This window comes from Hyperoodon ampullatus, assembly GCF_949752795.1.
Source record: "Hyperoodon ampullatus genome assembly, chromosome: 1".
Lineage (NCBI taxonomy): Eukaryota > Metazoa > Chordata > Mammalia > Artiodactyla > Ziphiidae > Hyperoodon > Hyperoodon ampullatus.
The window spans coordinates 192,164,262-192,236,350 of NC_136914.1; the positions used below are offsets into that span (position 1 = coordinate 192,164,262).

At 39.6% G+C, this 72,089-nt stretch overlaps 1 protein-coding gene across 1 annotated transcript; it reads left to right on the top strand.

The window, feature by feature from the left end:
- Nucleotides 1-5,570: 5,570 nt before the first annotated feature.
- On the top strand, nt 5,571-34,182 carry FAS (Fas cell surface death receptor; the record flags this gene model as incomplete). The annotated part of the gene is made up of 8 exons (XM_079699164.1): nt 5,571-5,600; nt 21,169-21,331; nt 27,441-27,578; nt 28,628-28,736; nt 30,480-30,538; nt 30,683-30,769; nt 31,979-32,044; nt 33,830-34,182. The coding sequence occupies 8 exons, from the start codon at nt 5,571-5,573 to the stop codon at nt 34,180-34,182; spliced, it is 1,005 nt and encodes a 334-aa protein (XP_079555290.1).
- Nucleotides 34,183-72,089: the final 37,907 nt, after the last annotated feature.

Here is a 72,089-nt window from a genome sequence, read left to right on the forward strand (position 1 = left end):
ATCCACGTAGTCTTGAGAGGACATTTGCACACTGCAAAAAATTAAAATAATATTACAAAATACAAGACCAACTCCCAGACAAATCATTATCACTGCAAGCGCTTAGGTTCGCCAGGTGAGAAAACTGAGGCTGAACGAGGTTAAATATTATGCAAAGCTTCTCACAGCTAGTGAAGTAACTGAACTAGGATTTAAATCCACGGGTCTATCCTCCTGACTCTTCTGTATTAGTTGACTAAGGCCATCTTCTGCAGAAAACCATCTACTTCTTCCTTCTCTCCAGGTGCTCTGTGCTCTAAATTAGACTCCTGTTCCCCTAACATCTCTCCTCTAATACCTCACTCTGCATTTTCTCTCTAGCTTTACAGGACTTGCTGTAAAGCTCCCCTCTTCCGCATCCATCATCTCCCTTGACCTGTCACTCAGCCTGTTCTAATAGGGAAAGGTTTGTGCCCTGGTGGAGGGTTGCCCCCAATCACACTCCTCCAGCACTAGATGGGGCTTAACAGGCAATGACTGTCCCTAACCCCATGCTGCTCTGACATCTCTTGCTGTTGACAGTACCTAGAGATGGGCCTGAGGTCCAGGTTTGCTGGTCTTTTCTCTGGCTGTCATTTTGGAGGCAGAGAGGAAGGCTAAAGCAGAGACTTTCATGTCTTAGGTCAACCTTTCCAGAAGTGTAGTGGTACCCTTACCACAGGTGGTTTCGGAAACATTTTTAGTGGTATGCAGGCAAATATTTTGTTTCAATGGTTGTGTATTTATTTTTATGGATACCTTCTATCTTTGGTAAGGAATGCTGATTTTCCATTTATAGTTACAAAGTAATGCTTTGTTTTTAAAAATAAATGACTTAAGAAGCAAAGCAAGTTGACTTAAAATATATATATTAGTTAAATGAAAGTACAAGTGGACCAGAGATATGGCAAAATGTAGACTGAGGCTTAAGAAATATAGCCTTAAAATAAGCCTTAACTCTCATCTGCCCCAGATTAGCACTTCTTGAAAAGTGGTCCCTACCTTTTCGTGTGTCGGTTCTGAACACCTTGGGTGGGCCCACTTTTCGTGTGTGGATTCATAGAAAATCTGTGCTTTCAGGGCACTGAGGGGAGGAATGCCCAACTGGATTACAAAATCAGGCCCTACAGAAGAGCTGTTTTCTCCAACTACTTGCTGCTCAGGGTGCTCTCTTGGTCCTAGCCACTACAGTCTAAATGCTTTCTAATCCATTGTCTTTTTCAAGTTCTTGCTCAAGAGGTAGGTTAATATACCAGTTTTCACGGTGGAAGACATTGGGAGATTGAGTAACTTGCTCCACATCCCAGGGCCAAGCTTTCCAGCCTCTGTCAAGCACTTTTCCTTGGAGAAAAAGGAAAAGTACCTTTCTGTACCTTCAGGCCCATGAGCACACTCATATAGGAAAGTGGAAAGTGGTTGTAAGCTACTAAACTTGTCTTTCTTTCTACCTGAACTGTGACCCCAATTAGCAACCTGTCCTGTGACGGCACCTCATTTAGGAAGAGCAGTGCCAAAGTAGTAAGTAGTATTTATTGAGTGTGCTAGGTGCTTTGTATATATCATTTCTTTAACCCTGAGAGAAATCAGATGTTCTTTGGGAGATGAAAATGTCTCAATGATCAGGTTCACAGATTACATATCCAAATCAAAACATTCCCTCTCCTTTCTTCCATTTCCCAAGAACTCAAATATATTTCTATTCATGGATGGAAACAGTATTCAATTTTCTTCATCACTTGGCTGATGTGGTATCTGGTGCCCTCTAGCTATAGAAAAATTCTTTGGTAGAAGTGATGTCCCTAGATCTTCGGTCATCTCTCCAGGCTTGTTTAGGCCTTTATCCTTACTTGAGCCTGAAACTGCAACAGTCCATTTGTAACAACTAATTTTGATAACAGAGAATTTCTTACACTGATTATAAGCTCTGATGACATAGTAGTTAAGATTCTTTTAGCTGTAAGAATCTGGCTTAAGCAAACACTGAGAATGTACTGAGCCAGGTAACTGTGGGTAGCCTAGGTTTCGATTTCAGGACTAAATCAATCCAGGACTCAGGCGACACTACTAGGCTCAGCCTCTCAGTGTGGTTTTCTCTCAGCGTGGGTTGACTCTGTCTCCAGCCCTGGCAGGAACGACCTCACCAGTTCCACACTTCAAATATTCCCACTTCAAATGCAGTGGAGAAAAAAAAAAGAGTTTGTGTCCCACTGTTTCCAGGAAAGCTCACAACAGAATGTGATATGCTGGTTGCCTTAACCAAGTGGGATTCCCTGTCCTCCTCTCCCCTCACTACATACACACACAGGCCCTGGGATTGGTGTCAATGCCACTGTGATGGTTAATCCTGTGTTGACACATAGGATTATGTGTCACTTTGACTAGGCCACAGTACCCAAACATTTGGTACTATCTGAGGTGTTTCTAGGTGTATTTCTTGAATGGGATTAATATTTAAATCAATAGACTTTGAGTAAAGCAGTTGCCCTCCATAGTGTGGGTAGGCCTCATCTAGTCAATTGAAGGCCTTAAGAAAAGGACTGACCTCTCTTGAGAGAAAGGGAATTCTGCCAACAGATGGTCTTTGGATGAGAGCTGTAATTCTTCCCTGGGTTTCCAGCCTGCTTAGCCTTCCCTGCACATTTTGGATTTGCCAGCCTACATAATCAAATAAAACAATGCCTTACATCTTTCTCTCTCTATATATATATACATAGGTCTATCTATCTATCCATAGGTAGATAGATAAATAGATAGATCTAGCTATATAGATCTTGATATCTGTCTGTATATATCCTATTGGGTTTGTTTTTCTAGAGAATCCTAATACAACCACCTACATCAAATAGCTAAGAAGAGGGAAGAGGAACAAAGGCAACTTAGAGATGCTATTACCAGGAAGAAGGGGAAAAGATGTAGGATGAACAATCATGAATGTGCACTGCAGGTGGGGATTATTAAAATCAATTTGTTGCCATTTAGTAAGAGCAATTTTTTGATAACAATTTTTAAAACATTCGTGGAGAAGAAATAAAAGTAGTCTTGATGGTCAAAAGGTATTGGGGGTTTTCTTCCTCCCAGCTTTTTAAAATAGGCAGATGTGTGTTTAAATGTTATTCAGAATGAAATGTTCAATGGCAAGGATATCTTTAGAGTAGAAGAACAGGCTTTAGCTCATATGGTGTAGTTTCAGTAAAATCAGGACGGTTGTCCAAAGCATCTCCCACATCTGGTAGAATGCCGGAAATTCTGTTATTAAAACTGTATTTCTTTGCCCTTGAAGGCTTGGAGGCCCGTAGGAACGCTTTGTTAAATAAAAATAACCATTAGAGATGTCTGAACTGTTTCTCCCAGAACACCAGCGTTCCTAAGGTGGTCATTCAGAAGGTGTTCTTCAAAGGACTCCATAAAGAAGACAAAGAAGGCTGGGGAACAGTATATATCATAGCCCCGTCTTAGACAGTCACAGTGCATATTAGCATATTGAAGGCTCTGAGAAGTCTTGGATTAAGAGAACTGTTTAAATGAACCCAGAATTTTCTAAAATCATTTGATCATGAAACACATTTCTCCCCACAAAGCATCTATAACTATTTCATTGAACTTGAGGGTAATTGGGTGGAGGGGGGCGGAGCGGGTTAGAAAGAGCAGGGCCTCAGGAACAAGAATATCTAAGTTTAATTCCTGGATCTGCCATTTATTAACTAACCAAATTGCCAATGTTGCTTAAACTTTTTTGGCTACAATTCTTTATTTATAAAGTAAGTTTAATAATCACCTACCTCACTGGGTTAAAATGGTAAATATTAAGTAAGGAAGACCCATTTGTAAAAGTTGCTGGCTCATGATTCACTCTCATGAGATGCTGATTTTGTCAACTGTTCTCTCTGTCTCTCTCTCTCTTTCTCACTATCCTCCCTCCCTTCCTCCCTCCTTTCTTCCCTTCCTTCCTTTTATGATTCTTTTTTAATTTCAATAAACTTTTAAATTTCAGAAGTGTTAGGTTTACGGAAAAGTTGCAAAGATAATACACAGTCTCTCCACATCCCACACACCCCCCCAACTTCCTGGCTTCAGCCCCCCACCATTCACTTCTTTTTGTGTCTGTTTTGGGCTGGGAACTGTAGGAACTGGACTGGCCAGCCAGGGTCTTCTTCACAGCACTATCAATCTGCAGGGAGATGAAGCAGAGACAGGTAAATCCATACCTACAAGACTGGGCCATGAGAGCAGTGCAAAACACCAAGTGAGTGAAAGCATTTAGGAGGGTGACCTCACCCAGACTTGGGAGCCTGGAAAGGCTACCAGAAGAAAATGTCCACAGAGAGGGAGCCTGATGGATGAGGAATGAGCCAGGCAAAGGGAGGGAAAGGAGAGTGTTCCTAATAGGATACAGCCAACTGGGAAGGAAGAAGAGTACCAGAGTGAGGGTGTAAAGCTTAGTGAAGGACGCTGAGGAAATACCGCTTCACCGGTGCCCAGCCTAGGAACTACTTTCAGAGTCATGCTCGTTGATGATGTCATTATACAAACTTTCTTCTGTAAAATTCTTGCAGAACTGGCTAAACAGACAGATCAACTTTTCCAAAACAATAGTGACTTCGAGCTGTTAACCAAAGCACTAAAGTACTACTTTTTTTTTTTTTTTTTAAGAAAATTGGCCAGGAAATAATGAGTAACAAAGGAGAGGAAGTAATTGTGAACTTCTAACACAGCTGGAGCTGTGTGATTTGTCTTGGGAGTTAGCTTTGTACTCCTCTTGAGAAATAAAAGGTAAGGGGTCCGTCCTCTTCGGAATCCCCATAGCACAATATCTGAAACCTTTCGTTCGGTAACTCTCACTACATACACTAGTCCGGGGACTCCTGTGAGCCTCTCAGGTCACCACCACAACATGTGGAGCTGAGGGGAGACTGGGTCTTTTCTGAGAATCCCAGCAGTTAGCCGAGGCTCCTGCACGGAGGCAGGATGTCTGCGCTCTGGACCCCAGTCCTCCCCAGCCTTCCCAGTTTAAACTGCGGAAGAGTTTAGAAAGGACATCAAGCCCGCTCTCAAGATCCTCACCTGAGCTAGGCATGCCAGACGACTGCGGAAACGCCCGCAACGGGGAATGCCCGTTTGTGCAACAAACCCTGGCTCTTTCCCTACTCCCGGCTCCACACCCCCGTCACCGCCCCCCCCACCCCGCCCCGTGCGCGCGCAAGCTGAATTGCAGAATCGAAGGCGCCCTCCCCCACCCAGGCGTTCCCCAGCAAAGCTTCCTCCTCTAACCTCGGCTCCCCACCCCGCCCCCGGGCCCGGGGACCTTTCTTTAAGTCTTTTCGGGTCTCTCAGAAGAGACATGCAGGTGCTTGGAGACGCTACTGGAGAAGGAGAAAAGCGCTACCGGAGTAACTGTGCATGAGCGCCCCGGGGCGGGTCCCGGCGGGAACACTCTCCCAGGCTGGCTGGAGCGCCGGGAGGAGCCCGGCGGGGCTGTCACTTCCCACGGGGTGTGTGACCCGCTCGGGTGCCAGTTGGAGAGGCTTCTTCACTTTGGCGATTGCTCCACAGCCATGTCCAAGATCTGGGTTCTCTGGCCACTGGTGAGTCTTCTGCCCGGGCGGGGGCCTCTCCCAGCTCGGCCACTGGGCGGGCGCGGTGAGGGCGGGCGCCGGACTAGCTCCTCCGGGGGCGGCAGGGGGATGCGCGCGTGGGCGGCGGGCTTGTCCGGCCTCTGACAGACAGGCTGGCTCACCAGGGCTGCCAGGACTTTCCCCGAGGGCGGGATCTCAGGAAACCAGGGAAGTCGTTTTTCTTGGGGCTGGATATAGAGCGGTAAGCCCGCGGGGCAGGCGGAACAGCTCCGAGTGCTCCCCGGGGACGCTGTCCGCGGCCCAGAGAGGGGTGGGCGCGGGGGGCGGGCCGGGGCCTGCGGGGTTTGAGGGTCGCTGGAGGGGCCGGAGACAGGAGGGGATCTTCTGGACAAGTCCTTACAAGTCACGCCGAAGCACCGCTTCTGTGCTGGTGGATGTGCGCGCCGCGGGGCGGTGAGAACCTGCACTCCCTGAACTGGTAATACAAGTTTCCCAGCAGTTCCCAACTTTAGGGAATAAATCAGCCCCGAGGCGGTGGTTAAACCTGAGGCTTTGGACTGAACCGTTTCTTTCTTGAAAAAGTTATCTTGGGGCTGAATGCGCCTTAAGAGACTTGTTTACCTTCTTATCACTTCACAGAAAAAGAAACTGTTTTGTTTCCCTTCCGGTAATCCCTCTCCTTAAGACCGTGAGTCATTATCTCAGGTTTGGTCTTTTTTTTTTTTTTTTTTTTTAATTTTCTTCTCTCCATTTTCTTTCTTGTTATCTTTCGTTGCTTGCTGAACTCCGGGGCGGTAGGGAACCTGGGCCTCACTGCTCAGGCGGTGGTACCCGCTGCCACCGCGCACGCGCTGAGGAGCCTGTACTTGGCCTAGAAGCCTAAGCAGCGGCCACCTCGTTTGGAGAGTCCCTACCTCAGCAATGCCAGCTTGGTGATGGCTGCTCGAAGACACTTGGCCTCCAGAGGTTCATGTGAGTTCCGAATTCTCTGAAAGCCAACGGTTTCTTATTTTGTTGGACCCCATCAAAGTGCCAGGCACTGTGATCAGAATGTCTGCGAATGGGATCTCAGTTCATTAGCAGCTGCGCAGTAAGGAAGATGTCCTCATCTCCATTTTACAGATGGTGAAATGGGGTTCAGAAAGCTTAAGTAATCAGACCATGGCGAAATGGGGTTCAGAAAGCTTAAGTAATCAGACCGAGTCCAAACAGTAAGCGGCAGGGCTGGGATTTAATTTAGATCCAGTTCCAAAGCCCAGGCGGTTCGTTGATTGCACCTGATGTCCAGATGACACCAAGAGTTGAAAGGAAAAAAAGCATGGATGTCTGGAACAATCTTATGATTGGAAAAAAAAAAATTCTCCCTGATCCTTTCAGAAATAATGTACAATATTTGGGCTCCTTTAGAAATTTTCTTCGAGAAAATTTAGGATTCAAAATTGAGAAACGATTTATACAACCTCAGATCACACTCTTCTCTTCCTTATCATTAACCACTGCCTTATTGCAGTGTTAGTTGCTTTGACAATCTCTTAGCTCTTGGAACAACAATACTAATAAGTGTAGCAAAGTTATCAAAGCCCAGAGCTATGCTTAACTTTTATACTATAGCATCTTTACCAGAGGTGCATGTTTAATGCACCAAGGAAACTGCTTTTCTGAAAGAATGCACACACATTCATACACACACATATGTGCATATATATATACACACACATTTATTTATATATACATGTTATAATATCTATAATATATATTAAACATAATTTGCTTATTACTGTTATAAATGATATATGGCCTAAGAAATTAACATTTATCAAATAAAATTTATCAATACAGATGTGTAAAAAGAAAAAATCTGACATAACCCTATCACCTAGATAATCATTGTTTGCATTTTGTAGTATATCCTCTATTTCTCTTTTCTAATATGACTCTTAAATTTAGTTACACAGAATGCTGCCCTGCACCTATCACTGGCACAATACACCTCTATTCTTAAAGAAGTTTCCACACCATTATGTCACCTTGTGTGTCTCCAGAAAATGCTTGCTTTTATGACTTCGCACTTAGTAGGGCTTTATTTACCAGTGTGCAAATAAATTAAATGGGGGCGCGAGTGCTAATTACATGGAACACAGAAGCAAATTTGGTTTAATCATGTCAGTGGGCTGGAAGTGGATGGGAGGGAGCGGCCATATTTTCTCTTTTCCTCTTTCTTCCTCTAGTCCTCTTGTCCCTAGCGCAATCTATGGTCAGCAAATATCCCATCCTTTACCTCTTTGCTTCTCTTCCCTTCTTTCTTCCCTCTTGGAGTTAGTTTTCTGTCCCCTAGTTTCTGGGTGTCATTTCCATGGGACCTACGATAAGTAAGTTTGAAAGCCGCAAACAATTCACAAGTGTCTAAAGGATACAGAAAAAGAGGCAAACTTACTTTAGAAATCTGTGTGAGAAATAACTGTGAGGACTGCTGCTGCTTCTTTTAATAGCACATAGTCCTGATAGGTTTTGTCCTGTACTGTTTAGGTCTATGGTTAGGCAGTTACTAGAATAGCCATTTTCCCCTCTTTTATTTCTTAGAGCACTTCTCAAAATTATGGTTGAGGACAAGGAGAGGGCAGCTGAAAAAGAAGTCGGTGTATTTATAAGTAATCATACAGAAGAGTTTCAGGGACAAAATAAAGGACAGTTGTTTAGTTTATAATTTAATAATTTTTCTCTAACCAGCCTAAGAAACATGAAATAGGTTGCAATGTGTTTCTGTTTATTGTTGTTTTTAACAGATTTTCCTTAAATCATAAAAAACTTGAAAATTCTTATGAATAAAATAAATTATGAAATGTAATTTAAAACATTAACAACCAGGATGGAAAACCAGAAATTTATAAAAGATGGCCAGATTGGAAAGGAAAAATGAAATTGATATATGGAAATCTTTGGGTCCTTCACAACTAGCTACAATTGGGTGAATGAAAAATCTTCTATTGTCTGTCTCCATAATACAATTACCACCCTTAGTGGCAAAATTAGAGTTTAATTTAGAAAAAGCAATTTTTATTCTTGCATTGAGTTTATAGAAGGAAAAAGGTGAAAGACAAAGAGGACTCAGGATTTGGATGTTGCCTCTAAGTAAGTTTCTTTGGGACACTAAACAAGTAATTTACTTCTAAATAGTTCTTAATAGTGGAAATGTCAGTATTTCAAAGGAATCTCCCTGAAGGCTACTAGCACTATACCACAACTGCCAAGGTCAGAGTAATCATTTTCTAAGAGATGATCAAAAACCTGAATAAGGAAATCCCCCACTTGAAAACCCCTGGTGAGTTAAGTGCCTTTTGGTGAATTATCTTAGGTTCCAAAAGTCCCTTAAATGAGCACATGCTTTGTAATAGGTACTAAAGACTTATTGACTTATGATGAAAAATAATAAGTAATAATGTAAAGATAATAACATATATAGCTTATTACCAAAAAATTATTTGTAGGACCATTGTAAGTACCTTAATGGATAGTATTGTATTCTTTTTGCTATGTGTGTGTATCTATTCACAAAAGTGGGAAAACAGCATTTAATTACCTAATAAGTCCTTTCATTTTCTGGAAGACCCTTGCTTTGAAATGAAAGAAATAAAATGAATAAATAAATAAACAAAATGAAATAAAATAACGTATCTTTAGCTTTTTATGTAGTTGGACTCCTAACACCAATTAAGTATCTTCCATTCAGTCTTAAACAGGAACAAATAATTCAAGAGTACTTGCCTACTTTCATAATATTTTCTTTGAAGTGAGACTATGAGTTGTAAGGCCCAAATTAGAAAGTTGATGATTGTAAGATTGTTAACTTCACCTTCCTCAGAAGGAAATGACTAGTTCTCCTCTTTGATCACAGCTCCCTTTCTGATCTGGAATGAGCTTTTGTGCAACCAAGCCATCTCCATCTTTGGGCAGTTAGAAACAGCAGCCATTGCTCTATTGGACACCTGGCCCAAGATCCACTAACTGGGGGATGATAGACTGGCTCAAGATCCACTAAGTGCAGGATGATAGTGACTTTCGTATGAAATTGTACATTTTGAGTAAGGCCAATCTTGTAAGTTAGCAAATCTGACTACAAATTCAATCGGCAGATGTACTCAGCCCAGCAAGGCAAACAAGCCTACCGTAGGTAGGTTTTGTTAAGCTGTGAACTGGGATAAACTTGGAAAATTAGAATAAACTTTGCTTCGGAGTCATTAACGTCAGGCTGTCCTACAGTCCAGTGATGCAGCATTATGGATTTAGTCACCTTTGTGTTCTGGGAGGCCATAAAAATGTAAGATGTGAGAGACATCAACACTTTTGATTTCTGAGGTCAGAGATCTTAGAAAAAAGAGAGGGGAGACAGAGAGAGAAAATGAACTCAGAACATATGGTATAAGGCTCTTGCCCCTTGCTGAGGAATGAGGTATGGTTTTTAGCCATCCTCACAAAAGGATCCTTGTTCCTAATGGACTGTTTTTTCACATGGATGTCTGTATGGATTTAGGCCTGATTTCAAAAATTGGGCTTACACTGCCCCAGACTATGTTTTGTCTACCCTGCACAGTATTGACACATACAGTATGTATGTATGCAGGTATGTATTTTTAATATTAGCTGCCACCACTTAAATGTTGGAAGATTTTGGTTTCTCTTGAAAAATGGAAGATCTGGACCCACATGCCACCTGACCCCCACTCCCCTGGATCAAATGGCTGCCCGTTTGGTCCACGTGCACCTCTCCATTTGACCAGCCCCTCCTACACTTTGTTGTCTGTTCCACCTGGATGCTTTACTCCTGTGATAGCCCTGTGACCCCTCTGGGCATTTAAGAACTCTAGGGTTCTAGTTTAGGACTTTGTAGCCCTCCCATCACCCATTTCCTCCACCAAAGATGACTTCTTTTCTTTTCGGGCTTATTTGTAGAAGGGTCATTATTTCTCCATGAAAAGTCAAATTCTGATTTGCAAGTGCAGAGCACAGATGCTGTTACTCTATAACACTCATATCTTCTCACATGTAAATGTAGTTGCCTGCTAACCTCAAATTGTGCTTCCTCCAGTTGATCTTCAGCTGAGAGGAGCATCAAAATAACCACCAGGGTTATTAAATATTAAGTAACAAGGTGGAACATAATCATAAATAGACCCCATTCTCAGAGATCCAGATTCTTTAGGTCTGTGTTGGGACCTAAGCATTTTTAAATTTTTAATCCATCACTACATGATTCTAATGTCTTTCAGGGTTTTGAAAATGATTTTTCTAACTCTAGCACTAAACTCAAAATCTAATCCCAGATGGAATTCTCTGGGTTTCCTCATTTTGTTTTATTTATGGCTTGATTCAGTCAGGGGTCTAACCAGTCACGTACTCCCACTGCCTCAACTATCTCTCTCCTGGTCTTCCCAAGAAACTAGACTTAAGAAAGGATGAAAACATTACTGGAATAAGATTACCTTGTGTAATTTTATTTACACATTTTGAAAAAAGTAAGAATGAATGGAATCTTCACTTATCTCTTTAACATAGAAAATTTTCTTTTATTTGTTTTTATTTCAGTTTTTCAATAATGCACCTACTACAAAATGTCATTACTATTTCCTTACCCTTTACACAAATATATTAGAGATGCATTATACAATTGGAAATGGTGAACTATTAATGGTCTTTTTAGAATTCCTTTTTCCTAAAGTATTGATAAGTAATTAAAAGTCTAAAAAGCGAATGACCAGAACTAGTCTGTTGTTCCAGTTGTGTCCTGGACAGTAGGGGACAGTGAGATTTCAACCCCCTAGTGGGGCCTGTAAGACTGGGAAGAAGTTCAGGTTCCTATGGGCCCCTGATGATTCCGGTTCTGAAGACTATTTGCAATCTCTTGTCTATTTAGTTCAGTGATAGTTCAAGATGGGAAATCCTAGTGCTCAGATATGAGGAATTCCCAAGTGTGTCTGCACCACTGACCTCCCTCAAATCCAGAATCTGAGGGAATTAAGAGATGGTGGTTTGGGCCTGTATTCATTTCCTGTGGCTGCCGTAACACAGCACCACAGACTGGGTGGCTTAAACAACAGAAATTTATTTTCTCTCAGTTCTGGAGGCTAGAAGGAGCCTAGACCCTGAGGTAATGATCTCTTCCTCACCTCTCTCCTTGGCTTGTCAATGGCCTTCTCCCTGTGTCTTCACGTCATCTTCCCCTTGTCTGTGCCTGTGTCCAAGTTTCTTCTTACAGGGACACCAGTCATATTGGATTAAGGTGCACCCAAGGACCTCATTTTAACAATTTCCTCTTTAAAGACCCTATCTCCAAACATAGTGACATTCTGGGGTACTTGGGGTTAGGACTTCACCATAGGAATATGGATGTGAGGGAGATACAATTCAGCCCATAGGAGTCTGAATCTCTTGAGCTAGTTGTGTGACATGGACCAGTCACCCCACCACCAGTTTGGGGCATAGCTTCTCCTATAAGATGAAGGGCTTGGGTTGGGTCATCTCTAAAACTCTTCACCATGATTACTGGAGAGGTTGTAGTCAGCTTGAGTATTTATAATCAGTCTGAAGTGTGTTTTCAGTATTGAAAAGTCTCACTGACTGTTCCAGAGATGTCTACTTATTCTTGCCATTTGAAGGGCTGCCATTTTTCACCACCAGACACCTTTTTTTTTTTTTGCCTCTGCTTTTTAAAATTCTTTTCCTGTTTGCTTTGAACTTCACTAAGAACAGAAAAAAAAAAAAAGGTGATTTTTTTAAACTTCCGTTTCAAACCCTAGCTCATATCTTAGGGCCAATTGCCACACTGCTTCTTTGAAGTAATGCTAATGGGATTCTCAGTTTCTTCCAGTAGTTTGTTTAATTCAGTCACTGCAATGTTACTCTATTTGTAATTGCCATATTAAATCTTGGGTGTTTATGATTCCTGGGAAAGTGTGGAGGGCTTGTCAAAGTGAAGTGATATACCTCAAGGGTTGTCATCAGTTTCTGGGTCTGGCCATTCCTGCTCCATTCCTGCTTTGTTTCTTCTATGTAGTAACCAGGTTGGCTATGAAAAGTGATTCATCACTGATGCAGATAATTAATAAAAACCCAACTGTTCTCTCAGTTTCTCATCATCTGATACAAGGGACAAACTCTCACGTCACCCTGTTTCTGAGAGTTTCAAATGGAGCAAATGCAAAGATCGGAGGATAGGAAGACTTCTGATTCCTATTTGTGCATTGCAGATCCCCACCCCTGCAAGGGACTCACAGTGGGTATGATGGCACCCAGGTTGGAGGAAGGGAAACCTAAACTCCCCTTCTTTTCAAGCTGCACACCAGGGTTGGGAAGTTTCACCTTCCCTGCCAGCCAGAACCCCAACCTGGACAGTCCTGCTACAGTTTTCCCAGACTAGAGGGCAGGGGACTGACTTCTGGTTTCCAGGAAGTTCCTGCCAGACTCCCTCCACCTTCAACGTGCATTTGCTTTGAGGTTCATTGTATAATTAACACACAGGGCCAGAGGTGTCAAGTCCTCCCTTAGCCAGTCTTTTTTTTTTTTTTTTTTTTTTTTGCGGTATGTGGGCCTCTCACTGTTGTGGCCTCTCCCGCTGCGGAGCACAGGCTCCGGACGCACAGGCTCAACGGCCATGGCTCACAGGCCCAGCCGCTCCGTGTCATGTGGGATCTTCCCAGACCGGGGCATGAACCCGTGTCCCCTGCATCGGCAGGCGGACTTTCAACCACTGCACCACCAGGGAAGCCCCCTTAGCCAGTCTTAACTGTGGGTTATTGGACGAGTCATTTCATATACTCTGTGCTCAGCTTCCTCAGCTATAAAATAAGACCATAATAATTCCTCATGTGTAGATTTATTGTGATGACCACGAGGTGATGTATGTGAACGATCTTTGTAAAAAGCTAGGCAAATGTCTAGGGTTTGGTTTCCTGACAACATTTTCACGAACGATTCAGAAGGAGAGAGAGAAACAAATTTTCTGATTTGCAGAAAATATTAAAATACTATAGATAATGAAAGATGCAAGGAGATCCATTTTTAAAATCTATATTGAAGCTGAGCAGGTGCTCATATGGTCCCTTTCTGCTTTGATGTTCCAGGATTCTACGAGATTGCAGCGTCTATGGTTATGATTGGCTGTATGTTCCCACTGTGGCTTCAGTGGTCAACATGTTAATTACCAGTGTGATTCAGGAGACATTTACCTTTATCTCTCTTAATAGCTAGCTGCTAATAATGCTTTTGCTGAGGTCCTCAGGTATGTCCCCACTTGGGCTAAGCCAAGTTCCTCTGGGTGTGACCTGCCTGGAAAGCCCTTCCCAGCTAGTCATCCACTTGCAACAAGTCACTGCCCAAATGTCTTCTTATTCCGTGGCCTTCCCAGACCACTCTTCCTAAAACATCACTACCTCACCCTTCAAACTCTCCATGCCCCCAAGCTTGCTTTATTCCTTTAAATAGCACTTATTCCTCCTTGACATATTGCTTATTTCTTTGTTTCTTTATCATTTCCCCCCACATGATGCTTAATATTATGTGTCGACATGAGTGGACCATGGCACCCAGATATTTGCTCAAACATTATTCTGGATGTTTCTGCGACGATTTTGCTTGTTTGTTTTGGATGATTTGTACATTTAAATTGGTAAACTTTGAGTAAGTTAGATACCCTCTGTAAGTGAGTGGGCCTCATTCAGTCAGTTGAATGCCTTAATAGAATGAAGACTGAGATTCCCTAAGGAAGAAGGAATTCTGCCAGACCGCCTTTGGACTTGAGCTGCAACTCCTCCCTGACTCCTCAGCATACTGGCCTACCCCATCAGCAGAATTTGGACTTGCCAAGCATTTACAGTTGTGTGAGCCAATTCCTTAAAATAAATCAATCTCTCTCCACACACACACACACACACACACACACACACACACACACACACACACGCATGCGTGCACACACACACACACACACACACACACACTATTGGTCCTGTTTCTCTCAAGAACCCTGACTAATACAGTACACTTTATTTATATATAAACTCTATGAAGGGTGCCAGGGGCAGAGCAGACGGGCCTTAGAGCCGGAGGAAGATGGCGGAAGAGTAAGACGCGGAGATCACCTTCCTCCCCACAGATACATCAGAAATTCATCTACACGTGGAACAACTCCAACAGAACACCTACTGAACGCTGACAGAAGACCTCAGACCCCCCAAAAGGCAAGAAACTCCCCACATACCTGGGTAGGTCAAAAGAAAAAAAGAATAAACAGAGACAATAGGATATGGACGGGACCTGCACCAGTGGGAGGGAGCCGTGAAGGAGGGAAGGTTTCTACACACTACAAGCCCCTTCGAGGGCGGAGACTGCAGGTGGCGGAGGGGGAAAGCTTCGGAGTAGCGGAGGAGAGCACAGCAACAGGGGTGTGGAGGGCAAAGCAGAGAGATTTTGGAACAGAGGATCGGTGCCCTCAGGCACACACCAGCCCGAGAGACTTGTCTGCTCGGCCGCCAGGGCGGGCGGGGCTGGGAGCTGAGGCTCGGGTAGCGGCTTTCAGTCGGAGCGCAGGGAGAGGTCTGGGGCTGGCGGCAGGAAGAGACCCTGAAGGGGTTAGTGCTAGCCCGGAGGGAGTCCGGGGAAAGGGTCTGGAGCTACCGGAGAGGCAAGAGACTTTTTTCCCTTTTGTTGCCTGGTGCGCGAGGAGAGGGCATTCCCCTCCCTCCCCTCTGCCTGAGTGAGCCAGAGCCCCCGAATCAGCGGCTCCTTTAAACCCGTCCTGTCTGAGCGAAGAACAACGGACGCCCTCCGGCGACCTACGCGCAGAGGCGGGGCCAGGTCCAAGGCTGAGACCCGGGAGCTGTGAGAGCAGAGACAGGGAAATCTCTCTGTGCAGCCTCCGAGGCAGCGGATTAAAGCTCCACGGTCCATTTGATGTGCCCTGCGTCTGTGGAGTGCATGAATGGACAGCGAATCATCCCAAATTGAGGAAGTGGACCTTGAGGACAAGATTTAAGACTTTCCCCCCTTTTTTTTCCCTCTTTTTACAACGAATTATCTCAAATTAAGGAGGTGGACTTAGCAAGATTTCAGACTTTTCGCCCTTTTCCTCTTTTTACAACGAATTATCCCAAATCGAGGAGGTGGACTTGGAGAGCAAGATTTTTGATTTTTCCCCCTGCTCTCTTTTTGTGAATGTGTATGTGTAATCTTCTGTGTAAGATTCTCTCTGTATAGCTTTGCTTCCACCATATGTCCCAGGGTTCTTTCGGTCCGTGTTTTTTTTCAATAATTACTTTTTAATTTTAATAACGCTACTATATTTCATACTTTATTCTATTTTACTTTACCTGCTCTTTCTTTTTTTCCTCCCTTCCCTTCCTCCCTCCCTCCCTCCGCTCCTCCTTTCCTTCTTTCTTTTTCTTTCCTCCATCCCTCCCTCCCTCCCACCCTTCTTCTTTCCACTTTCTTTTTCTTTCCTTCCTCCCTCCCTCCCTTTCTTTCTTTCTTTCCTTCCTCCCTCCCTCCCTCTCTTCTTCCATTCACTCTTCCTTTTGCTTTCATTCCTCCCTCCCTCCCTCCTTTCTTTCCATCCTTCCTCCCTCCCTCCTTTCTTTCTTCCTTCCTTCCTTCCTTACTTCCCTTCTTCCTTTCTTTCAATCTCTCTTTCTTTCTTCTACTAATTATTTCTTTCTACTTTTTCTCACTGTTATTCTGAGCCGGGTGGATGAAAGGCTCTTGGTGCTGCAGCCAGGAGTTAGTGCTGTGCCTCTGAAGTGGGAGAGCCAACCTCAGGACACGGGTCCACAAGAGACCTCCCAGCTCCACATAATATCAAGCAGCGAAAATCTCCCAGGGATCTCCATCTCAACACCAGCACCCAGCTTCAGTCAACGACCAGCAAGCTACAGTGCTGGTCACCCTATGCCAAGCAACTAGCAAGGCAGGAACACAACCCCACCCATTAGCAGAGAGGCTACCTAAAAACATAATAAGGCCACAGGCACCCCAAAACACACCACCAGACGTGGACCTGTCCACCAGAAAGACAAGATCGAGCTTCAACCACCAGAACACAGGCATTAGTCCCCCCCACCAGGAAGCCTACACAACCTACTGAAACAACCTTAGCCACGGGGGACAGACACCAAAAACAACGGGAACTACGAATCTGCAGCCTGCAAAAAGGAGACCCCAAACACAGTAACATAAGCAAAATGAGAAAGCAGAAAAACACACAGCAGGTGAAGGAGCAAGATAAAAACCTACCAGACCTAACAAATGAAGAGGTAATAGGCAGTCTACCTGAAAAAGAATTCAGAATAATGATAGTAAAGCTGATCCAAGATTCTATTTCCCAGATCCAAAATCTTGGAAATAGAATAGACAATATGCAAGAAACAGTTAACAAGGACCTAGAAGAACTAAAGATGAATCAAGCATCGATTAAAAACACAATAAATGAAATGAAAAATACTCTAGATGGGATCAATAGCAGAATAACTGAGGCAGAAGAACGGATAAGTGAGGTGGAAGATAAAATAGTGGAAATAACTGATGCAGAGAAAAATAAAGAAAAAAGAATGAAAAGAACAGAGGACAGTCTCAGAGACCTCTGGGACAACATTAAACGCACCAACATTCGAATTATAGGGGTTCCAGAAGAAGAAGAGAAAAAGAAAGGGACTGAGAAAATATTTGAAGAGATTATAGTTGAAAACTTCCCTAATATGGGAAAGGAAATAGTTAATCAAGTCCAGGAGGCACAGAGAGTCCCATACAGAATAAACTCTATGAGAGTTAAGTCTTTATCTGTTTACTGCTCTGTTCTTGGATGTCTGTCTGGCACATAGTAGGTACTCAACAAAGTATTTACTCATTTAAGTAATTGATTAATGTGTTAGCTAATATTATTCCCAGCGGAATATAAAATTGAGGTCTCTCTGACTTTTTAATCTTTGTCATGATGGAAATTTTAAATTAATTTTATTCCTTTTTTTCCCATTTGGTTATCATTTGCCTTAGTTTATCCACTTTTCACATCTTTGATTTAACTCATTTTCTGGCCTTTTCAACTTTTTTGAAAAAATCTTTTTGAGCATTCTGATCATTTAGTTCTTTGTGGGTTTCCTGCCTTGTCACAGTCAAAAACACCCCAGTTTCTGCCTGGAAAGTTTGGGTTAAATCTTTGCATACTACAAACTTGAGCTAATGCAAAAACTTAAAAAAATACAAGCTGTGTGAAACACTGCTTACATAATATCTTGTAAGCGTTAGAACATGCTCTTTAGACCCATCTTTCTTTTTTTATCCTTGACATAATTCTTTGATGCTGAACTAAGTAGGAAATGTTTCCAGAAATTCAGCTCTTTGAAGCAGGTGTGATCAAATATGAGATGAGTTTGGTGCTGGTATCTGCTCCATGGCCAGTGATGTTTATGTCTTTCACTGTTCTACTTCAAGATTCACATTTCTCAAATTCTGAATGTATTTTGGACAGTGGGTTTTGATTTCCAGTCAAAAACTTCAAAACTAAAACAAAATTAGAAAGTACATTTCTTTTAGACATCTCCAGAATGTTTAGTATATGCACAGTTTTTTTTAGAAATAACACTAAGGTAACAATTCATAAATGTTACATTACATAAATGTTAAGCACTCTCTGAGTGCTTGATCATTTAAACCAGGAATTGTGGACCTGCTTGTAATATTGTCACATGACTGCTGGATGAAATTAGCTTACCAAGGAAAGGATGGGACCTATAGCTGTAGGGGACAACCCCCCCCCCCACACACACACACTATTGGGTATCAACTTTGAGCACCTTTGACTTGTCAATTTTGGCTACCCAATTTTGACTCAGATCTCTTTGAGTTTAAATCTGTGTCATTTTCTTCAGTTTCTGGTGAGAAACCAGAATTGAAAGAGAAGGAGAGCAAGTAATATCTCACTGTTAACTCCCTCTTCCCAGCAACAGAGGTGGCTGATAACAGAAAGGAATTGCTTCTACTCAGTTTGGTTGCTTAGATTCAGTTATCCATTATCTCTTGAAAAAAGGACTTACTGATTTCTTCTAGCTACAGAGATTTTTACATTTGTTTGAGAATTTTCATGTGCTGGCAATGTCTGGAATGTTACATGGTTAGTATATTTAATTTCTGACTGTCAAATAGAACAAAGTTTGTTATAGAAGAAGGATCCTAACAGGTGAATGACTTTCATTTGAAAGCCCTTCCCATCTTAGCAGTTAACCCTTTGGTGTGATTTCAATCACATTATTATTTCCTAAAGTGCCCAATTCAGTTACTGTTCATTAGCTCTTGAGGATCTGATCTAGAAGAGGGACTAATATTCACAGGATGACAGGATGACCTTCTGTAGAAAAGGTAAGAAGTGGGGAACTGTCATCTTGAAAAGAGAAATTGATACTAATAAATACTTTTTGTTCAAAGCTGCTTTAGAAGATCATAGATTCAAATGTGTTTTAAAAAGTAAGAGTCATGCAAATATAACGTTAAAAAATCCCCCAGTGATTACTACATTACAAATAATGTGCCCATGTGCAAATCTGCTTTTGGAAACTTAACATTCATTTTCGATTATAATCAATGTTACTTGTCTCTGTGTTCACAGAACCTGGCACATAGAAGGTGCTAGTGAAATGTCTGTTGGGTTGAAAAGGCAGTGGTTTGGTAGTGAAGCCAGTATATTTAGGCATAATTCCTCTGATCTGTTTACCATTTCCAATTATTCTTTACATAGAATTGTTCATATAGAGAAACTAAGCTGTATTTTATGGTGAGTTGGGTGTAGGGGAAAAAACACTGTAATAAGAGTGAGGAGGGCTTCCCTGGTGGCGCAGTGGTTGGGAGTCCGCCTGCCGATGCAGGGGACGTGGGTTCGTGCCCCGGTCCGGGAGGATCCCACATGCCGCGGAGTGGCTGGGCCCGTGAGCCATGGCCGCTGAGCCTGCGCGTCCCGAGCCTGTGCTCCGCAACGGGAGAGGCCACAGCAGTGAGAGGCCTGCGTACCGCAAAAAAAAAAAAAAAAAGAGTGAGGAGACTCAGACAAGTCCTAGCTCTCTACCTTTTGCTCATGAGTGACCCTGGATAAGTCAGGTATTTTCTTGATATTTTGGTGTGATATTCCCTCCTGGAGTCTGGATGTTAGAAATGTATTTTTAAATATATCAATACATCCATCCCAGGAGGAAAAGATGGCAACCGCACCTCCTTCGTCCCTCCTTCCTTGGAGGTCCCATGGTATCTTGTGACTTAGAAGGGATGCAGGCTTTGGTGACAAAGGGGGAAGGGCTATAAGGGAAGATGTGGGGACTCCTGTGGCAGTGATTTATATGCGAAGAATATTTAGTTCCCTTGACCCAGAAGATGCCATAAAGTAGAAGAAAAAAAGTATGCCATGAAAACTATGAAAAATGACCTTGAGGAAAAAATCCTCAGAACCAGTAGTTTAAAATTTTTTGATGCTTAGCAATGAATTTACATATTCCACATAAGATGAAAAATTATGTGTATTTGTGTTTAGAGCGACAAACAATAAATGTTTAGAAAACCTGAGAAAGGAATCAAACAGACATTACCCCCAAATGTTTCCATACATTTTAGAGGCTCATTTTTCTAAGGAACTCAAGCCTAACTAAGATAAATTTGACACAATGTCACTTGGACCTATGGGTTTTGTCTCCAGAAAAAAAGGAACAAATAATAAATTAAAGATTGGCTCTCTATTAAGAGAAGTTCATTTTTCCTGAATAAAAGTGAAGAAAATCCTGTTGGATTTATTGTATGTTTAGATAACCAGGAAGGAGTTCATCAAAACTGTAGATTCTATTGCTATATGTAAAAAAGGAAGAAACAGAACATGCTGTAAGCTAAGTACCAGGTTTGGGAGAAATTATCACTTTTTATCCTCACAATAACCCTTCAAGACAGAAAGTACTGTTGTCACTTACAGATCAGGAAACTGAGGATCAGTGAAGCCCTTTAACTTGCCCAAAGTCAGTGTTGGCAGCAGAGCTGGGATTCAAACCATAGTCGTTTTGAAATTTCATGTTTTTTCCTACTCTGCTATGTTGTCCCTCACTGGAACTTTATAATAATAATAATACTGCTTACCAGGCACCTATTTATTATGTGCAAGGAATTGTGCTAAGAACTTGAAGTGCATTATTTTATTTAATCATCACAGCAAACCTATGAAGAAGAGATTATTTCCACCTTATAGATAACAAAACAGAGACTTGGAGAATTTGTGACTTTTCCCTCAATCACAGGGCTGATAAGTGGGAGCCGTGACTTTGGAGCCCAGAGCTGTGGCTCCTACCATCCATGATGCTGTTTCTCGGGTAGTTTGGAGAACCCGAGGTCTGGACTGTCATGCAATTGATCTGCTCCTTTTATGGAGATGAGTCAGTGGAAGGATGGAACCCACGTTGATGTTGCCTGTGCATGGCAAATAAAATACAGCCATTTGGGGCGGCTTCCACCTAGTTACCAAGTTGCTTAGTTCAGAAGTCAGTAAAATTCTCTTCATGTTTTCCTTTTACAGATATTTACCTCCATTGCTGGACCATTGTCCAAAGGTGATAATGCCCATGTGGCTGATAGCAACTCGGAGATGCTGAAATTGAGTAAGAATATTACTAAAAGGGAGAGCTGCGATGAAGGCCTGCATCGTGAGCACGAATTTTGTTGTCAGCCATGTCCTCCTGGTATGTTATACAAAAAAAAATCTAATGATCAGAATGAAAATCAGGGTGAGGAGTAGCATATAATAATAATGAAGAGAGTGTTTTTACAGCGTTTAGTTCTCCTGCATTATGGCCTGACTGGGAAGGAAAAAAAATATGACATGATTTTCCGAAGACCAGCTTATGTCATCTTTACCACACTGGTTTGATGTGAGAATAAGTAAATATAATTTATAAATGACATGTACCTCAGAAATGAGAGGATTTATTTATTTAGCTCCATTTTTCAATAGCAAAAGCAGACTAATTTGTGGATATTAAAACTTAGCACATCAGACTGATTAGAATGTATCATAATAATTGTGGAGCTCTGAAAGCAAGGGACTTCTATCCTTAAGAGATGTCTCAACACTTCCCTTCGATCAGAAAGTCTCTGAGAAAGCTGTTTGTCCTAGCACTGAAGCCTGCAAAATACATTTGCATTTTACAACCGAATAACTAGATAAGCTAGGAAAGCAACGGACAAAAACCAACCATTTTTTAACATCAGTATTTTTGAAATGAAAACCAATTTCAGATTGGAAATCCTTCAAACAGTAGCAAATTGGAAACTAAGCAAAATGCAGTTGGGCAGACTTTTTTTTTCAACATGGAGTAGAGCTGACTACTATTTTATACAGATATGGATCTCCCAGTTGCATTGTGAAGGAAAACAGGAAGATAAAGGAAAACAACACATGGGCATATGCAATAGATTAATAGAACCATAAAGGATGGTGGTAAGTTTCATGTTTGGCTTTCCAGGCCTCCAGCACTCTAGTTGCTAAACAGGCACGGGCCCTGTTTATAAAAAGATTCTAACAGTCCTTCTTGGCCTTCTCTCCAGGTTTTAATAACCCTTATGGAAACTCTCTCATAATCTAACCCATTTATATTTAAGCGTATTCACATTTACTCTTCTCCAAATGAGAATGAAGAATGACTTTCTGGCTTTTTTGTAACTTGCTAAACACCATCTATTTTTCCTGTGAATTGAGACCTTTACTCATATTTTTGAAACCTAAAATGGAAATTAAAATGAAGATAATAAGCTTTGAATATCAAATTGTTAAGGACTTTGTTTGCTTTTTGTTTGTTTGTTTTGCTTTGTTTTATTTTCGTTTTAGAAGTGGTGAGTTTGCTGTGAGATAACTCTCATATGTCATTCTTGGAATGTAGATTGTTAAAAAACCTTTTAAGAAGGAAATTTGGATATGTGGATCAAAAATTTGAAAATACACTGATACAGTAATAGGTCTATAGAAAAATGTCTTAAGAAAATAGTCAAAAATAAAAGAAAATATTTTATGCATGACATTTCACTATGATACCCAATGATGTAAGATTTGGTAAATTTTGGAGTATTCAAAGACTGGAATATTATGTACCAATCAAAGTCATGTTTTCTGATATATTTCTGATATAAGCCTCAATGTATATAAATTCCCTTAAGAGATTTCTAACTGATCTGCTGGCTGGATTAACTAATTCTCTCTGCTCCATCTCTAAAAGATCCTGGATGGTGTCCAATATATACTAAACACTCTTTCCACTTCTATTCCTTTTTTTTAAAAATTTTAAGCTTATCAATATTCAGATTGCTTCCAAATTTGTTTATGCTTGTTGGTGTTGTGATATTAATATGTAATTTAATTAAATATTACATAAACCAATATATGAATACACAGAAAAAACAGATTTTATTTCTATGAAAATTATTTTGAATGCTTTGGAGAATTTCAGTAAAGTCGGGTTACTAAAAAATATGTTAATGAATTAGGTGGAGGCAAAATACATGGAAAAATCACAAAAATGTTAAAGCCTTTCATAGAGATTATTGGTGTCTTTAAGTTTTCTTTCCATCAAAGAGAAAGGAAGAAAGAAAAGAAAGAAGGAGGAGAAAAGAAAGAAAGAAAGAAAGGGAGAAAGGAAATCAGGGACTTCCCTGGTAGTCCAGTGGTTAAGAATCTGCCTTCCAATGCAGGGGACTCGGGTTCGATCCCTGGTCAGGGAATTAAGATCCCACATGCCACGGGGCAACTAAGCCCGCATGCCACAACTACTGAGCCCACGCACCTCAACTAGAGAGCCCATGTGCTGCAAACTACAGAGCCTGTGCACTGCAACGAAGATCCCATGTGCTGCAACTAAGACCCAACGCAGCCAAAAATAAATAGATAAATAAAATAAAGATGAAGTCAGATTTTGCCCCCCCAAAAAGAAAAAGGAAATCATAGGCGATGCATTTTGGATGTGACTTAAGTGAGAAAGACTGTGGAATTCTAATAACTTGTTTCTACATCACAAGAGTGGCAAATAATTATATAGTTATATTTTATAAATTGAAATATTGACAGTATTTTTTTCAATGATCCCTTATGTGAACTGACATTTTTAATCAAAAAGTCCTCATCACATCACCATATCCAATAAGAAGGATTCTATGGTACACTGCATACATTATATATATATATATATATGCACACACATACACACATATATGTGTACACACACACATATACTCACATGTATATATGTGTGTATTTATGTGCATAGGAATGCACCAAAATGAAAACAGTATCTCAGAGTGGTTGATGTATAGGTGCTTTTTACACTTTCCTAAATTTTCCAAATTTTCTACAATGAGCATATGTACTATTATACTCAGGAACAAATATATTTTAAAATATTATTTTCAAGAAAACAACTACTTTTTAAATATTTTGATAAATTTAGGTGGTATACATTGGAGGAAAGAAAGAACTTGTGATATTGTATCCCTGTCATGCTGTAGGCATTGTGCCAGGCACATTCTGCAAGGTAATTTAATTCATTAAAGAGGCCAGTTCATTTAGAAAGCAGTATAATTCCACTGACAAGCAATTAAAGTTGTACTTTGGCTTGGTTTTCTTAAACATACTGCTGCAATGGTATAGAACCCTTATGCACTGTATTTCAATTTGGTTCTGAGTTTCCACAATGTATTTTTTTTCTATTGACCTATCATTGCCTTTGTTTACTAAAATATTGTATATGTTTAAATTTCATAATTTGTTTATGTAGTATTTTGTTTTATCAAAAAGAATGCTATGAAATCATTAAGAAAGTCATGTTCCTAGGAGAGACAGCATACATTATTTTTGCTGTTCATGCACATACGGCAGATGAAACTTTAGACTTAAACTGCACACCAGCTCTGGGAAACATCCTGGAAGGTATTACTGGACACTTCTGCTAACATCCCATTGGCTGGGACTTAGTCACATGACCATGCAAAGGAGGCTGGGAGATGTAGTCTTGACTCAGGGCAGCCATGTCCCCTGGTAAATATCCTATTCCTATGGGAGAAGGGAAAATGGATATTGGGTGACAATCAGGGATCTCTGCCACATTGACTAATTCTTTTCAAAGTCCTAAATTAGGGAAAACGTAAAGACATTGTAATGTGTTAAACTGTGTACTAATCATTTGCAGTTAAGTTTTTAGCATCCAGAGTGGGCATACCAAGTAAATAATTCCTCCATAGAGTGATCCCAGGAAGGCAAATGGGGAAGCTTTGACTTCAGAGAGAGAGTTATGGGACAGTGTTAAAAAGGAAAAGGCAAAGCAAGTGAAGAACCATGTCCCAGGGCACACATTCTCCAGTGCAGCAGACAAGCCACGGGGACTGTGAGATGAAGGCAGAGAAACAGGACAGAGGCCCTGACCTCAGGGAGCTTCCAGTCTTGGAATGTAAACTCCTACACTTTACCAGCTGTGGTAACACTTCAAAAGTTTTGCCTTAGTTTGTAACATGGTAGCTGAAATCTTTACCAAGCAGATATCAAATAATGTTTAATAGCTCAAGTTCTGGCATCAGACCCTGCTTTCAAATCCTCCATCTGACACTTAGAGGATGACCAACATATTTTGGTTTGCCCGAGATGTCCCCAATTTTAGCACTGAAAGTCCCACATCCTGGGCAAACAGGGATGGTTGGTCCTCCTAGCTATTAACAAGCTCCTTTGGCAAGTTACTTGACTTCTTTGAGTCTGGTTCTTTAACTGTAAAATGGACATAATAATAGTTCTGACCTTTTATGATTATTGTGAACATTAAATGGAAATGTGTTAATAGTGTTTAGCAGAGTCCTTGGCTTAATAAGTATTAATATTATCATTTATTATTACCATTATAAGAATTGTTATGGATCTGATGGGTGCACGTACATTTTACTTGCATTCTTCTGGATGGAAACTACATGCTGTACTGGACTAGGTGAAACTGAGTATTTGTGTTGGTTTTATAACATATTTCTCATGAATGGCAAGGAGCTACTGTTACTGAGGAATTTTCTTTTCAAATTTAATATAGATCTCCAATGTTCCTTCTTTCACCTTCTCTGTATACTAATCTTTTTTGTTGTTGTTCTACTAATCTTTTTTTGTTGTTGTCATGGGATCTAAAATGAGCATATTTTCTGAACAGTCATGTAAAGTAATTGTCTGAAATGTTACAATAAATTTTCTTTTAAAAGGCAAAAAAAAAGAATGCTATGAGGTTATTAAGAAAGTCATGTACCTGGGGAAAGAGCATAAATTATTTTTGCTGTACATGCGAGGGGTGCAGATTAGATTTTGCCTATTCTTTTTAATTAGTTATAACATAATAATTACAGTCACTAGTCAGGCTTTTCTCTTAGATTTCCCTTTATATTTTCTATCTCTTTCATCTTCATTCTCTATTTCCTTGCCCTAAACTAGCTTTCCCCACAGCACTTATCACCACTTGCCATCTTGTATTTATTTGTGCATTGCCTGCTTCTACCTTGACAATGTGAAGCCTTTTGAGACCAGGCTTTGTCTTATTTCCTGCAGTATCTCCAGCTCCTAGAAAGTGCCTGGCACACAATAGGTATTTAATAAACACTTATTAAATAAATGAATTTTCCAGAAAGCATTGTTGTATAATGCTTACTAATAGAAATCCAATGACTCATTTTATTTTTAAAGTAAATAAAAGTAAATGCAAATATGATTTAAACTTTTGCGTATTAAGATAGCAAACCTGGTAATAAATTTTGTTGTAAATACGTTCATGCCTGCACATCATAACGTATTCTGTCCCTTAACGGCAAAGGAATAGAAAGAAAGGGGAGTGAAAAGGGAACTGTGAGCACTTACTAGGCAGGTCCTGTGGAGTAATGTTAGCCATGCAAGAGAAGTATGATTATCTCCATCATATGCACGAAGAAATTAGGCTTAGAGAAATTAAGCACTTATTTTTCTTTGTTTTCTTTTGTTTTATTTGGCTGTGTCGGGTCTTAGTTGAGGCATGTGGGATCTTTTGTTGCAGTGCACTGACTTCTCTCTAGTTGTGGCACATGGGCTCAGTAGTTGCAGCACAAGGGCTCTGTAGTTGCGGCATGCAGGCTCTCTAGTTGTAGTGCTCAGGCTCAGTAGTTGTGTCATGCAAGCTTAGTTGCCCTACTGCATGTGAGATCTTAGTTCCCTGACCAGGGATCGAACCTGCATCCCCTGCATTGGAAGGTGGATTCTCACCCACTGGACCACCAGGGAAGTCCCAGATTAAGCACTTTGTTAAAGATATTGTTGCTATTAAATATTTGACCAAAGTCTTCAGAACTTCAAATGTTCTCTTCCTTAAACAATACTGTCCTTGTCAGGATTTGTGGACTTTGGAAAGTAAAATAAGTCAGAGAAAGGAGAATTAATTAGGTAACCTCAGTGGCCAGTGGCAGTCATCTCTACCATGAATTTATACCTAGCAACCTTCTTTTCTCCTCCCCCCAAAGTTGGTAAAGGCGTCTCTTCTAGTGCTTTTTTGGTCATTCTAACCTCTGTTTTATATGCTCCTGTTTTCAATCATCCTATTTCTGTAGGCGTATTCCTTAGTGACTCTTTTAGCTTTTGTCATGGGAGAAATTCTGTCCTCTTGCCACAATTTTTACAACAACTTTCTCCCCTACTATATTTATATTTCATTAGCTTAGCCCCTCCACTCCCGTTTTATTATCATCCCTGCAGACCTCCCTTGCTGTTGCGTAACTACCTTGCGTTTAAACACTTGCTCCGTTTTTTTTCTTGGGCAGGCAAACGGAAAAAAGATGATTGCAAAATTGATGGAGGTGAACCAGAATGTGTGCTCTGTGCAGAGGGGGAGGAGTACACAGACAAGAACCATCATTCTTATAAATGCAGAAGATGTAGAGTTTGTGATGGAGAACATGGTAAGTGTCTTAAAAAACAATCGAAAGGGACCAATCATGGTACTGCATGTAGCACCATGTATAATACAGTCTGAAATTGGGACTTATTCTGGCCCTATGTCAGCATACAGGAGGGACAGGATGGGCCTGGCTGGGGTGAAGCAGGACCAGGTACTGAGTGACATTTATGAGTCAAGTCTACGCAATTCTCCCAGATGCAGGAGAATGACTAAATGTAAACATGGTGAACAGGGTCCATCAGCTCCAATCAAAATTGCGGGGACTTTTTTTTTTCCTGCTTTGATTTATGCTTGTATAATGGCTTTTGTTCTTAGCCAGAAAGAGCTCAGACGCCTGCAGATAGAAGGACAGAGGAACCCAAGAGGTGGGTGGGTTGCTCCCCCTTCTTTGGGGATCTGGTTTGTCCTGATAATTCCAACTGGGGACCTGAATTTTCATGGATATCCCAATCTATCTTGAGGATTCAGATTAAAATAAAACGGAAGTATTCCCAGTTTTGTTAGACATCAAGAACTCTCTGGATGTAAAGCTTTTCTCATCCCTATTTAGGCTCTAAAGCAGTGTTTCTCAACCCTGGCTGTACATTGGAATCAAACAGGAAGCTCTGAAAAATGCCAACATCTAGGTCCCGTTTCAGAGCAATAAAATAAGAATCTCTAAGCAAGGGTTTTGGCATTGGTCTGATTGAGTAGGTCTGGGGCAGGGCCTGACATTCTGCATTTCTAACAAGCCTCCGGGTGATGCTGATGTTGCTGGTCTATAAGCCATACTTTGAGGAGCCAGGCTCTAGATGAGAAAAAGGGAGCCATTTAAGTACAGGTGGGGTTGTCTAGGTTGCTGGATTGTCTGTCTACTTAAAACTCTGCTAAGTGATTTCAACCTGGGGTTGCCCATTTGGCATTTAAATGCTAGTTGTGTTACAAAAGGTGTGATGGTGTGACTGCTAACAAGCGCTGGATCTCAATAATCCATGCAGCTCCTGCCCATCCTTTTCATCGTCCATTTATAACTAGCTGCTCTAATTAATAGTCCGCAAATTGGTTTTCTAGGCCTAGAAGTGGAAAAAAACTGTACCCGGACCCAGAATACCAAGTGCAGATGTAAACCAAACTTCTTTTGTAACGTATCTCTGTGCGAACACTGTAACCCTTGTACCACGTAAGTTTTAGTCTTTCTCTGGTTAAAACACTAGGTATATCTTGAGAGAGAATGATTTCCTAAAGGGAAGCCTCCAAGCAACTAGATAACCATTTCTTCACCCAAACATCCTATAAACGTTCAAAATAAACGTTCAAAAACGTTTATTGAACACCTCCTACATGCTTGATACTGTGCTGGCTGCTCAAGCCAACGATTTGAGCAGACACGGGCCAGGCTTTGAGGGTCTAAGGCTAGAGGCAGAGAGTGTCAAGAAAAGCAGTGGTTATTGTGCTCACACCACGTGGCAAGAAGAGACTTGTACTCAGGGTGTTGAATTATATAGGAAAAGCTTTCAACTCTGCCTGGGGAGATGGGAAAAGATATGACACATGGCTTGAGTCTTGAAGGAAAGAAAGAGCCTTACCAGGTGTACATGGATGGAAAGGACATTTCAGGCAGGGGAACAGCTGCTGCAAAGAGATAAAAGGAAGCTCTGGAGAACAGACGACCTGGCTGGAGTATAGGAAAGACTGAGAAGGAGCCAGGGTCAGATCATGAAAGACCTGTCTTTCATGCTAAAAGAGCTTGGTTTTGACCCAAAGATAGAACACCTGATTATAGATTTCACTTGTCTTCTGATTAATTGGATGATTTTGAGCAAATCACTTAACCTCTCTGAGCTTCGGTTTCCTCATTCATAAGATGCAGATAATATTCATTTTGTCTTATCAAACTAATTTCTGTGAAGATCAGACTGGGTAATATGTGTTGTAAAAACAGCTTTCGCTTTGTAAGATGTTGTTTTGTATAAATATAAATATTTAGGATTATATTCATGTGCCTTTCCTTAAACTTGTAATTCACCTTGGGAAATTTTTAGGAGTTCACTTAGTAGACTTGAAAAGCAGGGACACAATGCCTTATGTCTCTTATTTACTAGAAAATGTTAAATTATGTGCAGTTAACCTAGACTCTCCTTTCTAGCCTAAGTGTCTGAGAGTACGGTCATGGTGACAGTATAAGTGGGGATTGGGAGGGGAACTAATGTAGTAAAATAATGATAATAATAATAATTCTAAATACTTCATAATCTTGATTTAATTTTCTTTTCACAGTAACCCTTTGAGGCAAGTAATATTATCTCCTTGTTATTGATGAGAAAACAGGCTCATGGTGGTTAAGTGACTTGCCCAAGCTCACCTAGTTAAGTAACAGGCAGAGCCAGGTTATAATTCAGACAATTTGTCAGTGTTTGGCTGTCTGAAGAAAATCCCACAGGAACCTCTTGAGTGTTGTGATCACCACTTGATGCTAAAATGGGTAACCTTTAAGGACCACCTAGGTAGACTCCCTAAGCAGCAGCCTGGACAGTGGCTGTTGTTTGGCCATTTTATTGTTCTATGGGACTGTTTGGAAATTGCTTTTGGCAATTTATGATTTTAAGAGCACAGTTTATGACCAAATTAAACTTTATTTTTGTGTCTATTTCATCCTTTTTCTTATATGTTGATGTTTTAATACCTTCTTTTACCTCAAGGCATTTTAAACCATAGTCATTCTTTAGGATATTTTTCATCTAAACAACCAAATTATGTTATGAATTTGCACCAGTGTAGATGCTAATTTAGAAATATTTGAGGGAATATGTTTGCCAAAAATGCAAAAATGAATAAAATGGCCCTGGATTTATAGTGTGTCATTGAAAATGATCAAGGAATCAGTCCACCAGGCTTTTTGAATTCCCTCTGTATTTTTTTCTAGGTGTGAACATGGAATCATTGAGAAATGCACACCAACCAGCAACACCAAATGCAGAGAAGGTAATTATTTCTTTTTATGATTATATTCTCCTTTCTTCCAGCCCCACTGTAAAATATGAAGAAAAGCCAATCCCAAACTTTTGATTCTTTGAGAGTACTTTGTTTTAGTCTTAAAAATTGCTTACTTTCATTTACCATGCCCAGTGTTCCAATCTACAGGATCCAGATCTAACTTACACAGTTTATGGGCCCTCCTGATCCTCATTCCAATATCTGCACTAATATACAGGGGTAAGTTCTTACTTTGTTCAAACTGTAGATTGAAGTAACTTGGGAAGTAGTTGTTCACAAGAATTCCCTCCTGTCTCCTACCTACCAGGAGAAAGAAAGCTCCTACCAGGTAGGCAGCTCTGGTATGGTGTTAAATTCCTGCTTCTAAATGCACCCCTGAGAGCTGGTAAGAACAGATGATGTTATCTCTCAGCTACTGTTTTTGAGCAACCATTCTGGGGCACTGATTGAGTGTTCCCATCCTCCCCATGAACAAGGGTATTTGTATTTAGGCAGTAGCTGAGTTGGCCAAGAATTGGAAGTAGTCCTTCACTCTACATTGAGATCATCCCATGCACAAAGAGAATTCAAGGAGCGAAGGCATTGCAGGGGACACTTGATAAATTCACCCCTGTCTGTGCCTCCTTTCCCTTGTCCAGACTCCATGCTTTTTGATGATTTCTCCACCTTAACATACTGTGGCAATACCTTTTATGCGAGGGTTACTTAGTAAAGTCAGCACATAAACCAAAATTGGCTATACTTATAATTACTCTAGAAAAATCCCTTTAGATCATTCATACAACACATGGTAGTGCCAACTTTCAATAACTCTGAAACATCCAATTTTTCTTTTTCTGTTGGAACAAATCACTGTTTCCCCAGGTCAGCTGAAGATAAAGAGATTGCCTTGCCGTTAGAGATTGTTTAACTAAAAATATAAACTCAATGTTTAAACACTTAAATTGTGCTTGGAGACTTCTAGATTTCTTTCTTCCACCTCATGCTGACTTCAAGGCATACACTTATTGAGCATATATGTTTGAGTTATTTGTGAGTGTGTGTACTTGAGTTTTGGGGCATTAAATGCCACTTCATGGCAAACTGATGTCAACTTTCCATAGCCTATGGCTTCTGTGCCCAGCTTCAAGCCAGTGAGAGGGAGTGGTGATGGCCATACACTAAGTCAAAAGCCAGCTTCAGGCTAGGCCAGTGTGTGGTAACTGGATGGCTCCATTAAGGTGTGGCATACCTCTAGACCATTTGACTCGGTGGGATGGAATTTTCAAAATCAGGATGAATCTGCCTCTTATGGTGCTCGGTTGCTTTAAATTTCAATGAATGAGTTTCTCCTTTCTTCTCACACTTCTCTTAATATGAGAGTATATTCTCACATGCTTCCCACAAGGCTGAGACCTGAGTCTGATAGAAATTTCTTGGATCTTTCAGAGGTGAAAAGACGGCTCAGGAATAGAAAGAATGGTCACCAGAAAGCTATAGCCTCAAATACTGTAAGTGTTGAAACATGCATCAGCTTTCTTAAAAAAATAGAGAAGGTAGTCATTCAGCTTTTTACTTTTACTTTTTTAAAAACAAACATTTATGATGCCTGTGTGTGCATGGGTTAGAGGGGCATCAAAAATGAATTAAGATATGGTGCCCAGTTGATGAGAAGCTTCTATACAAATAACAAGAATTAATTCTTAGTAATAAATTCTCACTTACACAAAGGGAGTTGAGAAAAGGATGTGGCCAAGCTTCCATGTTCCATGTTGGTATTATCCTGAAGATAAATACAGAAAGACATCCTTTACCAGAGTAGGGATTCAGTATCCAAGTCCAGGCACAGAGATAACACTTAAAGCCATTGTAAAGGTACAACTCAGCTCTTTCCAGACACTTGTTACCTTATCTGTCACCATATCTTTTTACAACATGGAATCAAAGCATTTCAAATAGCAAAAGAGGGGGTTCCCTGGTAGCCTAGTGGCTTTCACTGCCGTGGCCTGGGTTCAATCCCTGGTCGGGGAACTGAGATCCCACAAGCCACGCACAGAGCGGCCAAAAAAAAAAAAAAACCACACACACATATAGCAAAAGATACACTGGGGAGAGTAACCAGTTCACTTGATGAATAACGATTTTCTCATTTGGGGCCGGTGGGGCTTAGGGTTCTTTAAATCAATATGGTACAAAATCATTTCAACTTAAACTATGTTGTCGTGTCAAAAATTAGAATAGTTACAGTAAAGAAAATTTTAGAATGATTATGGTTATTATGTTTATTTTCATGAGTCTATATAAAGAATAATCTCAGCACATTCCACAAATTACTTAGGTTCCTTGCCTCCGTAAAAAAAAAAAGCCAATATTCCTTAGTTTCTGGTTAGGCTGGAAACTTTCAGAATAAAAATTTGAATGGTGAAAGAATCCTCCTTAGTCACTTAGTCTAAATTTATACATTTAGAGTATTTTATTACATTTAGAGTATTCTATTACATTTAGAATATTCTAAATATATTTTATCTTTCTCCTTCCCTCCATTTTTTTTCTTCCCAGGAACTGATGCCAGTGAATTTCACAGGTAAAACTTTTATCATTTTATTTCATCGAGATGGCTTCCTTAGGAGTCACAGGCTAATTTTAGAGTTAAATAATTTTGTGAATTTCAGTAACATATAGTGGGGTCTTGCCGTTTCTTGAGGTTCCAGTTCTTCCTGCTCACCAAAAAGGGTTTATTAAGCAGTTTGTTTAAATGTATAACCAATACTCAGGTAACATAAGATGCTGTATTCTGAAGGCTTAATTTTCCTTCACAAGCAGTTAGGTGTAGTATAGAACTCCTGCCTACATTGACTCAGAGGCTAATCTGAATTGTAGACTCAGTTATTATTGGTGTATCCTAGTTCCGTAACAACATTCATGATTCTATTCTGTTCTGTTCTTCGACCTGTGAGTCAGTGATAAGATGGTCATATAAACTCTTGGCCAGCCTTTTAGATGTGTGCGTCATTGATCATCAAATCCATAGGGACATTAGAGGTGATCTTTTCCAGCCCTCTTACTTTACAGATGAGAAAAGAAGGCACAGAGATGTTATGTATCTTGCCCAGGTAATAGAGCAAATTCCTGGGGACACAGGAGGAGTTAGGATTAGAACTCAAGGTTGTTTCTGTTTTTGTTTTTCCCTGACTGGCTCTTTAGATCTCTAGGACTTACCCATATTCTTAAGTACTGTAAGAGGAGAAATAAACATGGTTTTCAGAAGTGGGAATTTTGTTTAGAAAAACAAATTTTCAGAAACTATTCTCTATTTTTCAGACATTGACTTGGGAAAACATATCATTAGTATTGCTGAACAAATGAAAATAACTGAAGTTAAAGAATTTGTTCGGAAGAATGGTATGGAGGAAACTAAAATAGATGAGATCAAGCACGACAATCCCCAAGATACAGCTGAACAGAAAGTCCAACTGCTCCGTAATTGGTATCAAAGTCATGGGAAGAAAGATGCATATTGCACTTTGATTAAAAGTCTCAGAAAAGCCAAACTTCATGCTCTTGCAGAGAAAATTCAAGATATAGTCCAGAAGGACATTACTAGTGAACATGAAAATGCAAACTTGCAAAATGAAAATGAAAGCTTGGCTTAAAGTGAAAAACAACTAACAGTTCTGAGAATATACTAAAGAAAGATTAATGTTCAAATAAGCTCTGGGCAGCTGCAAGCTATAAATATTGCTTGGCTTTTTTTTTTTTTTTTTTACTGGGTGTGTTTTCTTTTTTCATTTATTAGATTTGTAGAGCTAATATATTTACAGGCTTTGAGCATCTCATGATTCTGCCTTCAACGATGTTTAAAATCTAGCTGGGAAGACACACACAGTTAAGAGTAAATACAGGGGCATGTTAAGTGCTCAAAAAAGAACGTATGCAAAGGACAAAAGATATCAGATCATGTTCAAGTATCTAACATATGATTCTGTAAGTATGAATGTAATTAACATATGTAAATACAAATGCCTATCCGCAGGCTGACCTCATTCCATAAATCAGTAGATGTGATCTTTTGTTGTCATGTCACAATCAACTGCCTCTAGATTACCTCCCCAGCTCCACTGATAATTCTAGAGATTTACCATATTTGTAAATTTTATTTACAGCTTTGAGAGGAGCATACTCAGGGAAAGCTTGCACATACATCTGAATGTAGAATTTAATAAAGTTCTACCTCAAAGGTATTTGCACAGATTATTGGCATTTCATGGTGAAATATTTCAATTTTGAATTCATATAGAAAATGAAGACTCAGTTATAATGCTTGGCTATTTTATATTTGTTTGTCACTTTGGATCAAAATAATCCACTTCTTTCTCAGGTGTCAAAACATTTTGATCAGGAAAGAATTACTAGATCATTGGCACCTCTCCATTTCCTCCTTCATGTGCGTCTTGGTGGTCTGTGCACCCCCAGACTTGGAAGGACTGCCTAAGAAACACTTAACTGATTCATGCAAAGCTGGGACTGCCCTTGGAAACACCTAGCTTAGTTTGGAGAGACTAACTGGTCTTACGGAAGGTAGCTTTGTGGCATAGCATGAACCCATGTCTACCACCAAAGCTGATAAGGTAGATTCTTATTTTGCTCCATCCACCACAAAATGTTTAGTAACTCCCCATGTGTTCTCTGTTGATGCAAAGGCAGCTTATACATAGCAAAAGTGAAATCATACCAGGTTTCAGGAATCGCTCTTGTTATTTCCTGTAGCTTCTTAGACAAACAAGCCCCTTTCCCCACTACCGCTTCCTTACTTTTACATTTAAACACTTTTGAAAGTTTATACTAAATGTGAATGTTAATAAATACTATTAATATTTATATAGTTGTAAGCTGAAGACAGTTATAAGCTGAAACAGATACTCAGGACTACCTAAAGAGCTTCCATTGATGAAAGATGTTTTCCTCTTATGTTTGGAAATAGAAAATATAGGCAAAACTATTTAATTAAAATCATGTTTTTGGTATCTCTGGCTATCTCTTTTTTTTTGGTGGGGCCTTGCTTTTTGTTTTTGTTTTCTTTTTTCTATCAATTGCTAAATGTAACCTGTTTATAAATCTTTCATCCTTCCTTTGGTCTCTTAGGAGGTATTTCCTTTTTAAAGCCCTTTAGTAGTTAAATAATTTCCTCCATAGGCTGTTACTCTCAAAAATACCCTTCTCCTAAACACATAATTATTTATGTGAGGATTTACTGTAACAGGATTATATATCAGGCACTGAACGTGTGGTTAAGAAAGTAAATATTTCAAAGGGTTGGTTTTACTGGTAAGAAAGCTAAATGGGGATTTTGAAATAATCCTTCCTGCATGCTTTCCATTTCTGGCTACGTAGTGACCACTGGACTATCTCTCTTTTTTAAAACTTAATTTTAATAATATATTTTGTTTAACCCATCATTTCCCAAATATTATCATTTCAAATGTAAGCAGTATAAAAACTATTAATGATATAACTTCCTTTTTTTCATAGTAAAGCCCACAAAATCTGGTTTGTATTTTATTTATACTTAGAAGCACATCTCTGGTTACGGCATTGATAGTTCAGGTCTATATCTTTGTTAGGGCAGATCTGGCAACCTTAACTCTATGGCTGGTTTAGCCCTACTACTAAAGTCCAGTACTCTCTGTGTCTTTTCAATGGGATCTCTTCACTCTGGTTGGTTGGAGTGTCAACAGTCTCCTATCCCTATGTCAGCTTTGGGAATTGTTCTGCTTACAGCACCCGCAGCTGTCCTTTGCTGGCTCTTGGAGTCTTATCTCTGCATGTGCACATAGTATCAGCCAAAGACTCCAGAGAATCTCTGTACCGATTTCTGGAACTCTTTTTCTATGTAGCTTCCTTCTTTTCGGTATTCTGTTCCGAAAAGCCTGGCAGCCTCAGCCTCCTAAACGTAACCTTCTGCCCCTCAACTTGACAAGATGACTATTCTCTGCTTAGAGTTCCTCCTGTACTAGGATCGGGAAAGGGCTTGAGGGAGGAAGGCTGAGTGGTCATAGGGATCACCTCATTCGTTTCTCTTCTCTAAGGGATAGTCCACACTGTGTGTTACCTGGTTTTCTGGTTCTAGACAGCAGGGGGGCAAGTCTGATACTAGTTAATCTTCACGTCCAGAAGCAGAAGTCCTACAGGCACACTTCATTTTATTGTGCTTTGCTTTATTGCATTTCACAGATACTGTGTTTTTTACAAACAGGTTTTGTGGCAACCCTGCATCGAGCAAGTCTATCAGCGCCATTTTTTTTCCATCTGCTTACTTCATGCACATTTTGGTAATTCTTGCAATATTTCAGACTTTCTCATTATGATTATATTTGTTATGGTGATCTGTGATCAGTGATCTTTGATGTTACTGTTGCAAAAAAATTACGACTTGCTGAAGGTTCAGATGATGGTTAGAATTTTTTAGCACTAAAGCATTTTTAAATTAAGGTATGTACATTTTTTTGACATAATGCTATTACACACTAAATAGACCGCAGTATAGTATAAACATAACTTTTATATGCAGCGGGCGACCAAAAAATTTGTGTGACTTGCTTTATTGCAATATTTGCTTTATTGCAGTGGTCTAGAACAGAATCCACAGTATCTTCACCTTGTACTTTGCAAGGTGAAGTTGAGTTAGAGAACATCCTATACCTACTCTGGTAAGTTCCAGTCCGAGAATTTCAGGTTCCTTTGGGAGGACGAGGGAAGTTGAGAAGGCCTTGAGACTTGGTGGTATGGCTCTTTCCCTCATAGTTTCACTTGAGTGTGACCATTCCCAATAATCACAGCCAGGATCCAGAGCTTGAGGTGGCCCTTGGTTCAAGATCACCCTTATCGTGGTGAACCTGGTCTGGTCCCCTTTGTGGTGGACAGCCTGGGTAAGAGTGTCACCCATGAGCTTCTGAAAAAAGGTTATTTGTAGAAAGAGGTCGTAGATCATATGGTGAGACTTGCTTACTCAGACATCTTGGTCTTCCTCATTGGTTTGCATATGGAGTTCTCCCAACTTTGATTTGATCAGAAATTTTTTAGCTATTGAATCATCAGTTTCTGTAGAGCTGTCTGGATAAGGTATATAATCAATGCAACTTAGAATTTTTTCCATCCTCGATCCTGAAAGGTAATTTATCTGAGTATAGAATTTTATGCCAGAATACTTGCAGTTTTCCCTCATCACTTTGAAAATGTTAATCTACTGTCTTCTTACATTTATCGCTGCTGATGGAATGTCTACTGTTGGTCTAAATATCATTCCTTCAAAGGTAATGTTTATTTTTTAATTCTGATTAGTTTTAAAGTTTCCCCTACCTTTTCCTTGGTGTTCTGCTGTTTCACTACAATGAGCTTTGATGTAGATTTATTTTTACTTAACTTATTTAATAAGAGTAAATTTTTAATCAGAAAGATAGGGCTATAACTTCTGTCCTGTCTGGAAAATTCTCAGCTATTTTCTCTTTCAGAAGAGTTTCTTTAGAAACTCTTAGTATTATCTGGTGAAGTTTCTTGGCTTATTGTTCAGGTCTTTTTTTATTTTTATATTATATTTTTTATATTTTATATTTTATATTAATCTATTATTCTATTTTTATACTTTTTTATTTTTTAATATAATTGTCTCTGTATATTGCATTTGGGGGAATTCCTCTTCATTCTCTTCAAATTAACTATTTTCTTTCTTACTAATCAGGCTGAAGTATTATATCCACTGAGGTATATATTTTGTTGTCTACATTTTTCATTCTTAACATTTCTAAGTGCTGCTTTCACATTTTCATTTGTACCTGTTTCATTTCTGCTTGGTTTTCATTGGCAATTTATTAGAGTTCAATAGATTTTATTCCACCATCTATCTCTTTCAGAATCTTACAGTCATTTTAAAGTCTTTTTTAGAATTGCTTTGTTATCTTAACCTTAACTGCAGTGATTTCATGCTGATTTTGTAGTGTGGCTTTTCTGGTGTGATTTTCTTCTTGTATTTTTGAGCTCTGTAGGTTCATCTTGAATAACAGATTTGTTTTTTTTTTCTTATTTCTCTTCACTCTCCTCTATCTAGTAGTTTTGTGGCTTCTTTTACCAGGGCTTCCAGAGTCCCCAGTTCTGAGCCTGGATTTATAGATGTGTTTTGCAACTCACAGCCCTTGGTGACACTGGGGCTGTCACATATTCAGTCATGTATCTGGGGGCAGCTTGGCTCAGTTCCATGTCATGAGGTTGTGCCTAGGTCTTCCTGGATCCCAAGCCCCACAGCATCATATAAGCCATAGTCCCAGGCAGTGTTTGGCAGAAGTTCTGTTTAGCTGTCTTTCACCAGTCAGAAAGCTCTGCCTCAGTCCCCGATTTTAAGAAGGGAGCCTGGCTCTTGTCCTCTGCCTCAGGTGGGCACATTTATTCTTGGCTAAACCCAGGAGCAAACTCTGCTTTCCTTCCAGACATTGATCTCACAAGGCTTTGGCTTCTGTCCAGGTCATTAATTATCTTGCTGTTGTTTTCCATTCTTCTAGCAAGGAAGGATTTCTTATTCTTTAGCCTGGCTATGCCTTTTAGTTTTCCTTTTAAAATGTGTTGTGTATCATTGCTGTTTGGTCAGATTGAGAGGGGGTGGCCCTCAAGAAGTGCACTTACATTCTATATTAACCCCAAGGCCCCAATTTTGTCATTAGATATCAAAAACAATGTTTTGTTTTGTTTTACATTTTTAAGTTACAACTAACACTCAAGTTGTTTTCAGTTACGTAGAGCCCTTTGATAGAAATCAAGAGAGAAGAACAGAGACCGTAGGGTTTCCCAAGTGGACCTGAGGTTTATTATGGTGGTGAATCTAGAGTTTCTGGGATTAAATATTTATTTTCTCCTTAAGGGTAGAAACACATGTTTTAATCTCTTTGAGCCTTAGTTTCCCCATCTATAAAATGGGAAAATTGTTTCAATATTTTAGAGTTTTTATGGGGATTAAATAAAATGTATATGAAGTATATACCATGGTGCCTGACTCTATACCTTGGAAGATAGTAATAAAAAATCCAGGGGGCTTCCCTGGTGGCACAGTGGTTGAGAGTCTACCTGCCAGTGCAGGGGACACGGGTTTGTGCCCTGGTCTGGGAAGATCCCACGTGCCGCAGAGCGGCTGGGCCCGTGAGCCATGGCCGCTGAGCCTGCGCGTCCGGAGCCCGTGCTCTGCAACGGGAGAGGCCACAACAGTGAGAGGCCCGCGTACTGAAAAAAAAAAAAATCCAACTGAGATGCTTAAGCAAAATGTAAATTGATTGGCATATTTTACTAGAAGTTCAGAGACAGGGTTCAGAAGCACTAACCTAATCCAGTGCCTCCAGTCATGATTCCTTGTGATTCTCTTGGATTTACCGTCTTCATATAGATCTACTTGTTGGACTGATAGTGACAAGCTGCCAGGACCTATCTGTGTATCACAACATCCAGAAAAGACAACAGTTATGTAGGGGGGTAAGATGTGCTGGTTGGCTAAATCCACATGCCTCATTCTTTGAGCCTGGGGTAGGATCAGGTTCCCCTGAGTTTCCAAATATGTAGTTGGGAGGAGGACTCTTGTTAAGAGGGTTAAAGGGGGTTCTGGGTAGGAGTGCTAGGATGTTTTGGGTACCCAACTCAAACTGACAATAGAAAAATGTAGTACCTTATAGCACAGGCAGTCCAAAGTCATGGCTCAGTGGTACGGCGAAGCCTGCTTGTGCCAGCTCACAAGGGTCAATTATTCAACACTCAGGAATTTTGTAAGCCAACTGTTAAACTGTTGGTAGCTTGATGTTGCTATGGTGGGAGTAATTACCTTACATTTTTAAAGTAGAAGAGATCAGTTTACTATGAAACCCAGTGAATATCAGGAGACTTCTGCAGGTTTTGCTTAAAAGTCAAATGTTTAATTTCTAGCCACCAAGCAAGCATCTGTCTGGTAATACTTACATTGATGAAACTAAGACCAAGCTCCTTCTTCTTTTTTTCCATGAGAATGTTTGAAGGGAGGGATTAACTTCCTGATATCAACAGTAATCGTTTTTTTTTTAATGAGAGGAGACGAATCTAGCTGGTGATATTAGCTGCCTTGTGAGACGTCTCCAGTCATCAACTGTCAGCTCCTATTGGAGCCACTAACCCAGAAACATGGAGGCTGGCTGCCACTGGTGGCCACCGAACCAAGAAAGCAGACCCTCTCCTTTCCCTCCTGCTCACCCCATTTTCTCAGCTTTCTCCTCTTCACCCTCTTCTATAGCACCGGCATGAAATCACCTCTCTCTTGCCCTCTCCTCTCTTTGACTTCTCTTCCCCATCTTTGTTCTTCTTTTCCTCCATCCCATGCTTTTGCTGTGTGGTTTCCCTTCTTTCTCTCTCTCTTTCACATTGGTTTCATTAGGAAGGTTATGTAACCATGGTAAAAAACATATTTTTAACTTAAAAAAAAAAGACTAAGGATCTAGAGATCCAGGATATGTTGGCCGCAGAAAATATTTCATCAGGGTACCTTGGATCTACTGTGCATATGGCACTAATGATCTTGTGGCGTCTGCCCTAGATGAACAAGCTAACTTCAGCTAGGAGGAAAAAATCTCAACTACAAAATTAAAGGCCAAAGGTCAAAGGACTAGTCAGCTGGTCCTTCAAATGCATCAGTGGAGAGTGAGGATGGCTCAACACATATCCATCAATGAAAGGTACACCAGGGTCAGCAAGAGGAAGTGTTCCCTGTTCAGTGACAAAGCTAGGGACTTCTCTGGGGGCGCAGCGATTAAGAATCCTCCTGCCAACGCAGGGGACACAGGTTCGATCCCTGGTCCGGGAAGATCCCACATGCCGCAGAGCAACTAAGTCCGAGCGCCACAACTACTGAGCCTGCGCTCTAGAGCCCGCGAGCCACAACCACTGAGCCGGTGCACCACAACTACTGAAGCCCACGCGCCTAGAACCTGTGCTCCACAACAAGCCACTACAATGAGAAGCCCACACACCACAAGGCAGAGTAGCTCCCGCTTGCTGCAACTAGAGAAAGCCCGTGCGCAGCAACGAAGACCCAATGCAGCCAATTAATTAATTAATTAAAATAAATTTTAAAAAATAAATAACAAGGCTACACTTTGCTTTCAATTGGCCACAAGATGGCAGTGTTTCTTCAAGTACTAACTGCCCTGCTTGTATAAAAGACTTATCCCTACCAAATCATATCCCAGTCATCTCATATTTTGATTCTTTTTTTTTTTTTTTTTTTTTTTCCTAGTAGAGGCGAAGCACAGCCTGGAGTAGTAGGTCAAGACTCAGTCTGGAATCAGGCAAATCCAAGTTCAATTTCTGGCTCTGCCACAAACTGACTTACGACCTTGAATTGAACATCTCCAAGTTTCTGTTTCCTCATCTAGAAGATGAAAGACACATCTGGCTTGCCCTTCTTGTGACTTTGAGAGGAACAAGAAGAAAATACATGGGCAAGTGTAATAAATTATAATGTACTATGGAACGAGTTGTTAACCATTAATGTGCATAAGAATCACCTGAGAAACTTTTTTTCTTTTTTTTTTTTTTTTTTTGCAGTACACGGGCCTCTCACTGCTGTGGCCTCTCCCGTTGCGGAGCACAGGCTCCAGACCCGCAGGCTCAGCGGCCATGGCTCACGGGCCCAGCCGCTCCGCGGCATGTGGGATCTTCCCGGACCGGGGCACGAACCCACGTCCCCTGCATCGGCAGGCGGACTCTCAACCACTGCGCCACCAGGGAAGCCCCTGAGGAAATTTTTAAACTGCATATTTCCCAGGTCTTGCTCCCAGAGATGTTCTGTAGATCCAGGGCCGTGCCTGGGAATGTGCATATTACCAAGCACCCTTGATAAGCATCATGTTGAAGGCCCTTGGACCCTAATTTAAGAAACCGCATTATACAAATACATACCAGTAGAAAGAGAGATTAAGGCACAGAAGTTATTCTTAACTTCCTTTGTAATGGCACTTATTATTTTCTATTTTGAATAAAATTTTATGAAATCCCCTCTCCTCATAGATTAACTAATCAAAGCAGAAATGTGCATTTTGTTCATCCTTTCATGTTCACAGCAAGTATCTAGACATATGTATTGTGTGATAATCAGATCTAGGACAGTCTGTAGAGCATCCTTAAAAGTTTTACCCCATTTGTGGGTATATTTGGGTAACAGGACTTGACAGACTCAACAGAATTGTCTTAGCTTTGCTTTTGGACTCCCATGGGCTTATCTTTGCTTCCAAATAAGTGACCCAGTGCCTTCTGGTAATGGCTGGATCGTGCGCTTCACCCTGCCGAAAGAAGCAGATGTGCAGGAAGTTTAGCAATGAAGCTTCAGGAATCTCCTGGAATTCTCTGTCACTATGACTATCACAGACCACCAGGATTTTTTGACCAGTACTGGCAGCATTTTCACAATTTCTACACAAAGCCTCGGCCCCCCTACTCTTCCAAGGGTGCTCCTCCAGTGGGCTGTTGCCCCAGCAGAGAAGGTCCCACTCAAAGGATGAACAGAGCAGGAGAGCTATGCAGTCTGGCCCCTTGGGTGCGGGGCTAGGGTGGGATAGCACATACGTGACAACCCCAGCACCTGGATGTGGGTGTTTCTAGTTTCATCTTAGGCAACAGGAGATAGCAAAGTTTTCCAAAAGGGCTATAGAAATTTGCTTCACTTGGACCTTGTTCAGACTTCACACTGCTACAGAAAGGACGGTGCTTAAACAGAACTATAGGATTTTTAGTCTTCTAGAAAATCCTTGTTGAGCAACTGTTTTTGAACCAGGCACCATTTTAAGCCTTTCACTAAAATGTTAATAAAATATCCAAAGACTCTGCTATTTGTGGAGCTGAGATTCTAACAACAGGAGACACACAATTAACAATAAGTGGACATGATTGCACTTGGTCTTTGTAAAGACCATTTGTTGAATTGGTGGAACCCTGAATCAGTAAATGCGGGGGGATCTCAATGCAGCACTTTCTACACCCCATCCTGCCAAGTCCTTGTGCAGAGTACACTCTACCCTTGGGCATTTTCTTCACTCTGCCTACTTTTCTAGGGATTGACCTATGCCTCACACCTTAGTCATCTTTTCACTGAGACAGGACTTTCTTGAGAACACGGCATTTGGAAAGTCCCTTTCTTCACCCCTCCCTTTTTGTTTTTAATTGAGATGAAATTCACATAAGATTACCCACTTGAAAGTGTACAGTTCAGTGGCATCTAGTATATTTGCAGTGTTGTGTAAGCGCCACCTCTATCTAGTTCCAAAACAGTTTCATCACTCCCAAAGAAAACCCTGTATCCATTAAGGGGTCACTTCTCCCCCTCTTCTCCCTCCAATCCCTGGAAACCACCAATCTGATTTCTATCTCTAAGGGTTTAACTTTTCTGGACATTTCATATAAATGGAAACATATAATGTGTGGTCTTTTATGTCCAGCTTCTTTCATGAAACAGTATTTCCAAAAACATTCAAGTGAAGCTGCAGATTTTAATTCTGCACAGTCAGAAAAGGAAGTGTAATGCCAGCTAGTTCTTACCTGATAGTAACAATCAAAGGCTTTTCTGATTTCTTCAGCTTCAGAAGGTGACATATACAATGATTGTCAGACTTCTGTTTTCTAGGGCGAGTTTTCTTTGGATAAAGATCTAGAATAACACTTGAAACTAACACAACATTTAAAATCAACTATACTCCAGTAAAAATTTTTTTTTAAAAATCTGGAATACAGGTGACAATGGTAATAGCTTTGATAGATCATTTCATAGCCTTACCTCAATTTCTGCCCTTACTGTCAATAAGAGCAAATGTTTCAGTAGGGAAGTTCAGTGAGATGTTTTCCTGCAGGGAGTGAGGATGGAGGGTCTCAGATGTGGAGAGCTTCGAGGTAGTCTTACTCTTCTATTTATGGAGAAATATCAATGGGCCCCTCAAGAATCCTTTTCAGTTTTAACTCCATCAATGCATCTTATTCCCAGACTTTGAGGTAGGTATTATTACACCCATTTTTTTTTTTTTTTTTTTTTTTTTTGCGGTACGCGGGCCTCTCACTGTTGTGGCCTCTCCCGTTGCGGAGCACAGGCTCCGGATGCGCAGGCTCAGCGGCCATGGCTCACGGGCCCAGCCGCTCCGCGGCATATGGGATCCTCCCAGACCGGGGCACGAACCCGTATCCCCTGCATCGGCAGGCGGACTCTCAACCACTGCGCCACCAGGGAGGCCCTACACCCATTTTAAGGATGAAGAAACTGAGGCTTTAAGAAGATAAAGCTTTGTACAAATTTATACATCTTTCTACTGACAACTGAGACTGAGTTTTTATACTCTAGAGAAAGTTCTAAAATAATAAGCAGTGTCATTTGCAGGAACTCTTCGTCATACCCTCACCAGAAGCCTAATGAACTTTCATTGAAAACCAACATGGGTCTGACATAAGATTTAGAGTTAGATGAGAGGGTGCCTGCCCCCACCTAGAGTAGGCTCTCAGTGACACTCAGTAAAGATGACCAGACCAGGCTCAATTCAGCCAGGTATCCTCTATGCCTCATACCGCTTTTCACAAACTCTGTGTGTGTGTGAGAGAGAGTGTGCGTGTGTGTGTATGTGTGAATTCCCTATTCTGTTTCAAGTCTACCAGAGGCAGTGGTCCCTAATGAGAGCTATAGTAGCATTCTTTGTTTTCGCGTGATGCTTTCATGATTGCTCTTGACAAAATGTTTGAGATGGCAGCTAACTGGTTTTAGAAGCACACACATACACACAGACCTTTAATATTACCCTTTGCTAACTCAAGAAATATATATTTCTTGAAATATATATATTTCAGGAATATATATATATATATTCTTGAGTTTATCTCATGGTGGAAATATATAGCAGAAAACATCTATACTAATTAATTAATTTCTTCTCTAATGAGGGATATCAAGAAAAAGTACAGGTGCTATGAATTGGTATAACAGGGAAACCTAATCTAGACTGGGGTGGGGCTAGAAGATTAGGGAAGGGCTTCTCGAGGAAATGATGTCAAACTGTGTATTCTTCCATATCTAAATGTATCTCTATATAGATATGAACAGATATTCATGAAAAATTAAAACATGAATATCTCCGGGAAGTGAGCACTGGAATTATGTGGGGTTATTCTTTTGCACACACACGCATACACACATATATAAAACAAAAGTTATTTTTTAAGGCATTTCCTATGCAGATAAGGTACATACACATTTGTTGAAAGTTAGGTTTAAGCACAATCAAATCAAAAACTGGTTTAATCTCTGCTGATTTTGTATCTTTGACTTTGTAACTTTTACTAAATAAGGAGCTATTTGATGTTCATAGAGAAACTTAGGAAACCTCAGATGTTTTATTTTTCCAAGAATTGGATTGCGAAATAGTTATTACAAACTCAAATAATGACAGTGTCTGCTGGACCCTAATTGAAGCCATCACACGTGGCTAATTTTCCTGTAACACCCGGCAGTGAGCCTCCTTTGTGATGAACTCACTCAGGTCACAGCACCTTTGCTGTGTGGGTATGTGAAGGAGGCTACTGGGCAGAGTTTCCAGTACTCGGGAGCTTGCTGTCTTGTGGGAAAGACAAGCCAATCACATAAAAGCACATTCTGAGTGCACGTGGGCTGCATTCTCTTATTCCTGCGAATAACCCAAAATGTCAGGCAGGATATATTGACTGTGGTCATTTAATCTGTATGGTAATGAGGGCACATGAATCAACTTGTGGGGTAAGTTTAAAACGTAGAGGACTGTTCTCACGTGTAGATTCTAATGCAGAGGAGCAGAGCTGACGTCTGAATTCCTAACATGGTTTTTTCCATTAGTGAATTCCAGTGAAGACCCCCTGAAAAATACTGACCTAGAGGACCTGTAGATGGGCTTCAAGGAGCCTTGAGTCCGCTAAAATTATGTATTAAATTGAGCTTGCGTGTAAATTTGTCTAGGAAACAGCCCATCCTGTTCATCATCTTCTCTAAAATCCACGTTGAAAATGGGTTACAAATCGCCTCCTTGAAGAAGATTGATTGCCGTGCACTTCTCAAGGGCCAGATGCTCATCAGGCATTTCACTTCACTCCAACAAAAACGTATGGACTGGGGGCTTCCCTGGTGGCGCAGTGGTTGAGAGTTCGCCTGCCGATGCAGGGGACACGGGTTCATACCCCGGTTCGGGAAGATCCCACATGCCCCGGAGAGGCTAGGCCCGTGAGCCGTGCCCGCTGGGCCTGCGCGTCCGGAGCCTGTGCTCCGCAATGGGAGAAGGCACAGCGGTGAGAGGCACGCGTATCACAAAAAAAAAAATGTATGGACGAAGTATTTTACAGATGGCGAAACTGAAGCTCAGAGAAGTTAACTGTTCCCTCTACCTCCTCAACACCCCTGTACAATTCACCCATTTAAAGTGTATAGTTCAGGGAGGGTGGGAGGGAGACGCAAGAGGGAGGAGATATGGGGATATATGTATATGTATAGCTGATTCACTTTGTTATAAAGCAGAAACTAACACACCATTGTAAAGCAATTATACTCCAATAAAGATGTTAAAAAAATAAAGTGTGTAGTTCAGTAGTTTTAAAAATATTCATGGAGTTGTGCAGACATCACTATAATCTAAATTTAGAACATTTTCATCACCTCACCGAAACAAACCCATACCCATTACCAATGAGTCCACATTTCCCCACCTCCAGCCCTAGGTAACCACTAATCTACTTTCTGTCTCTGTATTCTGGACCTTGGATGTCAATGGAACCATGCAATATGTTGCCTTTTGTGACTGGCTTTTTTCCACTTAGCATAATATTTTCAAGGTTCATCCATGTTATACTATGTACCAATACTTCACTCCTTTTTACAGGAGAATACTGTATAAAATATACATTGTATAGATGTATCACAATTTATTTATCAGTTGATGGATATTTGGGTGGCTTAAACTTCTTGGCTATTATAAATAATGCTGCTATGCACATTCGTGTACTAGTTTTTGTGTGGACATATGTTGTTATTTCTCTTGGGTATATACCTAGAATTGCTGGATCATATGGTAACTCTATGGTTTACATTTTGAAGAACTGTCAAACTTTTCTAAAAAGTGGCTATGCCACTTTACATTTCCAGCTGCAATGAATGTGGGCTCCAATTTCTCCACATTGTCCCTAGTACTTGTTACTGTCTGTCTTTTTGATTAGAGCCATCCCACGGGGATGTGAAATGATATCGCACTGTAGTTTTTATTTGCAACTCAGTAATGACTAATGATGTCGACTTATAATTTATGAGCCTATAGGCCATTTGTACATCTTCTGTGGAAGATATGCCTATTCATATCCATTACCCATTTTTTTGGCTTATTTGTCTTTTTTATTACTGAATTGTTAGTGTTCTTTATATATTCTGGATACAAGTCACTTATCAGATATACTATTTGCAATATTTCTCCTGGTCTTTGGCTTGCCTTTTCATTTTCTTAATGATATCATTTTCGGTCCAAAACATTTTAATTTTAATACAGTCCACTTTATCTATCTTATCTTGTCACTTGTGCTTTTGGTATTATATCTATGGACCCATTGTTTAACCCAACGTCACAAAGATTTATTCTTATGTTTTCCTCTAACAATTTCATAGTTTTATACCTTTAGGTTTATGTCTATTTCAAGATAATTTTGTCATATGGTGTGAGATAGGCACCCAAATTGATTTATTGGCATGTGGATACCCAGTTGTCCCAGAACCATTTGTTGAGGAGACTGTTCTTTCCCCATTGAGCTGCTTTGGCACCCTTGTCAAAAATCAATTGATGATAAATATAAGGGTTTATATATGAACTCTTAATTCTACTCCATCAATCCATATATCTATCCTTATGTCAGGAAGTTTTGAAACAAGAAAATATGAGTGTTCTAGCTTTATTTTTTTTTCACGATTGCTTTGGCTATTTGAGGTCTCTTGCATTTCCATATAAATTTTAGGATCAGTTTTTACATTCGTGAGAAATAAAAAAGCCATGTAACTGCAGACCACATTTTATACTTTATCTCCCTCTTCTTTCTTGATATTAGATCCAGAATATATATGTCATTGGCAGACATATATACTATTCAAGATGCTGTGTTATTAAATAATGTTTCCATATTCAATTTTCACCAAACTATCATCAAACAAAAACTTAATTATAGCTGTGAAAGAAGGAAAACCCAAAATATCTGTAATATTATGGGCTATCAAAGCTATGGGATCTTAATAACTTACTAAGTGTTGTGCTTCAAAGGCTTTTATACTGTTGATGACTGATTACTATATAGGAGTTAAGGTTACATGCTTAAAGTATAACATTTGAGATTAAAAAAATCTGCTGGTATATTGTTAAAATTTAACAATTTGTTTCTAAATGATGAGATGGGGATTCCATTCTGCTCTAGGTGAGCACTTTTCCATAAATAATATAGTGTAGGTGAGAGAAGTATTACTACCAGTGAAAATTCACGTTGTATATAATTAAGACTCTCTTTTGTTTTCTTCTAAACTATATTTTTCAACATTCAAAAGGGGCCCAGAATCCTATGATTTTGAAAAATTACATAATAGGAAAGTTAAGGAGAAAGAATTGCAAATATAATACTTTTTCTAGTAATGGAGTGTCTTGTTTATTAAATTCATTTAAGTAATGCTAACTGAACACATACCATCTGTGGCAACAGAACAGACAAGGTCTCAACTTCACGATGCTGACAGTCAAGTGCAGGAGGCTTTCCTCCAAGCCTGCCAATTTAGTACTGTGACCCGTAAATTCCTTCCAAATCATTCTGCCTTTATAGCAATGTGGCCTTGGCCAACACATGTAACCTCTCTGGATCTTAATTTCCTCGCCTGTAAAATGTCTATAAGGTTAAAAAGATTAGATGATGTGAACAGAACACTTAGTGTGCAGCAATGACATAGGAAAGAAGAATAGGTTATGTATGGAGCACAAATCTGAGCCCTTTCAGATTCCTTCAACTCCACCTGTCTCCCAGGGCCCCAACTACTACTCCACCTATCAAGTACAGTCCCCTAAACTCTGCTTATCCCTGTCATCTGCCACCTAAGGCCACCCAGTAACTCGCGCTGAGTGTGTTGACTCAGGCTTGACCGACCACCTGCGCTCTTGGCATTTCTGGTTCTGATCATCATTTCTGGGTTTAGACAGAATGCCACATATCAGGGTTTGGAGTGTAGCATCCCAAGAGGTTACTGAAAAGACTAGATGACATAACCCAGAAGTACAGGGGCATTTTCTCCTTGTGGGGAAAATTTTGACCATTGGAAAACATCCATTGGGAGGAATCTAGGCAGATAAATCCTCTCTCCCTCCTCTTTCTTCAAAGGATAGTTTCTCCTTGCCACTCAATTGGAGAACATCCAAGTAGACAGATATGTCTGCTGAGCAACCCTCTGTGTCTTTTCATGACTAGTCATGGAGCAGTAGACAGCATCATTTCTGATGGTTTCACATCCTTCCTTGCCAGGAATTCTCAGATACACATTTCAGCAGAGTTCAGGTCTAAATTTTATTGCCATTACTTCCTTTCTTGGTGTAAGAATTTTTTTCATGTATATTTTGAGTAAGAAATATCTAAGAGCTATGACACATTGATAAACTAGTAGAAAACTCATGCCTTGAACATAAGTTCCTGGAAGACTTTTGCACATCAGGCTCTCTGGAAAATTTGGAAATGATAACACTAGAAAGGAAACATTCCAGCTTTTCTGTCTTAAGGAGAAATCGTTTAAGCTTTAAAACTCAAGCATCGGCCACAACAGTGAGAGGCCCGTGTACTGCAAAAAAAAAAAAAAAAAAAAAAAAAAAAAAAAAAAAAACTCAAGCATCCTCATCTTCTTTTTCTCCCTCACTTCCCACATCCTATCTATCTCCCATGCTAGTCAATGGAACTTATTAATTTTTTTAACCATGTACTTGGTCTTTGGCCCATTATCAATTTATTCAGCCTCTACTCACCACACTTCTAGACAAAATCCTCAGATTTGCTGGTTAGCCAGCCTCCAGTCTCACCCTACTTGAACCCATTTTCCAAATGGCCACCAGATCCGTCTTTCTTTCTTTTTTTTAAACACTGTGTTTTTAATATTTATTTATTTCAATTAAAATTTTTCCTTATTTTTTTTTTGCTGCATCGGGTCTTAGTTGCGGCACATGGGATCTTCGTTGAGGCATGCAGGATCTCCTGTTATGGCGCATGGTCTCTTCGTTGCAGTGCTCGGGCTTCTCTCCGGTTGTGGAGTGAGGTTTTCTCTAGTTGTGGTGTGAGGGCTCCAGGGTGCATGGGCTCTGTAGTTTGCAGCGCACAGGCTCTCTCGTTGAGGCACGCGAGCTCAACAGTGGTGGCACGCAGACTTAGTTGTCCTGCGGCATGTGGGATCTTAGTTTTCCATCCAGGGATCGAACCCAAGTCCCCTGCACTGGAAGGCAGATTCTTTACCACTGGACCACCAGGGAAGTCCCCAGATCAGTCTTTCTAAAATATAAGGCAGATTGCTTTGCTCTCCTGCTCACAAATCCTCAATCATTCCTCACCATCTCTTAGAGAAAGCCTTCAGGTTAAACTCATTGTGTGACCACCTGCCCACCAGTATGGAGTAATTACAAGAGTATGATAAATATTGAGGAGGGAAATACTAAGTGCTATGAGAACAGTGAAACAATCTTACACTCTGGTTGGGATAGTGGGCAATGTTTTAAGAAATGTGTTGATATTTGAGCAATGTTTTTTTGGAAACTAGATTTAAAAAGTGTCCAGCCATTGACTGTTCTTTCTCCTACATAAGGATGTTCACTCTGGCAGATCACATCATTGTCCAGAGTGTTCCCCCCTCCTCCCTGTGAAAGGGTGATGCATGCAGGCCCCAGTGTGGCTGGACATACAACGTCTGCTCCTTCTTGCAGGAGGATCATCCTTTCCTGCCCCATTTGAAATGTTGTCAGTCTGGGCCACGTGATTTCTTTGCCCAATGACATGTGAGTGGAAATGTGTGCCTCTTCTGAGTAGCAGCTTTAAGAGCCCTAGTGTGGTTCCTTCATTTCCTTTTTTGCCCTTTACTATGACATCATTATGCTGCAGATTGAGGCTGCTTTCATCTGGGTCCAGAGCAAGGATTATTTGGAGTAGAACTGCAGCTGACCCACAATGGACAAGTGAAATGAGTGAGAAGTAAACTTTTGCTGTTATTAAGTCTCTGGGATTTGGGGAGTTGTTCCTGTAGTAAAACCTAGTCTAAGCTGATCCACATGTTCACAGACAAGGTGTTTCAGTTATCAATTGTTGTTTACAATCCACCTTAAAATTAATGGCTTAAAACAGCAATAATCATTTTGTTTGCTTACAAATCTACAACTTAGGTGGAACTTGGGGCTGGGGAGAGTTGAGGAGTGTCTTTCTGTTCCCTGCAGTATAAACTAGTGCAGTTCAGTGGCTGAGGGCTGGAACCACAAGATGGCTCACTCGCTCCCTCCCTCTCTCCCTCCTGTATCTGGTGGTTGAGGTTGGCTACCACCTGGGATCTCAGCTGGACTCTGGTCAGAACACCAGCATGCAGTTTTTTGATTTACCTTCCTCACAGCATGGTTACTGGCTCTCAACAGCAAGCACTCCAAAAGAAGCAAGCAGAAGTTCCATCGCCTTTATAACCTAGCCTTAGCAATCATATAAAGTCATTTCTACATCACACCTCATATCCTAAACAAAACAAAAAACAAAACAAAACAAAAAAATTGTATTTGTCATACACAGTTCTCCACAGAAACAGAACCAACAAGATATATATAATAAGAGAGAGAGTTTTAAGGGATGGGCTCATGCAATCATGGGGCTGGCATGCCTGCAATTTGCAGGAATCTACATTACAGTTTTGAGTCTGAAGGTGGTCTAGAGGCAGAATTCTGTCAGATTTAAATCAGAGGTTACACATTCCCCAGGAGAAACACAACTCTAACCACATGAGAGAGATTATCAATTCTTTTTGTGATTCAACGACAACAACATATATTCATGGACACTAGTGAAAAGTAGCTATTTTACAAAAAATTTCATAGGGCAGAGGAGGTTAATAATACACATTCAATTTAAGATACTCTAATTACAATGGAAAAAAATCAAATCAATTTAATAGGAAAGGAAATATTCGGAATGTAGAGGTGAAAAAAATGATTTGAAAGTGAATAAAAGGAGAAGATAACAAATATTTGTCATTAAAATGACTTTAAAGTTGTGATTAATATACTCAAACATTAAATAGATTTATAGATTTCTTTCATCCAATTAATTAATAAAACAACCTAGGAAGGGGTTACAGAGTATCATCTAACCATATCATGTGACAAATTTGAAAGAACCCAGAGGTCAGGATTTTAAAACTAAACTCATAAAATGAGTATTAACTTGGAATCTCCCATTGCCTTCATAAAAACTCAGAAAGAATGTATGTGTAGTCAGGTGGAGGGGGAGGGTGTTAGTGTTTCTGTCTGTGGCTCAAGAAGACTCATCTTAGAATTATGTAGCCTCCAGCTTCTTCATACTGGTCCCAAGCTTTTGACTGATAGATAATTGTATTCAAGTTATCAATTGTCAACCCAGAAACAAAAACCCATTGCAAATTTTGAAGTATTTAACAAGAAAATTGAATATAAAAATTATAAATGCATTTAAAATGTTACATAATTTAATTTACTAAGTTTGTAGAGAATTTAATATGTTTGAAATGAGGTTACCGAACGTTAATCAAAACCTCTCCCAGCAATAATAGTTCTTGTTTTACATAACCTGTACTCAATTAGTAAATATACAAGATTGACAAAAGATGTATAAAGTCTTAAAGAAAACTAGGTTTCTAAATTTTTACCTTAATAAGTTAACCAGTACAATTGAAATCAAAGTAATATCGCATATGACTAAATTAAACATATTAATAAAATTTAGTGGATAAAGAGCTGAAATATAGGACTAGCAGTGTTTGGAAGTTTCTTTTCTATTTCTACTTTATTCTCAGTACTGAAAATGTGCTTCTGGCACCACATTCTTCATTCCATTAATTAGTTTGAATCCCTCACCATTTTTTGAGTATAACATAATAATCCCAGTGGTAATAGTCTATTAAGTAGTTCCCTACCAACAATGGCTTAGTTCTATATATAACCTCAGGTACTAGCCTGTATGAATTACAAAGAAGAAGCTTATAATTTTAATTGCCAAGGAACTCGCAAAATTATTTTTATGACAAAAAAGTTACATCGATTTGAGTCCTTTATCATTCTATTTCCTTTTTTAATTGGGAAGAAACTAGTAAACTATTCAGAGACAAATATTCTCTTTCATCAAGAAGTTTTCCATATTGTATTCTTCTGAAGGCCAAAGAATGTGTTAAGTAAGCTTAAGTTATCAGTAAGATCTCTAAATATGCATATAAACATATAAAGTTATATGTTAAAACTTTTAACTCTGAGTACTGTACTCTGTGTGATTAGCTTCCCATGCACTTTGTATTGTTAAAATTACCTCTCATAAATATATCTTACTTTTCTAATTAGAACAAATTTTTTTTTAATTTAAATGACGTATACAATGTTCTAAATACCAAATAAGATAGTCATACTTATATAAGAATATATGACCACAGGAAACCAACCGAAAGAGCTCTCAATGGCTGAAGCTGGAACAATTTGAGCAACAAAATAACATAGTATTGGATTATAACCCAAAGTATAAAAGAAATATCCACAAGTCCGTACTGATATAAACAAATGATTGATTAAATTAACAAAGAAGGGAGAAGAGACAAGTCTCCCATGCAGAAAAATTCCAAATAATTGATGCAGATACTCCCTAATCTCTATGTGTGAGCTGTTTAGGGTGACTTCCTTCCAAAGAGTAGGACATGGAAATGGGGGGGAAAGTTACAGTGGAGAAACTGGACAAACACTATCCTAGCCACATGATCAAGGTCAACCTAAAAGTCATTAAGCATATTGACAGTGTGTAACCTTGGTACAATGTGATAAAAATGACACTTTACCTATGTGATCTTCCTTTCCCTAACTCATAGCCCCAGTCTAATCTTGAGACATCAGACAAATCCCAACTGAGAGGCATCATACTTGAGTAATAGTTCTCAAAACCATCAAGAAAACAAAGAAAACTCTGACAAACTGCCACAGCCAAGAAGAGCCAATGGAGATATATGACTAAATGTAACGTGGTATCTTGGATGGGAAAATGGAACAGAATAAAAACATTGGGTAAAAACTAAAGGAACCTGAATGAAAGGTGGACTTTAGCTAATAATAATGTATGAATGTTGCGTCATTAATTGTAACAAATGTACCATCTTATATAAGATATTAATAATAGAAGAGAGAGAGAGGTCAGCATTACAGTGGCATGAAATACTCCCTTTGTCTCTCCCCGTCAATCTACAACCAGTAAAACATCCTTAATTCAATGACGGTTTCTCTTTCTAACACACCAGGATGCCAGAGAGTTACACACATCTGTACATCTAAAGGTGGGTAGACTGGAACATATAGAAGGGATGAAAGCAGGGGAACAGTGGAGGCAGTGCCTGTGATCCTGGACCCCCAGTCACGGTGGCTGAGCCAGCAGCCCCAAAGGATCTGGCAGCCGCAGGGAAGGCAGCATACACAACTCTGACCTCATGGCCACAGGACACTGGGCAGCTGTGGCAGTGTGGCCTTTGGCCCTCTCCCTCCAGCTGTGAGGGCGACTGAGGCTCTGGCCCCCTTGTCTACATTGGCAGTGCCTGTGAACGCAGCAACCCCAGACACAGTAGAGGCATCCACAACCCCAGCTCCTCCCCTCATCCCACCCCTCCCCCCATGGTTGTGGAGACCACCGCCCAGGTGACCCTGGACATGGCAGAGACACCTGCTATCCCTATGCCCCAGGTGGCAACGCCAGTAACATCAGCGAAACCAACAGCAGCAAGGCACCAGCAACTGAGCCCAGAGGCACAAGCAGCAACAACAAGGGTATAGGTGACACCTCTGGCAGAGGCAATGGAGGGTGGAAAGCACTGATTCTCAAATACAGGCATACCTTGTTTATTGTGCTTTGCTTTATTGTATTTTTTATAAGTTGAAGGTTTGTGGTAACCCTGCATGGTCAGATGATGGTTAGCGTTTTTTAGCAACAAAATTATTTTTAAAATTAAGGTATGTACATTGTTTTTTAGACATAATGCTATTACATGCTTAACAGACTACAATACAGAGTAAACATACATTTTATATGCACTGGGAAACCAAAAAATTCATGTGACTTGCTTTATTGCAGTATTTGTTTTATCAGTAGTCTGGCACCGAACCCACAATATCTCAGAGGTATGCCTGTATAGCCAGAGGCAGCTCAGGTAAGAGGAACAAGAAACATGTGCTATAGTGCCACTTACTGAAAAACAAAAAAAGGCCTCTGATTAGTAAACTTGAATTGTTAGAATCTAGTAAAAAAAAAAAAAGCTCTACCTAAAGGTGAATGGTATTTGCTACTCCAAATGCACCAGCAGAGGAACAACTCATCAAATACCATGAAAAACCATGCAAAATAGTATCATAAAAAGAAAATGATAATTCTCCAGAAACCATACTTGAAGTCATGGAATACTGCAATCTAACTGATAGAGAATTCAAAATAGCTGTCATGAAGAAACTCAATGAGCTACAAGAAAACTCAAAGGCAGTTCAATTATCTCAGAAATAAAATTAATAAACAGATGGACTACTTTACTAAAGAGATTTAAACTCTAAAAAAGAACTAAACAGAAAATCTGGAGCTAAAGAACTCAATAAATGAAATACAGAACACATTAGAAAGCACTGGAAATAGAACAGACCATATGAAAGAGAGAATTAGTGAGCTTGAAGATAGAAATTTAGAAATGATATAAGTAGAAGAGAAGAGAGAACTAAGATCTAAAAAAATGAAGAAATTCTATGAGGACTATCCAACTCTATGAGGAAGGGAAACATAAGGATAATGGGTATCCCAGAAAGAGAAGAGAGGGAGAAGGAAGCAGAGAGTTGATGTAAATAAATACTAGCTGAGAACTCCCCAAGTCTGGGGAAGGAACATATACAAGTCCATGAAGCTAAAGGAACACCTAATTACCTCAACAAAAAAAGGCTTTCTCAAAAACACATTATGTACATTTTGGTACATGTCTCTTTTTGAATTATGGTTTTCTCAGGGTATATGCCTAGTAGTGGGATTGCTGGGTCATATGGTAGTTCTATTTTTAGTTTTTTAAGGAACCTCCATACTGTTCTCCATAGTGGCTGTACCAATTCACATTCCCACCAGCAGTGCAAGAGTGTTCCCTTTTCTCCACACCCTCTCCAGCATTTATTGTTTCTAGATTTCTTGATGATGGCCATTCTGACTGGTGTGATAGCCCGGAGCTGGAAACAACCTAAGTGTTCATCATCGGATGAATGGATAAAGAAGATGTGGCACATATATACAATGGAATATTACTCAGCCATAAAAAGAAACAAAACTGAGCTATTTGTAATGAGGTGGATAGACCTAGAGTCTGTCATAGAGAGTGAAGTAAGTCAGAAAGAGAAAGACAAATACCGTATGCTAACACATATATATGGAATTAAAAAAAAAAAATGTCATGAAGAACCTAGGGGTAAAATGGGAATAAAGACACAGGCCTACTTGAGAATGGACTTGAGGATATGGGGAGGGGGAAGGATAAGCTGTGACAAAGCGAAAGAGAGGCATGGACATATATACACTACCAAACGTAAGGTAGATAGATAGTGGGAAGCAGCCGCAGAGCACAGGGAGATCAGCTCGGTGCTTTGTGACCGCCTGGAGGGTGGGAGGGAGGGAGATGCATGAGGGAAGGAATGTGGGAACAGATGTATATGTATGACTGATTCACTTTGTTATAAAGCAGAAACTAATAAAAAAAAACACATTATATTAAAACTATCAAAAGTCAATGACAAAGAAAGAATTTTGAAGGCAGACAGGGAAAAAAGGCAGTAACCTACAAAGGAAACCCCATTAGGCAATCAGAAGACTTCTCAGCAGAAACTTTACAGGCCAGTAGACAGTGGAATGTCATACTTAAAATAATGAAAGATAAGAACGGTCTGCCAAGAATACTCTGCCCAGCAAAGTTATCATTCAGATATAAAGGAGAAATATTTTTTTGGATCTGTCTCCTCAGGCAAGGGAAACAAAAACAAGAATAAACAAATGGAACTACATCAATTTAAAAGCTTCCGCACAGCAAAGGAAACTATCAACAAAATGAAAAGACAACCTACTGAATGGGAGAAGATATTTGCACATCATATATCCAATAAGGGGTTAATATTCAACTATGTAAAGAATTCAAGGGCTTCCCTGGTGGCGCAGTGGTTGAGAGTCTGCCTGCCGATGCAGGGGACATGGGTTTGTGCCCCAGTCCGGGAGGATCCCACACGCCGTGGAGCAGCTGGGCCCGTGAGCCATGGCCGCTGAGCCTGCGCGTCCAGAGCAACGGGAGAGGCCACAACAGTGAGAGGCCCGCGTACTACAAAAAAAAAAAAAAAGAATTCAAACAACTTAACAACAAAAAAACAAACAACCTAATTAAAAATGGGCAGAAGATTTGAATAGACATTTTTCTAAAGAAGACATACAGATGGCCAACAGGCACATGAAAAGATGTTCAATGTTACTGTATTAGGGAAATGCAAATCAAATCTATAATTAGAATTATAAAGGCTATTGTCAAAAAGAATAGAAATAACAAATGTTGGAGAGAATGTGGAGAAAAAAGCACACTTATACACTGTTGCTGGGATTGTAAATTGGTACAGCCACTGTGGAAAACAGTATGGAGATTCCTCAAAAAATTAAGCATAGAACTACCATATGATCCAGCCAATTAATATCCACCTCTGGGTATTTATCTGAAGAATACAAAAACACTAGTTTAAAACAACATACACACCCCTATGTTCATTGCAGCATTGTTTACAATAACCAAGAGATGGAAACAACTTAAGTGTCCATGGATAAATGAATGCAGAAGACGTAGTAAGTACACACACACACACACACACACACACACACAGTAGAATACTACTCAGTGATAAAAAAGATAAAATCTTGCCATTTGCAAAAACGTGGATGGACCCTGAAAATATTATGCAAAGTGAAATAAATCAGATGGAGAAAGACAAATACCATATGATTTCATTCATATGTGAAATATAAAACAAATAAATAAATAAATGAACAAATAAAAACAAACACATAGACACAGAGAAAAGAGTAGTGGTTACCAGGGTGGGCTAGGTGGAAGGGGGAGGGCAAAATGGGTAAAAAAAGTCAACTGTTAACATGATGGGTGGAAAATGTATACAGAATTTGAAATATAATGTTGTACACATGAAACATATAATGTTATAAACCAATGTTGCCTCAATAAAAAAATAGGGGAAATGGGGTGCTAGGTATATGGAAACGCCCTGTATCATCATCTCAATTTTTCTGTAAACCTCTAACTCTGTTCTAGAAAACAAAGTCCATTTAAAAAAATTCACTGTCTTCCAAACACAAAACTTTCAAAAATGGAAACAGTTCCATCAACTATTCTGATGGAAGTCCAGGTCCAACTGGAGAACTTATGTGCTATGATGTGAGAGTGACTCCCAGGAAACCTGTGCCCCCAAACTATTATGCAATGAGCCAGTCACTTCGTTTCTTGAGTTCCTAAGGCCTTTTCTTAACTTGAGATATAAGTACCTTGTGTGTTTGGAAGCCTTAGAGAGGGGTAGAGAAGAGGGATAGTGAAAAATGTGGAATATACCTTTTCTTTTTTTGTTCTCTGGGTGGTGCGTTTTACCTCTATCACAATTTGATTTTGTAAAACTGAAGTTAGAGATTTCCCTTCCCCTTTATATTAAAACAGTTTTGTATCTGTCAGCCCAAGCTAATCTTTTCCACCTTCCTCCTTCTTGCTGCATTGGACTTAAGTTATCCTGGGGTTTGCCTCATTTGTTGATTCTGGATGTTAGGTTGTAGCTGTGAGCTGTATTCCCAGTGTCAAGAATTTGGGAGTACTGTAACTGGGCAAAACGTTTGTTTCTATTTTGAAAACTTTAAATATAGTATAATGCGATATATATGGTACAGATAAATATAATACAATATTACACAGTGCGATACAATAATAAAACATTCATGTACTCACTACCTAAGTGTAACAAATAACAGTTCTTATAAGTGTTTCAAATATTTTAATAAAAGAAAACAATTAAAAATATATTCCCAGGAAAAAACTACAAAATACACAAAAATTCCATTCTAAGAGCTCTGTATTGTACCTTGAATATAGTAGGAAGTTAAGATGTACAGCCTCAGTAAAAGAAAAATGAAAAGTATAGTACAAAGCTCTGAGAAACAGGAAATTAATAGAAATCTGTACTCTTAAGAGGAGGGGGAAAATATCACAAGTTTCCTCTTATAGTGTCAGGAAGTAACTTACTTCAAAAAGGATACACAAGGGAAAAAGGAAAAAAAAAAGATACAGAAACACTAAAACACAACCTTGAGTTTATCTTTCCTGGAAAAATACAATCATGTACACACACATACACACACACACACTAATTTGCCTCAGGATATTTTTCTTTCTGGAACTTCCAAAATCACCGAGAGGTCAAACTTACTTTATTTCTAATTACTTTGCCTCTTACTGTCTAAACAACCATCACCTTATCATCTGCTATCATATTCCTTGATTTAGACAGTTGAGTGATCTATTACATACCTCCATAATGCTGTTAGTTCTTATCACTAATCATTTTGTTTATAATTTTATAACTTATCTCCCCAAGTGGACTGTAAATTCTTTTTTTATTTTATTTTATTTTATTTATGTTTGGCTGTGTTGGGTCTTCATTGCTGTGCACAGGTTTTCCCTAGTTGCAGCGAGCGGGGGCTACTCTTCGTTGCAGTGAGCAGGCTTCTCATTTCAGTGGCTTCTCTTGTTGTGGAGCACAGGCTCTAGGTGCCTGGGCTTCAGTAGTTGTGGCACGCAGGCTCAGCAGTTGTGGCTCACAGGCTCTAGAGCACAGGTTCAGTAGTTGTGGCACACGGGCTTAGTTGCTCCGAGGCATGTGGGATCTTCCCGGACCAGGGCTCGAACCCATGTCCCCTGCATTGGCAGACAGATTCTTAACCACTGTGCCATCCGGGAAGTCCTAGACTGTAAATTCTTTAACAAGAGCTTGGTGTTATGATTTTGGAGTCCCTGAGCTCAGTGACTTGAGAAGTTGTGTACCTTGTAAATCTTCAACAAGCACATGCTGCTTGCTTGAGTGAACTGGTATTTTTAATGTGTATAATTAGTGGTTTGTTTGCATTTTTCAACTTCATTGAAAACCTCAATGAAGGTTGCACTGTATAACCTTAGCAAATGCCCTCTATTCCTGAGACCATCACTAAATCCTATTAATTTTTTTTTTTTTTTTTTTTTTTGCGATACGCGGGCCTCTCACTGTTGTGGCCTCTCCCATTGTGGAGCACAGACTCCGGACGCGCAGGCTCAGCGACCATGGCTCATGGGCCCAGCTGCTCCGCGTCATGCGGGATCTTCCCGGACCGGGGCACAAACCCGCGTCCACTGCATCGGCAGGCGGACTCTCAACCACTGCGCCACCAGGGAAGCCCAAATCCTATTAATATTTAAAAGCTGTCTCAAGTCTATACTTCTGTAAGAAGCCTTTTCAGGCCCTCCAAACCACAGACATTGACATTTTTAATCCATACAGTTCTTATAGGGGAATAACTCTTATATTTTAGTTTATATAGTACATTATACTTACATTTAAGTTATATTGTAACTTACATTTTCACGTTTATACTTGTGGCATATGCTATGAGCAATTTGACTAGAGATCACAGAAAGTCTGCATCCTGAAGTCAGAGGCCAGACACTGACTGGTTATAGGACCCTAATCATACAGGCTATATGATGCCATGCCTGGAGGGTGCTCCATAAACATTTGTGGAATAAATTAAATAACTTAAACCCTCCTGCTCTCAGTTTTTTCATCTATCAAACAGGTGTAATTGGATCTAACCTAGAAGAATTATTGTAAGGACTAAAAGACATAATGTGTTAAATGTAATCATATATAACAGAAAATGTATATTTCAGGACATATCATTGGCATTTGCCTGCCTTTTGGTTTCCCATAGACTTAGTGTGTTTTCTTTACATTTTTTCTTTGCCTTTGAAGGAAAACAAACCCAGTTCATCTTTTATTCCTCCTCTCACTGTACTCCACTTATTTCATTCATGGCACTAATTATGATGCATAGTTTTTGGTGTGCCCACTGCCTTATTTTTAGTATCTTTCTGTAGACATCCAAGCACACCATGTATTGTTCACCTCTATGACCTATGTGTGCCTTACACTGAGGCTGACTACCCATTTGGACCTTCTGAGGATTATCAAGTCTGAGCTGCATAACACAAGGTACACTCCTGGGTCACTTGTGTGAGTCACCCTCAGGACAAAAGGAAACAATCTAATCTCTGCTCCCACTCCACCCCTAATAATGAGCTAGGAGAATAAATTATCCTTTCTTCTGAAGGATGTTGGAGACACACTGGCAGGAATAGGTGGGAAATTCCTCCCTGGGGCTGGGAAGTGCATTGGCTCCTGAAGGAGGTCTATTAACTCCTTCAGGACAAAATGACTCATTTCCTAAGGACTTTCTTAAGCAGGAATTTTCTAATATTCTAGTGCATAAAAATATTCAAGTGTATAAAAACATTTGAGTGCATAAATATCACCAAAGAGTTTATTAAAAATGCAAATTTCCCAGGCCTCATCTGCTGGGAGACTAATTTGTTAGGGGTAGTGCCCAGAAATCTGCATTTATCAGTCACAACTCTCCCCGCTCCCCATTATATTGATACAGATGGTCCTCTGGCCCCAATTCAGGAAAGACTGTTAAGCTACCAAAATTTCTTTTTTCCAGATTGGTCAGCACCTTCCTTGGCAGGGCCAGGTTCGTCCAAAAGCCCCATATAATACCAATTGGGCTGATAGGATGATACCTTTACTGCTCAGTTGGTTGCTTTGGCAACATGAATTCTAGTAGAACCAGAAGCAATCAATGGAGTTAGTCATTTAGATACTCAGCAGTTTAAAAGATGAACTCAGGACCCCAAAATTCTGTCCAGTTCCAGATGATATACTCTTAGAGTGTTCTGAGATATGTCCAGAAAAAGGTTAAGTTGGGGAAGAGTTTAAAAACCATGACATATGCGGGGTGGCTGAAAGACCTGAGGATGCTGAAGGCTTTGGGAAGGGAGCTGTCTTCAGATAGCTGTAACACTGCTGTCATAATTTGGGGTGAGTGGAGGGGCATTTATTCTGTGTGGCTCCAGAATGCAAAATATATTTATCCCAACAGATTGTATCCTGATCTGTACCCCACCCCTCAGTGCATTCAACTCAATGATCTGTCTCACAAACATACCTGGGATCATGATTACATCAATTTAGGGCAAAAATAAATTTAAATAATGATCAAAATTTGATTAAATCTTTAAAGCTGAGAAAAACACTTTAGTCTCTAGTCATTGGAAATTGTCCTGGTACTTTCCTCATCCCATCTCCAGGTCTTTGTTCACTCAGTTTCCACTCTCTGAAGTGTCTTTTCTCTTACTTCTCTGCCTGGTGGCCTCCTATTTATTGTTAAAATTAGACAACTCTTCTAGGAAGCCCTCCTTGATTTCCAGGCAAAGCTAATTCTCCATGGGTCTCTTGTGATTCTGCATGTCTTGTGAGTGAGACACAAAGCGTGCTTTTGTTTCTGGCTGTCTTTTTAAGGATATTTATACAGCAAGCAGCCTTGGAAGATAGATACAACGTCTCCCTCTGAAGAGGAGGGAGTAGTACTTTCATACTAGATTCAGGTTCCCTAAACTCAAGGGGACCTCAGCTATGAAGCAAGCATCCAGATGGGTCTCTCCCAGTCACCTTTGTGGGAATTGCTGAGCAAGAGGAAGTGACACAAACATGGAATTCACAGTTTCCATGAAACTGTGTTAGACTAATTTGTTAGCTTGCAAGGAGGGTAAAAACTCTGATCCATCACAGTTCTTGATAAGTGGCCTCCCTGTTCACTCTTTTTATCATAGTATTAGTCATCTCCAATACTCAGTTTATATTGTGATAGCCCCACTGGAAGTAAGTGACCGTTTTTGTGTTTTTGCTTGTATATGTACCTCATGTGATTCAGTGAAAGTATATAAATTAAAACAGTTATCATTAGAGGAATTTGGTTGCCCTCAACTGAACTGAAGACTTAATATGTTGCACTGAATTGAATTCAATTACTATTATTTGCAAATCCTCCTGCTAAAGGAACTTTTTTTTTTTTTTTTTTGCGGTATGCGGGCCTCTCCCGTTGCGGAGCACAGGCTCCGGACGCGCAGGCTCAGCGGCCATGGCTCACGGGCCCAGCCGCTCCGCGGTATGTGGGATCTTCCCGGACCGGGGCACAAACCCGTGTCCCCTGCATCGGCAGGCGGACTCTCAACCACTGCGCCACCAGGGAAGCCCATAAAGGAACTTTTTGAAGGAAAAAAAACTTCTCAGAAGAGAGGAGAGTAGAGGTGAAAGTGAGAGTGAAGTTATGAAAAACTCAGGAGCAATTGAAGGACACATATTTAGGGCTGGGAGAAAAGTCCTCTCACAGGATGAGAAATGGGTTGGTTCAGGGAAACATTATTTAGACCCATCAGCCAAGGCGCCAATCAGGAGTCTCTGCTAATACTTCTCAACTAATTTTTACCTCTAGCTGTTTCCTAATGGTCATTATCAGCAGCCTCCTCTACCTTCCCTAATTTATCATCCTAAGCAATGAGAACATAGACTCAGAATCAGAAATATACGCCCCCCAACACACACATTCCTAATGAATATTGATAAACTAATCTAGCGTTCTTTTCTTCTAAACTAGGAATCTGTTTCTCCACCTAGTTCTCCAGTTACCCATTACCAAACAAGAGGAATTGATACAGGCATTAAACCTATATGCCATTACAGACAAATCTCTCTGGAATGGTTTTTGAATGAAAATTTGAATGAATTCATTTTGAATGAATGAATGGGATATAAATAAATGGTAAATCACTCCCAGAAGAGTAGTGCTGAACAAATGATAAGCCTTGTCATCCTAGCCTTGAAGAAGGGCAATCAGAAAAGTAACTTTTAGGATCGAGAATCAAACTCCCACAGAGATGAGCACCAGATTCGATACAAAACCAGACACACTTGACCACAGCAGTTGTAGGACTTTGGCTTGCCCACTTCCTTTGCCCTCTCCACTGCTTTTTCCTCCTCAGAGGAGGAGAGTCATAAAGAACAGAGGAAGGGCGGGGGGAGGTTCCTATAGTATGAGAAACACACCAGAGGAAAACTCGCTGTGAAGCAATGTCTTCTAAATGTCCTCTGGGGCACTGTGCGTACCACTTCTGGAGCTTCTGAGGGCACTGGGGAAATGCACCAGATATCTCTGTGGGAAACTACCAAATGTGGTTTAATACCATTTGGTGTCAGTGAAGATAGGACAAGTGGGGGATCTGGGTTGCCCGCCAGATATCCTCGGCGGCCTCCCACATCATGCATTCCTGCCCATCAGCACCACAGTCTTCCCATGCAGGAGCATGTGGTTTGGCTATGCCTGCTTGTAGCCCTCATTTTCTGCTCCCACAGTGAAGCATTTTGGGTAATCATCCAATACTTGGATGATCTTAAGGAAGTAGTTGGATACCCAGGTCATGCTGTCTTCCCTAGGCAAACTGGTGGTGCATCAGAGGTTGTCATGTAGGGTTTAAAGATGATTTCATTCTCATGAGGACACCTGGCAAGAGGGACCCCAACAGTTTCATAGAATCCTAGAGTCAGGCATAAAACCAAATATTTATTTACAAGAATGTTTGCTCCATTATGATTCAGAATAGAGAAAGAATCCAAAGAAACCTGAAATTACCAATAATAATGGTTCTGTTAAATTGTTTATTTGATGCCAATATGTTGGAAGAGTACTATTTAAGTATTTTTAAAGTCATAGAAATTTATGATATATAATAAATTTATTTATTATATATAAATTTATTATATAATAAATAGAAATTTATTCAAGTGAGAAAATATCTCTGAAATATGTTAGGAGACAAAGGAAGATACAAAAGATTGTATATAGCATGGTCCTCATTTTATGGCATATATGGAAGATATTTACATGAAAATATTCACTGTGATTTTACCAGAAGGTAGAAATCATGAATGAATTATTGATTTTCTCTCCCCTTTTTTGTACTTTGAATAATTATTATGTATGTAATCAGAAAATTATATATTAATAAAATAGTGATAAATAAAAAATAAAATCTTGTGAGAAGGATGGTGTGGTCTTTTTGAGAAATATAAATAAGTTTGAGAGAAAGCTGAAAGCCTAAAAAACAGGTACTGAAATCATAATGGATAAAATGACTCACTGTTGTAAAAATGTCACTTCTCCCCAAAGTGATCTATAAATTTAATGCAAATCCAGTCAAATTCCAAGCAAGTCTGTGTGTGTGTGTACATGTAGAAATTAATAAGATGTCTGTATAATTTATGTGAGAAATGAAAAGATCCAATAATAACTAAGTCAATATTGCAGAAGAAACATAAACCTGAAGGTCTTAAACTACTAGATACAAAGACTTGTTATAGAGTAGTTAATCAGTTTCAGTGGGGCACTGGTGCAAGAACAGACAAATAGACCAGTGGAACAGAAAGGAGAGTCCAGAAACAAATCACATATGGTCACTTGATTACTGCAGTGCACTGGGGAAAGGTTGGTCTTAATAAATGACACTGTGTCAAGTGGATATCTGTATGACAAAAACTTTCACCCCTACTTCTCACTGTAAACAAAATTAATTCCAGATAGACAGATGTTATGACAGATAAAATAATTAAAGCTTCAAGCTTAAAGTATAGAAGAATGTCTTTATGACTTCGAAGTAGGCAAAGATTTCCTAAATAAAATACATTAAAAAGCACTGACCATAAAAAATAATCCCAGATACATAGGACTACATTATAATTTAAAATATCAGTTCATCAAAAGACATCACTAGTGAAAAGACAAGCTTCAGAATGGGAGAAGATATCTGCAAAACAGGTATCACAAAAGGGTTCATATACAGAATACATATATTTTAAAAACGCATAGAAAGGGAAAAAAGTGAATAATGTAATAGGAAAAAGTAGACAAAAGACATGAAAAAATGCTTTTTAAAAGGAAATACTCAAATGGCCAATCAACATAAGAAATGGTGCTCAACTTTACAGGTTTTTAGGGAAATGCTAATTAAAAACAATTTAAATACCAATTCACAATTACATGAATGGCTAAAATGCAAAAGACAAGGAAACCAACTCAAATGCACATCTAATAGAATGAATATATAAATTATGGTGTTTTCATACAACAACAGTAAAACAAGGCTACGTGCAACAATGTGTGATTTTCACAAATATAATATTGAACCAAAAAAGCCAGTATATACTGCATGATTCCAGTTATATATTAATTACAAAACAAGAAAAAGTCATCTATGTGTTATATAAGGTTAGTGGTTAGCCTTAGGAGGATAATGCCTGTGAAGACCATGAAGGTGTTGGTAATATTTTATTTTTTGATCTGGATGCTGATTACATGGTATATTCACTTATAAAAAGAAGTCCTTAAGCTGCACACTTGTATGTGTTACGCTTTAATAAAATGTATACTTTAAGAAAAATTGCTAAAGAAACCATTTCTACGTTATATTAAGTTATTTGGTGGAAAGGTGTTAGAATATGATTTTTTTTAAAAAAGATTAAAGGTAACCCACTCAACCTGGCCTCAAGTTTCTATGTGTGCTTAAGTCTTGAAACCTAGGCAGGACACAGGTTCCAAACATATTTTCCTCTTTGAGTTTCCTGAGCTCTGACTTGGCTCTTCCAGTAAGGTCTTGACTTGGCCCCTCTTGGCTGCTCTCTGATCTTTGTGCTCCAATTCACAGCTTCCTGCCAGCCTCCAACTTGGCTCAGCCCCACATGTGAGCCCAGGTCCTCACGCCATGGACTGGCTTCATTCATGTCCTGTCTATGACTCCATCACCTTGATTTTCACCCTTACGTCAGCAGTCTCTGATAAGCTTACAGCTTGAGTTTATCACTATTCAGATATACACTGATAGGAAAAATAAAAATACTAAAGATTTATTTTACAGAAAACAACAGTTCTCTCTCTCTCTCTTCTGGCTTTTGTAAAGCTCTGAGAAACGAAAAGCGTAGAACCTCCATCACAGAAAAAAGACAGTAAGGCAAGAGTTGTAAAATCAAATACCCAAAGGGGCCAGGCAGATTAAAAATGATTAAATTTCTGTAAAAAAACTCATTTTCCTATTAAGAGAAAAACACATGCTCTTTTCCATTTTTCTAAAATTATACAGCTCTCAGTCTAAATTTGTGGTACAGAGGAATACGCATTTACTATACATTTGAAGATTAACAGAGCAAATACAATCATTCAGAGCAACTCCTCTTAGGTCAGACATGTACTGTAGCAAAGTATAGGGCTCATGCCTTGTCTAAAACAGGTAGTGAGTGATGTTCTGATCCACCATGTGATGCTGCAAGAAATATAGACATACTACAAGAAGAGATAGAACCTATATTTTTAGGTAAAATCTCCCAATTCCTAAATTTTAATTAAAAAAAAAAGACTGTGTAAGTCAAATAAAAAGTGTTTTGGGGCTGGATTTGGCTAATGGATTGTTATTTTGTAACCCCTCTTATGAGCTGGTTGCATATTCATTAAATTCATCCCTTCATTGAAGAAATTTCAGAGAAATACTCATGATGAAAATAACTAGAGATCTGGGTGCTGCAGACAAGTTTTCGACAAAGCAAGGAAGGGTCAATGTCAAGCCTTCTTTCTCAGATCCAGAGACAGAACCAGGTTTAGGTAGGTAAGGCAGTTCATTCATTTATTCGTTCACACAGTGAGTAGTTAATGAGCAGCTACTCCCCAGATGTACTTCAATTTGGCTCAATTAGAATTATTTAATTATTTTGAAGTAAACAACCAAATATAAGCAAATACACAAACCAGAAAAACTTTTGGTCAAATGATAGGCCTGGACTTAAAATTCAGAAACCATGACCCCTCTCTGGGAAAGCTTTTTGGCATCAGCTTTTATGGTAGTTACTTAGATGTTAGTCCTAGAGTCTAGAAGGACTCTAATAGCCTCTTGAAGGCTGACCTTTCAAACAAAAGTCTAGCTATTGCTCAATTCAAATTCAAGATAGAGAAACAGAAGATAGAGAAAAGTTTTACTAGACACACAGTTAAATAAGTTAATTCATGCAGAATGATATTTCAAAGTGGAAATAGCAGTTAGATCTACTATTCTAAGAGCTAAGGAGAGATCAAGAGCAAAATGGCATACGTACCTAAGTGATCCTGCTGTTCCACTTCCCAGTTTTTTGTTTGTTTCTTTTAAAGAAAAAGGCACAAAGAATAAAATGTCTGTCATCCCAATAGCCCTTTTTTTTTCTTCTTTCTCCAATAGGAGGAGAGTTGAGATCACTCCTCTTTTTTGTTGTTGTTGTTATTGTTACTGTCTCTGGGGTCTAGTTTTTCCTTACATACACAAGCCAGTCTTTAATAAATATTTTGCTTCTCACAATACCACCCGAGGACTCAAACATTAATTAATTCAAATGACAGCAATTACTCTTTTATGTAACATCAGTTCTCCAAGCTACTCAGGGGCTTCCCAAAGATGTTGCAGCTGCCAATTCAACCCTGATTGAATGCAGACCCGAAGTGAATTCCTTCCTGGAACCAAAGGGCGTCTTTCTGAACTTTGTTTACAGAATTTAATTTCTTCTCCTTTTAGTTCCAAGAGAGCTTGTGACAAAGGAATATGAACACATTCTTTAGCAATTCCAAGGTCAAGACCATAGGACAAAAGGGGTCCCGTGTTTGTTCCTTCTTAACATTTTGTGCAGAAGAGAAAGGATTGTTAGATTCCCCTGAATTAAGGTAGTCAAAATCATGTCTGAGTCAGGAAAAGAACAAACAAAAAAACCTTGCATTGGATTTTGTTTGCCTAGACCTCGTCCTCAATAGAAAGGAATGGAAATGCTTGGCAAATTCTTTCTGCCCATATTCCTTCCCAGGCCCATATTCCTTTCTCCATACCTGCTTCTTCTAGCCTAACATATGCTGATTTACGGGCATAGGATGGTGCCTTGGTGAGCACAGCATAAGGCTTCTCGTTTCCTAGATTTCTCAGCAGTGACAGTCTCTAGAAGACAATCTCTGAGGGTCACTAGTAGGATGGAAAAGTCTTACATTTGGAGTCAGAATTCTAGCTGGATGAGACAATTTCAATGGCTTCTGTTTTCTTACTTGTATAATGGGAATAAATATCTATACCCATATCTGTAGTTGAAGTAAAAATTAAATGAAGCATATGAAATATCCAGAATGGTATCTTGTGCCAAGGAAGTTGAATTTGAACTCCTAAGAAAAATGGCATCTTGAACATTGATCACAATATTGTATATTATTCACAAAACCCTAAGAGAATGGTCAACCTGAATTATTTATCAATATATGTCTCTTTTATTGGTTTGAAAAAGCCCAAATACTCTAGAATTTTACTAAACTAATCACGTATATTTTTCAGAACATACACAGTCTCCAAATTATGCTGCTAGGAACACTAGCACATAACAAATCAAACACATTTTTTCCCCACAAATGAACACATAAATGTTTGCAATTCCAAATCCAACTATCCAGAAAATTAATATAAAGTTCAAAACAGGACAATTTTTCTAGTTGAAAATCCTGTTTATTTTTTAATCTAAACATTTTACAAATCTGAAAAGTAGGTTGGTTATATTTTAAATGCTCACTTTGGTTTGTTTGGTTCTGTTTGGTTAAAGGGTTATGGGATCTGGCCAGGCATTTTTTTCCCCAGAATCAAGAGTCATTCTCCGAGGAAGATCAAACCCACTCACTGTCTTGAAACACTGAACATCTGTACTATTCACCAGACTATGCAGGGAAACTGCATTGGTGTAATTTGTTTTTTTTTTTTTAATCTTTATTGACATACAACGTACCTACAAAAAAGTGTGTACATCATAAGGGTATAGCTCAGCTGAATTTAATAAACTGATTACATCCAGGCAGACAGCACCCAAATTAAAAACCAAAACAACACCAGCATGTCAGAAAACCCCTGGTGCCCCCGCCCCAGCTCTGCCCATCCAAGGGTAACCTGATAGCACACAGAAATTTTACCAGTTTTTATACATTATACAAGATGACTCATATAGTATATATGCTTTTTTTGGTCTGGCTTTTTTTACTCAACATTATGTTTGTGAGATTGATTCATATTTTTGCACATATCCGTAGATCAATGTAGTATTTCATTGTGTGAATATATCACAGTTGGTTTGCCTACTGTGCTGATGGATATTTGGGGGGTTTTTCCTTCCAATTTTTGGCTTTTACAGATAGTGCTGTAAAAAGCTTTCTAGTGCTTGCCTTTTGGGGAACATATGTATGTATTTCTGTTGGTTATATACCTAGAAGTAACATTTAAAAATTAAAAAATAAGCATATTTTTATCTTTGTAGATAATGCCAAACAGCCATCCAAAATGGCGGTGCCAAAATCTACTCTTATCAGCAGTATATGAGAATTCTGATTTACCCACATCCTCATCAACACTTGGTATTGTCAGCCTTTTTATATTAGGCATCCTTCTGAGTGTGTAGTTATTATATGGAAATCACATGTGTATTTAGAAATGAATTTATTTCTATAAAGGAAAATGATATATCATCCTGGCCCTGAAGAAGTATAGTTGGAGAAGTAATTTTTAGGATCAAGAATCACACTTCCACAGAGATGAGCTGCCTACATATTCTTCACAAAGTACAGACACATTTGACCATAGTATAGTTGTGCGCTATTGGTCATAGCTTACAGTTTTTGAGACCAAGCCTCAGATGTATTGAAGCCACAAATGAGCTGGGTAGCTTTCCCAAAGTAATGCTCTTCCTGTCCAGAAGTGGCACACCTAATGTTTGCTAGCAGATTTGTACATAGATGTTGGTCATTCCCAAAGGCAATGAAAAAGAGTGAGTGGATGGATCACCACAAAGCCTTCAGGGAGATCAGAAAAGCTCAAATTTATGGGCTTTTCCAATGGTACCTCTATAAATTTATCATTACTTGATAAAAGAATTGCTTTTACTATATTGAGGTACTTGTTAAGCATAGAGTCTGGAACCAGGCTGCAAGGATCTGACTCCTGATTCTT